At 52.6% G+C, this 68,751-nt stretch overlaps 5 protein-coding genes across 8 annotated transcripts in view; 2 read left to right on the forward strand and 3 right to left on the reverse strand.

The window, feature by feature from the left end:
- The window catches only part of ALAS1 (5'-aminolevulinate synthase 1), a 13,462-nt gene extending 11,533 nt beyond the window's left edge, over positions 1-1,929 (forward strand). For both annotated transcript variants that reach the window (XM_058288877.2, XM_058288878.2), the window contains exons 10-11: positions 223-385; positions 1,621-1,929. In XM_058288877.2, coding sequence (XP_058144860.1) covers positions 223-385; positions 1,621-1,781 — 324 coding nt within the window. In that variant the 3' untranslated portion in view covers positions 1,782-1,929. The remainder of the gene's footprint in view (positions 1-222; positions 386-1,620) is intronic.
- Positions 1,930-6,703: 4,774 nt separating this feature from the next.
- TLR9 (toll like receptor 9) lies at positions 6,704-10,754 on the reverse strand. Its single transcript, XM_012524711.4, has one exon. It carries the CDS (start codon positions 10,705-10,707, stop codon positions 7,690-7,692), a length of 3,018 nt encoding a protein of 1,005 aa, XP_012380165.3. The 5' UTR covers positions 10,708-10,754; the 3' UTR covers positions 6,704-7,689.
- A 5,768-nt stretch (positions 10,755-16,522) lies between these two features.
- On the reverse strand, positions 16,523-25,809 carry TWF2 (twinfilin actin binding protein 2). Its single transcript, XM_004457362.5, is given in 13 exon segments — positions 16,523-17,060; positions 17,423-17,544; positions 17,697-17,847; positions 18,305-18,360; positions 18,363-18,429; positions 18,565-18,627; positions 18,629-18,670; positions 18,883-18,978; positions 19,497-19,625; positions 19,627-19,656; positions 19,658-19,677; positions 21,506-21,583; positions 25,653-25,809. Coding segments are annotated over 13 exon segments (1,047 nt in total). The 5' UTR covers positions 25,678-25,809; the 3' UTR covers positions 16,523-16,892.
- Positions 25,810-28,583: 2,774 nt separating this feature from the next.
- On the forward strand, positions 28,584-32,944 carry PPM1M (protein phosphatase, Mg2+/Mn2+ dependent 1M). The gene is made up of 10 exons (XM_004457364.4): positions 28,584-28,862; positions 29,539-29,662; positions 29,800-30,054; positions 30,557-30,669; positions 31,015-31,099; positions 31,204-31,322; positions 31,491-31,554; positions 31,777-31,884; positions 31,994-32,142; positions 32,454-32,944. Exons 1-10 carry the CDS (start codon positions 28,630-28,632, stop codon positions 32,590-32,592), a joined length of 1,389 nt encoding a protein of 462 aa, XP_004457421.1. The 5' UTR covers positions 28,584-28,629; the 3' UTR covers positions 32,593-32,944.
- A 1,326-nt stretch (positions 32,945-34,270) lies between these two features.
- On the reverse strand, positions 34,271-51,518 carry WDR82 (WD repeat domain 82). Of its 3 annotated transcripts, XM_004457365.4 has the most exons (9): positions 51,070-51,518; positions 46,966-47,063; positions 44,292-44,358; positions 40,630-40,729; positions 39,998-40,114; positions 39,622-39,777; positions 39,221-39,290; positions 38,550-38,692; positions 34,271-37,047 (listed from the first exon to the last, which is right to left on the reverse strand). In XM_004457365.4, exons 1-9 carry the CDS (start codon positions 51,228-51,230, stop codon positions 37,018-37,020), a joined length of 942 nt encoding a protein of 313 aa, XP_004457422.1. In that variant the 5' UTR covers positions 51,231-51,518; the 3' UTR covers positions 34,271-37,017. The 3 variants fall into 3 exon arrangements, with proteins under 3 accessions (XP_004457422.1, XP_058144768.1, XP_058144769.1); XM_058288785.1 differs by lacking the exons at positions 46,966-47,063; positions 51,070-51,518 and adding an exon at positions 45,568-45,700; XM_058288786.2 differs by lacking the exons at positions 44,292-44,358; positions 46,966-47,063 and having other exon boundaries at positions 51,070-51,517.
- Positions 51,519-68,751: the final 17,233 nt, after the last annotated feature.

A 68,751-nucleotide genomic window follows, 5' to 3' on the forward strand; every position in this document is an offset into this window, starting at 1 on the left:
CAGTAGCCATGTTGGCGTCAGGGTCAAACCAGCGGTGTGTAACAAGTTGCCCTCATCTCCAGGGTGTGTGTGGGCAGCACTTGCTCTCTCCCCCGAGCTTGCATAATGCTACTGCAGCCCGGCCCTCGAGCCCGAGCCTGTGGGTACCGTGTTCCCTAGGAGCAGAGTCTCTGCTAAGAGGGGTCCGTCCCAGCCTGACCTAACCTCTTATCGTCCCCGTAGGTTGCAGATGCTGCTAAAAACACGCAAGTCTGTGACGAGTTAATGAGCAGACACAACATCTACGTTCAAGCAATCAACTACCCCACGGTGCCGCGGGGCGCAGAGCTCCTGCGGATTGCCCCCACGCCTCATCACACGCCACAGATGATGGCCTACTTCCTTGGTGAGTACCTGGGGAGCTGCCGGGCCTCCCCGGGGGCTGTGCTGATCTGTCTGTGCTAAGCTGTCCCTGCGGTGCTTGTACTTAAAACCCTTTAGAGGTGCTCAGGTTTGCTCTTTTTCTAAGTAGTTAAGACTGGGAAAAGACAGGGCTCTCAGATGGCCGAGAACTCCAAAAGACCTTTAGGGGCCTAATTTACCTTACGAGGGTACTGGAATTATTTTAGTAGTGGTGAGGGAGCCTGTGTTTCCACTGCCCCCTTGAACGTTTGACTTCTGCCACCCAGTAGTGACTGTAGGAAGGGAGAAGAGGCCACCAGGGACTCCCGGGGTCCAGCTCACATCTCCCCTCTGCAGTTCTATTTCCCCAGACATTGTGTGGTCCCTGGACCCCCCACCCAGCCCCCTCTGAGAAGCATAATTGCTCCACCTTTGCCACTGCTCAGATTCTACACAACCCACCTCCTCTCCCTCCTGGCACTGTGTCCGTCCTGGAGGCAGGGCCTGAGAAGGGGCTTTTAGCCACAGGTGCCTGGCAGGCACATTGCCTTCCGGAGCCCTCTCAGGACAGGTTCAGCCTGCTTGCTGGCTTTGAGATCGTTCTTTCAGGAATGCTCATTTCAAGTTGTAGCGTGGAATGTCGGAACCGCTTCTTCCCCAAAGGCCTATAAAATACAGCCAGAGTTGGCTTTGCTTCTCTCTCTCTATTTATTTTATGATAGCCTTATTGAGAAATAATTCACATACTGTAACATTCACCCTTTTGAAGTGTGCAGTGTCTGGTTTTTGATGTATTCAAAGTTGTGCAACCACCACCACTCTCTCATTTCAGAACATTTCTTAATCCTGTAAAGAAACTCTCCCCAACAACAGTCCCTGCCCGCCCCGCCCCGCGCCCGCCTCCAGCCCTGGCAGCCTCTGAGCCACTCTCCACCTCTGTGCATTTGCCTGCTCTGCACCTATCAGCAGAATCCTATACTCTGGCCTTCCACATCTGGCTTCTCTTACTTAGGATAATATTTTCAAGGTTGTCCACATTGTAGCCGGAATCTGTACTTCATTCCTTTTTATTGCCAAATAATTCTCCATTGTTTCATCACACCACGCTTTGTTTATCCATTCATCCGTTGATGGACTTCAGCTTGTTGCCACTTTTTGGCTCTTGTGAATATGCACGTTCACATTCAGGTTTTTCTGCAGACCTACGTTTTATTTTTTATAAACTATTTCTCCTCACAGAGAATCTGCTGGCCACATGGAAGCAAGTGGGACTGGAACTGAAGCCGTACTCCTCGGCCGAGTGCAACTTCTGCAGGAGGCCACTGCATTTTGAAGTGATGAGCGAAAGAGAGAAATCCTACTTCTCTGGCATGAGCAAGTTGGTATCTGCTCAGGCCTGACTGTGACCTCGATGAGTCCATGTAGCACCAGGCCAAATCATTCCCAGATAGCCCCCAGCGTTGGCCGTGCGTGTGGATTAAACTATATTAAATTTTGATTTAAGGTAAAAATGTAGTTCTGAAATAAAAGCTTGTTTAAGCGATGGGTCCTGCTGTCTGCGGAGTCAGCATTAGTTTGTCTTCAGCCCTTTGCGTTTGGTCTGCATTGCGTGGATGTGTGAGACGTGAAAGTCCACTGTTCCTCCGGAATGGCCGCCTCCTGCTTGGACCCAGCTGGCTGCCTCTCTAGTGCCTTCTGCACCCACACAGCTGAGCAGTTCCAAGAAGTGATGCCACCATGGCAACCACTTTCACCTTAAATTTCTCACCACATATCTCAAGTGGGCAAGCGACACTGCCCAGGAACCCCGCTGCAGCTGTTTCCTCTCCTCTTTCATTTCTCAGCCAGGGCCGTGGCCTCCAACCCCATCCCCCTTGTGCAGGGGGAGGAGTGTGTGCGCCTTAGCCCGGCTCCTTCCACTTGCAGTCTGGGTCTCCTCCCTTCTTGCATGTTGTTGGAACCATCCCTCTGTGTCCCATTCCTTCCCATCTCCCGGCTCATTCCCATCGACCTGCAATAGCCTCTGTCACCACCCATCTTAAAAAGTAGCAAGTAAAGGCCTCCCTCAGTCTACACCACTTACTTGATGCTACTCACTTCTCTGTTCTGTTCCTTCTCAGCCCACTGTGCCCTCTTTCACTGCTCTTTGTTTGGTATTGTATTTATTCCGTAAAGTATTAAGTGCTTGCCCCGGCAAGCAGTCCTGTCTTAGGTTAAACCCAGTGAAACTGCCCTGTGGCACATGTCTTAATGAAGTCTGAACATCTTGCATCCCTGTGCCCTGCAGAGGCCACTCTTCACCATCACCAGCAACCTCTGTCTGGCCAAATCCAGTGGCCAAGCCTATCTTCCTCTTGGGATTGCTCAGTGGTTGTCCACGGCCTCCTTTCTCAAGCTCTCCCCTCTAGGCTGCTGTGCCACAAGGCTCTCCTGGTTATTTTCCTTCCACTTCACGAGCTAGACCTTGGTCTGCTTGGCCAGGTCCTCCTGTGACTGCCAAGGGCTCGACCGGGCACATCGCTAGCTGTACTCGACGCCTGCCCCAGCATGGGTGCCCCCAGCCCTGCGTCCTAGTTCCGTCTGCATGCTCCCTGCCGTCTCTGGCTTGGGTGTCAAACAAGCCACTTAGACCACAGAGGTCCGAGGATGCCCTGAGTGCCCGCCTCCCACTACCTGCCCTTCGCCTTGCCTCACCATCGTCAGCTGCTCAGGCCTCTCGGGGAGGCAGCTCCTCCTTTCCTCATGGGCCTCTAAAACACATCTCAGGTGGCATCTGCTCCAGCCACCACCCCACACAGCAGCCTGCGGGAGCTTTTGAAAATACAAATCAGATCGTGTTTCTCCCCTGCCGAAAGCCTCCCCGGTCTTCCGATTGCACTCTGGTTAGATTCCAGATTCCTCTGCAGGCCGGCAAGGCCCTCTGGGTCAGGCTCCCGTCCCGCGATGGTCCCTGCTTCTTTGCGCTGGGCCTCGCTTCCGGGCTCCCTGCCCTCGGCTCTCCGTTGGCCAGTTCCTTGGCCTAGGTCTCTCCACTGAGCTCGCGGCGTGACCACCAAGGGGACCTGCCCTGAGCGCCCGGCATGCTCGCCCCGCCCGACCTGCACAGCACGGGCAAGCGCTGCACTCTCCCGCGCTGGGCTGGCCATTTGCTTTCACGCTTCTGTAATTCTCACTTCCGTAGCTTCAGTGTCCCACACTTGACGCACAGTGATCAACAAATGGGTGTTGAGTAAATGAAGGGATCAAGTCTGCTTTACGAGAAAAAATAAATGCTCTGAAGAAAAACCAAGCAGTTGGAGGATGCCCTCCCCACTCTCAGCTCCAGAAAAGGCAGTTGTACTGGTTCCCCGCCAGCGGCACCCCTTCCGGGAGGCGGGCTGGGCAGAGCGAGGCCGAGTCCTGGTCCCACCAGATGAACGCACGCGCCCAGCCCCGCGACATTCGTGTGGTTCCTTTCTGCCCAGGAAACAGCCTGGCTCCGCCCCCCAGCTCCGGCATCTCCTGCGAGCTCTTAGGACTTTGCCACTCGTGTTCCCACACCTGTAGCTCCCTCCACCCCTGTTCCTTCAAGCATGGCTTTTTCCCCCTCTAGCCTAGGGAACGTTCTGGAGGCTTCGGAAGACCTGCTTGTTCCTCCTAAGACCCCCTGCCAGCAGGGTCCACAGGGCGCCTACATGCACCAGCCCCCTGACTGCTTCTTGGGGTTGTGAGAACAAAGAATGGACTGATGTGCAGGAAATAGAGCAAATGTGTGAGCCCCTTAAAAATGGGGAGCTTGCTTTGAATATGCAACTAGTGTGGAAATGTAAGATGGAAGTTTCTTAAGAATATGTAGTGGCCTGGGGCATTAAATACAACAGGGAAAAGGCGAGTTTTACTTTAAATTCCTGTAAATAGCATTTCCTTGCATTTAAGGTGCCCCCATAGGTTTTCTGGATCTGGGCATTCACTGGCAGATCCAGCAGCTTATCTGGTACCCACTGCTCGCCAACGGCAATAAGCCCGAGAAGGCAGGCAGGGGCTGCCGACTGCCCCAGCTGCCCCGGGCCTGCTCCCAGGGAGAGCGGCTGCCCATGGCTTCTCACGCCTCTGATCCAACCATTTTGGCGTCTGCACCCCTTTTCAGTGCTCTGGGCCCCACCCAGGAGAGGCCCAGGTCCCTGGCCTGGGAGGATCATTCTCTGGGTGGGGAGAGAAAACGTCAAAACCACAGAAGCTGGTGGTCTCGAACACAAGCCCCCCTCTCTAATAAAGAGGCCAGAGGCCCGGCTTGGGTTTTCAGACCTTCGCACCCACCGCCTCTAACCTCGACAGCAGCCTCCCGTAGCTCAGGCCACCCCCATTCGCAGACAGGCAACCTGAGGCTGCAAAGGGGAGGTCGTGCCCAAGATAACTCACACGGCGGAGCTGGGGTGCAGGCCCGGGGAACCTGACCCGAGGCCTCTTTGCCCTGGCCCTGCAAAGCAGGTGGCAGCACGAAGGGTCAAGCACAGCCGGCTGTGCGGAGGAGAGGGCCGCTGGGGGTGAGGGCGGGCGCACACCCAGCCCTAACTGGGTGCGGCTCCCAAGGCCTCCTGTAGGCCTGGAGAGCCGAGCCGCCTCTGCAGAGCAGCCGAGCGGATCCCTGCTGGTTGAACCAAGCATGACAGACCCCCAGGCTCGCTCAAGCTGGGCCCCCGCAGGCTTCCGACTTCAGCTCCCACCCTCCCTCTCCAAAAGGCTCTGCCTCTGAAGCCCCAGCCCCCAAAAGAACCAGAGAGGTGAGCACACGGGGGTGGGCGGGCGTGGAAACGGCCAGAGGGCAGCTGGGTTCCCACATGCAGTCTGTGCTGCTTCCTGCCCAGTTCCCGGATGTGGCTAGAGCAGTCTCAGAGCTGACCGCAGGGGCTCCCCCAGACACTCCCCAATTGGGGGGGAAGGCTGTTTTGTTTCTTAAGCCTCTGGTTTTCTCCCCAGGCATGGACCACGTTGATAAGGGAAGCCAAGGCCTGCCCTCAGCCGGGTCCTCCAGAAGCCTCGTGTGCACCCAGGGTGCAGGCCGGGGCCCCTGGCCCGGCTGCCTGGTCTCCCTCCCAGCTGGGCCCTGGAAAACAGGCAAGACGACCCTCCCCTCCCAGGGCCGCCCACCATCGGGCTGAACCTTGAGCCAATCTGTGGCCAGCTCCAGACCCCATCCCGGAGGCCCTGAGCAGCCAAGCTGGCCGCTAACTGGCCGGGGCCAGCCCAGAGGGCTCGGCTCTCGTGAGCTGCAACGGTCAGCAGGCTGCTCGGGTCGCCCCTGCCCTCCCAAGGGCCGCTGTGGTGGGGGTGATGGCGTAGGCTGCCCGCCCTGGTGCAGCCGGCCCAGGCCAGGCCCCTCAGGCTGGCACGACCCACGGCTCCTCACACACTCGTGGACTGCTGACCGGACAGGAGGTCTCCAGACCTCAGGCACCAGGCCCCCAGCAGCATCCCCGAAAGTGCACTCTCACTGCATCCTGGACAGATGTGGCTGCCTCCGTCACCTACGTGCCATCAGCTCTGAGAGGCGGGGACAGGAACAGGGGGCCCGGCTTTTGAGGCCACGTGGTGGCTCACCCAAGTGTCCGAAAAGAAAGACCTGGAATGCACCTCAGGGGGGAGACAAAAAAAGAGTGGATTGTGAATTCATCCTACAGTCTTCCGTGGCAGCCACATCCCTTGCTCTCCCAAACGGCCTCCACCCTGCACAGGACGACCACCAGGGGGCGCCATCACCCCCCTGAATTTTCTTGCCCACTTGGGAATCGTCATTCCCCGGAGGTGCCGCCCCTCAGGCCTCTGCTGGCCAGAAAGGAGGCCAGCCTGCAGGTCGCCTGCCACCGTTTGCAGGCCAGTGGGGTAGAGAAAGGCAGGTGCCTGACCCAGGACACGGCAGAGGGGCTGCGTGCCGACAGGGCTGAGGATAGGGCATGGCGGAGGGGCCGGACAAGGCAGGAGAGCCGTCCCTGCTCTCTGGGAAGGTCCAAGACCACCTGGCAGTGACCGTCATCAGACCGCCCCAAAGGCTGCCCGTGAACAAAGCCGTCCTCAGCAGCCTCCCTCCCCTGCAGACCCACGTCCTAAGCACAGCTGCCACCCCCAACTGGCAGAGTTTCCCCAAACTACCTGCGGCAGTTTGAGATTGTTTTATGAATCTCAAAAAAAAAAAAAAAAAGATGATGTTTATAAATTAATCCATTCCTCTGGCTATGATACCCTCTGATTTTATTAAATTCAGCTGAGGTGCCTTTGATTCGATTACCTGTTAAGATTAGAGCAGGGGTTCTTAACCAGGGGTCTGTGAGCTTGAATTGAAAAATTTAAAAAAACATTATCTTTTTGGGGCTGTGTTGGTACAGGTGTGATATATTTATTAAATAATACACAGTACAGTGTGGACTTAGTAAGGGGTCCGTGGTTTTCACTTGACTGACAAAGGCGTTTGTGGAACAAAAAAGATTTAGATCAGAGATTTTTTTTTAAAAAGGAGGTACCAGAGATTGAACCTAGAACCTTGTACCTGGGAAGCAGGCACTCAACCACTGAGCTATACCCACTCCCAGATTAGAGCTTTTTGATTTGACCATGTCAATAAAGCATGACTCGGACCCTTGCTGGGTCTGATATAAACACTCACTCAAGAAGACACCCAGAGGAGAGGACTGTGTCATCTTGACCCTGCCACGTGACAGAAAGGAGAAGGCTCACAAGCTAGAGCCCCGGGGAGAGAGGGACCATTTGCCTGAGGGCTTCCAGCTGACCTTGGGAGAGAGCGAGACTGGTCTAGGAAGCCCTGAGAGACAGGCCTGAGCTGAGATGGGGAAGAAGCTGGGCCCACGGAGCCTCAGGAGGAAGAGGAGGTCCAGAGGGGAGGCTGGAGCCGGGCAGAGATTGCCCGCCATCTTGCTTCAAGACGTGGCAGCTGACTTTGGTGAGAAAGTACCTCTTATGGTGCCCTGAGTTGGACTTTGCACAGCCTTGGGACTGTAAGCTTTTACCCCAATAAATGCCCTTTATAAAAGCCAACGGATTTCTGGCACTTTGCGTTGGGACCCCTTTGGCTGACCAACACACCCCCTGCTGTCTCTCTTCATCATAGGAAGGGCCAGAGAATTCCCCCTCTTTCCTCCAGCCCACACCCCAGTGGGCCCAGGGTTAGCGTTGGACGATGGTGCTGCTTTAGCGTTTATTGAGTGCCTGCTGTGTGCCAGGTGCGGGGGATGGGGATGAGGGAGGTAGGGGTGCGTAGAGCAGCGGAGTTGCAAAGGCAGGAGCGGGCCGGGGCCCCATGGCCCAGCATGCACCGGGCTACTCGGCCGCGGGTCCCCGGCAGAAGTTGCGGTCATAGAAGTGGCGATTGTCCCTGGTCAGGGCCGTGCCCAGCTGGGCCCAGAAGCTGCGCTGGCCGCTGGGCTGGCGGGGCCAGAAAAGGACGCTCTGGCGGCAGAGGCGCTGGCGCAGCCTCACATAGCGGGAGCGGTGGGCGTCCGGGCACAGGATGACGAGCACCACCACGTCCTTGCGGTCCTCCAGCAGGCGCTGCTGGGCCAGCAGGAAGCCGGCCCGCACGAGGCCGCTGACCCGGTCGGTGTGCGCCAGCACGAAGAGCGCCTTGCGGCTGCTGTAGACGGAGGCCCACAGGTTCTCGAAGAGCGTCTTGCCAGGCAGCCAGTCCCGCTCCTCCAGACACAGGCGCAGCGCCCGCGGCCCGCGGCGCTCCTCCAGCCGCACCCGCAGCTCGTTGTACACCCAGTCGGCCACCGCGCTCTGCGCCTTGTCGAAGACCACGAAGGCGTCGTAGGGCAGGGCGTCCGCGCCCCGCCGCCCGCGCCGGGGCAGCCAGGCCTGGCACAGGTGGAAGCAGTACCAGAGGTCCCAGCCGCAGAGGTGGTGCAGCAGGGGCAGCGCCAGGCCCAGGGCCACGGCCAGCAGCGAGAGCCCGAAACAGCCCCAGGAGAGGGTCTCGTCCAGGCAGAGGCGCAGGTCCTGCGCAAAGATGCTGCGGCCCTGCAGCTCGCCCGGGCTGCCGCACTGCACGCGGCTGGGGAGCCCGGGCACGGCGGCCTGCACCTCCAGCAGGAAGTCCACGAAGACGGCCCCGCAGGCGCAGTGCAGAGGGTTGGCGCTCACGTCGAGGACCCTCAGGGCGCCCGCCAGGGGCCCGAACCAGGAGGGCTCCACGGTCTTCAGGGCGTTGGCGCTCAGGTTCAGCTCGCGCAGCTCCAGGGCCAGGGCGAAGAAGCCGGGCACGACGAGGCCGAGGCCGTTGGCGCTGAGGTCCAGGCGCTGCAGCCGCGTGCCGGCGGGCAGGCTGCCGTTGGCCAGGGCCTTGAACTGGTTGCCCGCCAGGTCCAGCGCCTCCAGGCTGGGCAGCAGGGCCAGGCTGCTCCAGTTAAAGAAGGCCAGCTGGTTGCCGCGGAGACGCAGCCGCCGCAGGCCCCTGGGGAGGTGGGCGAGGGCGCGGGGCAGGAGGGTGTGCAGGCCGTTCTGGGACAGGTCCAGCTGGACCAGGCGCCTGAGGCCACGGAAGAAGCCGAGGTACAGGTCTCCGTCGGCCCACATGCGGCTCAGGGCGTTGCCGCTGAAGTCCAGCGCCCGCAGCGAGGCGCTGCCCAGCTGCTGGGACACCCGGCTGCCGATGCCGTTGTGCGCCAGGCTGAGGACGCGCAGGGCGGGCAGCTGGGCCACGAAGCTGAGGTTGTGGCCCACGCCACGCATGCCGAAGGCCTGGCTGTTGTAGCTGAGGTCCAGGGCCTCCAGGCACGGCAGCTCCGTGAACGAGCGCCCGTGGTACAGGTCCAGCTTGTTATGGGACAGGTCCAGCACCCGCAGGCTGGTCAGCGGCCCGAACTGCGAGCCGTTGACCGCCTGCGCGATGCTGTTGTGGCTCAGGCTCAGGCACCGCAGGCGCGAGAGCCGGGCAAACATCTCCGGCCGTACCGTCACCAGGTTGTTGCGCGAAAGGTCCAAGGTGAAGCTGAGGTTCTCGCACCGTCGCATGAAGTCCTGGGAGCCGAGGGGGCCCAGCGAGGCTGCGGCGAGCTCCCTGGTCCCCAGCTGGGGCCTCTCCCCGCCAGCCACGGTGGACGCCGGCCCCATGGCTCCGCCGATGCGGTTGTCGGACAGGTCCACGAACCGCAGGCCGGGGAAGGCGCCAAGGACGCTCAGCTGCGCCTGGTTGATGAAGTTCATCTGCAGGTGCAGGCGCTGCAGCGCGGGCAGGCGAAGCAGCGGCTGGAGCGTGGCCACGCTGAGCGAGCGGAAGAAGATGCCATGCATGTCCAGCTCCCGCAGCGAGGTCAGGCTCCCGAAGGAGGGCGCCAGCGCCAGGTGGGCGAAGGACACCTTCTTGTGGTAGTTGAAGGACAGGTTGAGCCTGCGCAGCCGGGCCAGACCCTGGAAGGCCCGGGTCTTGGTGATGCAGTCGTAGAGAAAGTTCTCGCTCAGGTCCAGCACGGTGAGGTTGTCCAGACCGCGGAACCACCTGGCGTTGAGGGTGGAGAGCGAGCTGTCCTTCAACACCAGGCCCTCGAGGTGGCGCAGGCGGCTGAAGGCGTCGGGGTGCAGGCCGAGGGAGCTCTGCGGGCACTCCACGCAGGGGCTGAGGGCGTGGTCGCAGCGGCGGCAGTTCCCGCCCACGTCCAGCACGCGCAGCGCCGTCAGGTTGGCCAGGTCCCCCGGCGCCAGGCGGACGATGCGGTTGTAGGACAGGAGCAGGGACTCGAGGCTGGGGGGCAGGCCGCGGGGCACAGCGGTGAGGTTGTCGTATTTGAGCGACAGGCGCTGGAGGCGGCCCAGGCCGAGCAGGGCGCCCGGGGCCACCTCCACCGCCCGCCCGCAGGGGTTCTTGTAGTAGCAGTTGCCGTCCATGAAGAGGAAGCGCAGGGCAGGGAGGCCGGCCAGGGCGGGGGCGTCGAGCACCAGGATGTTGGTGCGGCTCAGAGACAGGGACACGAGGGACCCGGGCAGGGGGGGCACGGCCGTGATGCCGTTGTAGCTCAGGTTCAGCTCCTCCAGGGTGGGCACGGCCGTGAAGGTGCCCGGCTCGATGGTCATGTGGCAGGGGAAGTGGAAGGGGCTGAGGCCGGCCGGCGGGCAGTTCCACTTGAGGTCGAGGCGCCGCAGGGCGGGCAGGAGGGCGAAGTCGTCGGCGTGGAGGTGGCGGATGCGGTTGGAGCGCAGGGAGAAGCTGGTGACGTTGGCCCGCGGCGCCGCGGCGGGGAAGCGGGGCACGGCCTTCAGGAAGAGCCAGTTGCAGTTCACCTGCCCGCGGGGCTGGAACTCACAGGGCAGGAAGGCGGGCAGGCTGCCCAGGCCCACGGCCATGGCCACCGCCGACGCCTGCACCAGGAGAGGCAGGGGGTGCGGGCCGCGGCGGCGGGGGCCCTGGGGCGGGGAGAGAGGGCTGTGTGAGTGTCCAGCCCCGCTCCTGCGGTCGCCATCGGGGGCCGGCATACCCCTCCCCTCGAATTCCTCCCTGTCTGCCAGGCCCCCAGCCCACCCGCAAGGCTCGTGGGGAACTTGGAGTGGCTCAGAACCTGGACTTGGGGGTCAGCCTTTGACTCAGAACCGGGACCGAGACCTGGAACCCAGCCTCACGAGGGGCGGCTTGCACCCACGGTCCGAGCCCAGCTGGACGGGTTGGCCGGGGGGCTGCCATCGGACCCCCACCTTCCCCCTGACCTGGCCCCTTCCTCTCGGCGGTCATTTCACCTTCCTCCTGGGCAAGGCGGCATCTGGCTCCCACCCCTCCCTGCCACCCCACCTCCCCCCTCTCGAGGTCCAGGTGGGGGATGGTCTCCTGCTGTGTTCAGGCTGGCACCGCAGCAGGGGTCCCGGCCAGGGCGGGCAGTGCCCAGCTCCTTCAGTCTCTGCCCACCTCAGCCTTCCCAGCCCACCAACAGGCAACCTGCCAGGGGTCAGAACGGTGGAAGGGAGGGGAGGGCGGCCACAGAGGCGGGCAGGGCGGGCCCTGGGCAGTAGGCCCCGGCTGCCCCCTGGCCGGCTGGGGCCTCAGCCTCTGCATCCATACCACGCACTTGGGTCTTGCTGCTCAAAGGACTTCTGCTCTGAGGCCTTTGGGGCTCAATGGTGTCCCCGGGGCCGGTGGGTGACGGCCTCTTCCTCTGCTGCCTGCAGCCCCCACGCCCGCCTCCCTCCTCACCCCTTCCCGGGGGGCTTGGGGCACTCTTACCATGGCGGGGAGCTGGCCTGGCGGGCAGATGGTGCAGCAGCTGCGGGGAAGGGTGCTTCACGCCCCAAGTCCCTTCCCACGGATGGTGGCTCAGACAACAAAAGGAACTAAGGCTTTCACAACCACCTGGTAGCCCCTCCAAGGCCCCCAACCCAGGGCCCTGGCCCCCCACGTGGGGTAGGACGTGCTCCAGGAAGAGGAGAGTACCCAGGAGCCTTGGTGGAGGACGGGCTCCCCGCGCCTCCACCTTGCCTTGGGGGTCTGGGGCGGGATGAGTCACAGGCCATTTGCATAGTCAAATGGCAGACCTCCCCTTCACCCCTTCCTCTTTCCACTACCCCTCCCAGACAGCCTGCCCTTGCCCACAGCGTTCGCGAAAGCCTGGGGTGCTCTGAGCCGCCCCCAGCCTGCACCTGCCTCCGCCGCAGCTGGGCCCGCGGCACCCGCTCTGGGAACAAGCCCTCCTCTTCTGGGTTCCACGTCTCCCTTGTGCCTCACCAGGGCACAGACCTCATCACCAGGCAGAGGGCGCCGTGCGCCAGGCCCTGGCTCGTTCAGCTGGCTGCCCCACCCGCATTCTCCCGGTCCACTCCACCCAAGCACCCATGCACCTTCCAACCCAGGAGACGGCAGCACAGGTCCTGAGCCTCGGAGCACATGGGCGCCCAAGCAGGTCGGGGTTCCACCTTCACGCTCAGAGCAGAGTATCTGCCCGTAGCTCCATCTCCTGCCCTCCACCCAGTGCTGGGAAATGAATCACGACCCCCACAAAAGGCAAGTTCAGGTCCCACCCCCGGTCCTGGGAGGGGAGCCCACTGCTAACAAAAGAACTTTGAAGATGTTATTAGTTAAGATGTGCGCAGACTTCCTCCAAAACGCCGAAGTCCTGATAAGCAAAGGAAATGGGACGGGGAGAGAAACCAAGGGGAGCAAGATGCTGGAGAGCGCTGGAACCTGGAAAAGCAAAGAGAAGATGCTGTCATGTACACTGCCACGTGACGGAAAGGCTAAGACCCAGCAGGCAGCCCCAGAACGCCCCATTTTTGGATTTTTCCTAGCCTCAAAACCAGGTGCCAAAGCATAAAAAAAGAAAAAGAAAACCATGTGCCAACAAACCGCCCTTGTTCGAGCTAAGCCACTGTGCGGTAGTTGTCTTAGCAGTCGGGAAACTGAAACAACCAACCTGGCATGGGCAGCCGTCACCTCCTGCCTAAGCCAGTGCAGTCACCTCTCCACTGGTTGCCCTGTTCCTTCCCTCACCCCCCCCATCTGCTCACGAATTCAGGCTCCAGAGGGACCCATTCCAGCGCAAGTCAGATCCCTCCTCTGCTGGGACCCCTCCACGGCTTTCTCCGGAGTCAAAGCCAAGGTCCATGTAATAGCCAACAAGACCCTATGGGGGCGGCAGACTTGGCCCAGTGGTTAGGGCGTCCGTCTACCACATGGGAGGTCCATGGTTCAAACCCCAGGCCTCCTTGACCCGTGTGGAGCTGACCGATGCGCAGTGCTGATGCACACAAGGAGTATCATGCCATGCAGGGGTGTCCCCTGCATAGGGGAGCCCCACGCACAAGGAGTGCGCCCCGTAAGGAGAGCTGCCCAGCACGAAAGAAAGTGGAGCCTGCCCAGGAATGGCGCCACACACACGGAGAGCTGACACAGCAAGATGACGCAACAAAAAAACAGATTCCCATGCCGCTCACAATAGAAGCGGACAAATAAGACACAGAGAACAGACAACCGGGGTGGGGGGGAGGGAGGGGAGAGAAATAAATAAATAAATCTTCAAAAAAAACAAAAAAGACTCTATGGGATCTGCCCCACTGCCCCCGACCTTTTCCAGCTCCATGGCCCCTTGCTTGAACATACCTATAGCTCCTGCCACAGGGCCTTGGCATGTGCTGTTCCCTCTGCCTGGAAGCTCTTCTCCCAGATACTCACATGGCCCCTTCCTTCACCTCCTGTCAATCTCACTCACATGTCCCCTGCTCAGTGAGGCCTTTCCTGACCCTCCTAGAAACCCTACGTCCCTGGACCCAGTACTCCTGAGCACCCTTCACCTGCTCTAGCCTTCTCCTTCCTCTTAACACTTTCCATCTGCTATAAGTGATTTTTTTAAAAAGATTTATTTTATTTATTTATTTCTCTCCCCTCCCCCCACCCCAGTTGTCTGTTCTCTGTGTCTATTTGCTGTGTGTTCTTCTTTGTCCGCTTCTGTTGTCAGCGGCATCAGGAATCTGTATTTCTCTTTGTTGTGTCATCTTGTTGTATCAGCTCTCCATATGTGCAGCACCATTCCTGGACAGGTTGAACTTTCTTTCGTGCTGGGCGGCTCTCCTTACTGGGTGTGCTCCTTGCACGTGGGGCTTCCCTACATGGGGGACACCCCTGAGTGGCACGGCACTCTTTGCACGCATCAGCGCTGCGCATGGGCATGGGCCAGCTGCACACGGGTCAAGGAGGCCCAGGGTTTGAACCGCGGACCTCCCATGCGGTAGACGGACGCCCTAACCACTGGGCCAAGTCCACTTCCCTATAAGTGATTTTTTTTTCTTTTTTTTTGGTACATCATCTTGTCCTCCCATGAAAATGTCAGCTTCTAGAGGGCACAGATCTTTCATGTCTCCTCAGGGCCCAGCACAATACCTGGTGAATAGCAGGTGTTCAATATTTGTTTACTCAACAGACCCTAGCCCTCAGCTCTGGGCAGGCACAGGGTGTTTGTGAGTGGTGGCTGAATGAATGAATGAATGAATGAATGAATGAACCAACAGGACCTCTACTGGGAGGAGGCAAGGTTGGACATCCACCACCTCTGCTCCCTCCACGCCAACCTCTGGGTGGGTGTACTAGTCAGTCAAAGGGGTGCTAATGCAAAGTACCAGGAATCTGTTGGTTTTGTAAAGGCTTTTATCTGGGGTGGAAGCTTACAGATACCAGGCCATAAAGCATAATTTACTTCCCTCACCAAAGTCTACTGCCACGTGTTGGAGCAAGATGGCTGCTGCCACCGGCTGCGAGGGTCCAGCCTTCCTCTTCCTCCTCAGGCTCCGTGGTCCCAGCTCCTTCCGATCTCGGCTGTAGGCTGGCACAGGGCTCGTCTCTTTCCGGGCTCAGCTGCTCTGCTCTCTCCACAAGGCCAGCTGTAAACTCGTGGGCGAACAGCTCGGCTCTCTCCCCGCAACGCTAGCATCAAAATTAAACTCCCTGTGTCCTCCTTCTCCATGTGTCTACTTCCCTGTCTTTGACTGAGCATTCATTTATATAGCCCACATGGGGGAGGGCGGGGACTCCAACCGAGTCGCCTAATGACGCGATCAAATAAAGCCCTAATCTCGACTTAATAAAGTAAAAGCAAAACCCCTGCATCTAATGTTATACAAGCGAACACACCCACAGGAACAGACCAGTTGGCAAATACAATCCAGTATCTATTTTTGAAATTCATAAGCAATTCCAAACTGCCTCAGTGGGTGTCCCGGCAGAGGCCATGCAGTGCCAGGCGCGCAGCTGGCTCACAGGCTGGGTGGCTCAGTGGCGTGGGGTGGTGGCTCTTCCTGCCCTGCTGGCAACCAGTGTTTGAGATGGGCCAGGACAGGCCTCTCTCCCCAGGCCCTGGCTGGTGACCCAGCACTCGTCCCTCCAATCCTGGGGGCTTTAGCAGGGGCCGCAGAGATGGGACACTGCCCTGCACCCCTCCTGCCGCTGAACCGCCGTCACCAAGCCCCCCTCCAGCCCTGCCCACCCTGGGAGGAGAGGGGTCTTCCGCCTGCTTCCAGAGGCTTACAGAAGTGCTGGCTCCTCCTACCCCAGGCCCTTCCCCAGCTCCCCGGCAGTCACCTTGCCTCCCTTGGGGGCAGGAAAGCAGAAGCCAAGAAGCCCCCCAAGACTGAGAAGCCCAGTCCAGTGGGGCAGGCTGAGCGACACTCCCCGAGGATATCCACGACCCCGTCCCCGGATGGGACCTGTGAATATGCCACCAGGTAACAGGGATTCTGCAAGCGTGATTAAGGATTTCGAGTTGAGAGTTTCCTGGATTACCCGGGTGACATTAAATGTAATTGTAGGGAAGCGGACTTGGCCCAGTGGTTAGGGCGTCCGCCTACCACATGTGAGGCCCGCGGTTCAAACCCCGGGCCTCCTTGACCCATGTGGAGCTGGCCCATGTGCAGTGCTGATGCGCGCAAGGAGTGCCCTGCCACACAGGGGTGTCCCCCGCGTAGGGGAGCCCCACGCACAAGGAGTGTGCCCCGTAAGGAGAGCCGCCCAGCGCGAAGGAGGGAGCAGCCTGCCCAGGAATGGCGCCGCCCACACGGAGAGCTGACACAAGATGATGCAACAAAAACAACAGATGATTCCTGGTGCCACTGATAAGGATAGAAGTGGTCACAGAAGAACACACAGCAAACGGACACAGAGAGCAGACAACAGGGGGAGGGGAGAGAAATAAATAAAAAATAAATCTTTGAAAAAAAAATGTAATTGCATAAGCCCTTCCGAGAGGGAGGGCGAGGGAGCGCTGAGTTCGGAGGACGGAGCGTGACCATGGAGCGTCGGGGAGGGGCAACGCTGCACTGCTGGGAAGCAGGGCAGGGGGCAGACCAGCGGCCCCCGGGAGCTGGCAATGGCAGGGCTTCTCCCCCGAGGTTCCTCAAGGAACCAGCCCGGGTGCCCTGACTTAGCTCAGGGAGACCCGTGTCGGCTTCTGGCCTCCAGCACCGTGGAGAATACGTCTGTGTCGTGTGAAGTCACCAGATTCGTGGTCATTTGTTCTGGCAGCCCGAGGACACCCACCCAGATGGCAGGCTGGCCCCGCACTCGGGGACAAACTCTCCCATACGCCCACGGCTGGGGCAGGGGCCCACCCACCAGGCCGACAGTCCCCTTCTGAGCTGGGGAGGGGCCTCCCAACGCCCAGCCACGGTCCCTCAGGGAGAGGCTCAGGTGTTGATTTAAAAATAGTTTATTCTTTAGAAAATACAGCATTCAACCATCCCGCCCTGCAGTGGAACCCCCGCCCTGGCGCCAACTCACCCCACCTTTACGGCCAGAGGCTTCCAGGCTGCCCTAGGACCCCAGGCTCAGTTCCTCTGGGGGCCCGGGGCTCACATCAGAGCCCACACCCAGCCCCCTTGAGCCAGCCTGGCCTGGGCCCCTGGTGCCGGGCACACGGCTGCAAGGCTGGGACAGCAGTGGAGAAGAGTCACAGAAGGCCAGCCCTCCCCCAAGGGCCCGGGCCGGGAAGGGGGGAGGCGGCAGGGAGCGGCGGGGCGGGCAGCCCCGGGGCCACGCGCCAGCCAGGCTCAGCGGCGGCCACCTAGCTGTCCTCTCCGTTCTCCCCGGGGCCGCGGATGAGGCGCTTGTGGCCCCGCTTGCCGCCCGGGCCCTTGGGCTTGGCGAAGGCCTGCTTGAAGGCGTGCTGCTTAGGGTGCACCTCGTCGTACAGGAACTGGGCTGTCAGCTCTGCCCCGTCATCAATCTCGATCTGCGCGGGGCGTGGCGGTGGTCAGCCCCCGTGCCCAGGACACCCCAGCCCGGGCGTCTCCTCCCTGACCCCTACCTGAAATGCCACCGCAAGCAACAGCGGGCCCAGCACCCTGCGCCTCACCTGGGGTGCCCCCTACCTGTCCGTCTGGACCCAGGGGAAGGAGAGGGCACGGTCAGGCCTGGGGCTAGCCCATGTAAGCCACCAGCGGGGCAGCCACGGGCGAGGCACATCACCCTCTGGCCTCGGTTTCCCATTCCAGCCAACAGAACAACAACGATCCCTGCTCTGCCATTTGTCTTTGGGTTCCGATTCCCGTGGAGGGGGAAGGGAGTGACAGGGCCTGGGGAACGGGGGCCCACCTTCTTGGAGATCTCCAGCTGGAAGTCCTGCTCCACGGAGTCGAGGAGGTGGCTCTTGCAGCTGGAGTAGAGCATGCGCTCCTTGATGCTGCACTTGTAGCCCGGCATGGAGTAGATGAACACTGGGAGAGGGGGCAGGGCGGGTGAGGCCGGGCGGGCCTGGACACCTGCTGGCCCCAGCCCCCTGCCCCTGCTCCGACGGGGTCCCCCGGCTGGAGATCGGTATCCTCCTGCTCAACCGTGGGCTTGGGGGGGCCCTGCCACGGCCGCTCACCCACGGACTCGAGGGGGTCGCCCTCGTGCGTGTGCTTGTAGAGGAAGAAGTGGTAGCGGGCGGAGTCCCGGGGCACCCGCGAGGGTAACTGGACCACCTCCGTGGGCTCCGTGTGCACCAGCTCGATTGTCTCCCGCTCCAGGTCCAGCTTCTGCCAAGACGGGCAGGCGCCAGGTCGGGGAGAGCCCAGGCCCAGCCCACTGCACAGGAACCCCCGAGGTGCGCCTGGCTGGCGGGCAGGGGCGGGGGGGGGGGGCCCGTGGGCAATCTACCTCTCCCAGGTCGCCCCTCCCTGGCGGCGCGGTCCCTCAGCCCCTCTGCAGGCTCTGCTAGAGAGGGAGGTCCCACCGAGGGGGCTGGGCGGGACGGTTCCATCAGGCAGGCCCCTCCTTGGGGGGTGCCGGCTGGGGGACACACCTGGAGGGGAAAGAACCATCCCGCTTGAGGGGGGCGGCCCGATTAGGAGGCTCCTGTTGGAAAGGGGGCGGTCAAGGGCAGGTATGGGGCAGGTCGGGCTCAGGGCTGAGGGGTCGCCACGGGCGTCCGCCGTGTGGGTGGGGCCGGGGGGAGACGGCACCCGCATGTGCCGGGCAGGGGGCGGCGCCCACCAGCTGGATGTAGTTAACAGTCTTCTGCTTGAGCTGCTGCAGCGCCCGCTGCGCCCCGGCTGCAGGGGGAAGGCGAGGCCCTGCAGGGTCTGGTGCTTGCTCTCCACGCTGATCTCGGTCTTCACCTGGGGGTGGGGGGCAGTGAGCGAGGCCCCCGCCTGCCCTAAGTGGGGTGCAGCCCCCCGGGGGAGCACGGGCTCGGCCAGCGGGGGCCCACCGTGGCCCCAAGGGACCTCTGCCCACCCTTCCGGCACACCCACCTCTTCGATACGGATCTGCTGAAGCTCCCTCTCGGCTGAGGTCAGCGGGGCGGGCGCAGCACAGGGACGAGAGGTGCTTCTGGTACCCAGCAAGAGAGAGGTCGTCCTGGCCCATGGACACAGAGGCCTAAGCGGGGGCCTTCGGGCTGGGCCAGGGGAGGCCCGCGCAGTACCCTCCTCGCAGTGCCCGGACCCCCCGGCCCCGGCCCACGCGCGGGCCCGGCCCTGCCTTGCTCCGTGATCCTGCACAGCGCCCGCCCTTGGGGGGGCCCTGGACGTCACTGGCCTGCGGCCTTGGGGTCCTGGCTGGGGGGCTACCTTCACAGTCCCGAAGAGCTCATCCTTGATGTGGCCGCCCCCAAACTCCTTCTTCACCGTGGCCCGCGTGGCCGCGTACAGCATCTTCAGCCGCACCTGGGAGGCAGGGACCAAGGCGTCACACAGCTCCCACTCCACGCGGGGCCAACACGCAGCTCCCACTCTGCGCGGGGGCTCCAGACAGCGACCACTCCGCGCGGGGCCGACACACAGCGTCCACTGTCCACTCCGTGTGGGGCTGCCTCTGTCAGGAGGCTGGGAGCCCCCTGGTGGGGTCCAAACCTCACTGTGCCCATGCGCCCAGCAGAGGGCGCCCACACGGAGGCGAGGATGCAGAGCGCGGGGGCTCCCGCCAGCAGGGGAGCCCCTGCCCGGCCCCACCTTCCTCCTCCCAGGGCCCGGCTGCTGCCGCGGGGAGAGCTGCGGGGACCCAGGCTCCAGCACAGGGCCCTGTCCGCTCCCTGAGACTGTCCGGGGTAGGACCTGGCCACCTCTTCTTCGGACTCCCCTGGGCAGGCCTGAGTCCCCGCTTAGACTCCTCAAGTCAGGGTCCCCTCAGACCCAGCCCCCCGCCGGCATGAGCTTCGGTCTGGGCCGGGGTCCCACGGACTCACAGGGGAGTTGTCAGGCGACCAGGCAAGGAAGAGCCACTCAAAGCCCTGGCTGTTCTTGGAGTCGAGGCGGTAGAGCAGGTAGCAGGGCTGCTGGGCGTCCAGCAGCGGCAGCACCGTCCTGTCATAGTCGCCGGTCCCAGCAGCCCACGGGCTCCCGCGAGGGCGCCCAGCACGAGCTGCTCTGGGGGCGGAGGCTGGGTGAGCCACGGCGTGGGTGGCCCTCCCTCCTCCAGCTCCCGCTGTACCTCCACCCTCTGGCTGTGGCCTCCCAAGCAGCTCAGACCTGCTGGCCACCCCACCCCCACCTTCCCCTGAGACACGAGGCTGGGCGCCTGGAGCACCCGGAGGCTGCCCTCCTCTCGTCCCAGCAGACTCACGCATGTGCACACGGAAACGGGCCACGAGGCTCAGCCCAGGGGCCACCCAACGCCCATGAGCCACGTGACAACTCCCGGCTGCAGCCCCCGCTCACCGGCACCCAGGCGCTCACGCAGCACCCCCAACCCGGCTGCTCAGCACACCTCCCCAGTGGGCCGCCTCCCGTCCCCTCCTCCCCCAGCGCACGGGTCCAGCAGAAACCCGGCCCACCCCTCTCAAAACGAACGTGGTGCCACAGCCTCCGGCCCTGGGGCCCCGCAGGAACACTGGGAAGGAAAGGGCTTAGGGCTCCCGCCAGGCGCCGTAACAATCGGGTGTTCCAGTGCCACCCCCGTCGGCTGCCGCCTGCAGCCCCCCTCCTCAAATTGTGACAAACCCAAAGCAGCCAACCTCCAGCACCTGGGGCCCACCAGCTGGCACCGGGCACCAGCAGGGAGGAGCACGGGCGCCTCCCGGTGGGCCTCGGCTTCCTCACCGGCGCCCCCCGGAACCCGTAGCGGGGCAGGGTTGAAAAGCAGCAGCCACGGTGCGGGCCGGCCCCAAATGCCCCGGCGTCGTTTAATTTGGTGCCAAGATGTTTAAACCAGGCACTTTTCCATAAAAAGTGGAACTTCCAGCTTCTTTAGAAAAACGGGGACTCTGGCTGCCTGGGGCCCACCCTCCTGTGGGCATGGTCAGTTGGAGACGGGCAGTGCCCGTCGTCAGTGGGCCTGGCCCCTCCTGCCCACCCACCCCAGGGGCCGCCAACCACGTCAGGCAGAATGGAGACAAGAGCCCACCCGGCGAGTCCTCCTGCTTCAAGTGGCAGGCACGTCTCGTCCGGGAGGTGACGGCATGCGTAGGCCGGGTGAAGGTGGGGGGCCGTGGCCCGCCGCCCCAGGAGGTCTTTGCTCACCACCCCACCGCGGGGATTCCTGCCCGGCCCCCTGGGGACACCTGAACCTGGCCCGAGCCCAGCAGAGCTTTGGCTCTAAAGCCTGGGCTCGATTCCAGGTCTGGGCGGCCCCTGCTGCGATCCAAGTCAACGTGGGAAAAGTCGGCGGGCCACTGAGCACCTGCTGGGAGCCCCCCCGAAGGGCTGGCTGCAGACCCGGAAGGACCCATGGGGGCCCAGCCCACCCGCAGGCCCAGGGTCCATGTCCCTCGGCTTCCAGGGGCAGCCCCCTCAATACGGAGGGAAGTGGGGGCGTCTTCTCCCCCTGCCACCCCCAGCCCTGGGCCCACCTTTGGCCTCCTCAAACCCTCCCCACTTCAAGCCTGGGCTCAAGCCCACCCGCGCCCCAACCCTATGGCCCCAGCACCAACCCCCAGGCAGCCCCGAGGTTCTAGGGTCCAGGCAAGGCCCAGCCAAGCCTGGAATACCCCTGCCCTGCTCCCCGAGAGGGCTGGCCACGAGTGTCTTCTCTCCATGGGCAGGGCATGCCCCAAGGATAGGGACCCTGGCATCTTCTTTGGTCCTCCCCCCACACACACCTGGCCCCCCAGTGGCAGCTGAGCCATAACAGATGGAGGGGGGTGGCATCCAGAAGGGGAAACTGAGGTCCCCGAGGGGCTGGCGGCTGGCACCACCACCCCACCCCCTGTCCGGCTCCAGCCTCCGGCTATGCCCTGGCCCCTAGGGGAAGGCTCACCGTCCTCGATGACGACTTTGATGAGCCGGATGGAGCCAGCCCGGGCCTTGGCAAAAAATCCCTTCAGCTCCTCAGTGGCTAAAAGAACAAGAAACATGGTGGGGGAGAGGCAGGCAGAGCGGGCAGGGTGGGCCAAAGCACGTGCGGGGCCTGCTCTGTCCCGCGGGGTCTGGTGGCCGAGCTGGGAGCTTGGGTTAAATACGGCCCCCCATGTGACTGGGAACCCGAGACGGCTGCTGAACACAAGCTCCCAAATTTAGCCAGCAGAGTGGCATGCAAGTGGCCCTCTGGCTGCAACGGCCCTGATGACGGGGTGGGCAGAGGTGAACGGCCCAGCCGAGGGCAGGGCGGGCAGAGGCGGGAGAGCCAACCTGAGGACAAGGACAGGGCGGGCAGAGGTGGACAGCCTCCCTGAGGACAAGGACGGGGCGGGCAGTGGTGGACAGCCCCCCTGAGGACAAGGATGGGGCAGGCAGAGGTGGACAGCTCCCCTGAGGACAAGGACGGGGCGGGCAGAGGTGGACTGCTCCCCCTGAGGACAAGGACGGGGCAGGCAGAGGTGAGAGAGCCCACCCGAGGACAAGGACGGGGCGGGCAGAGGTGGACAGCCCACCTGAGGACAAGGACAGGGCGGGCAGAGGTGGACTGCTCCCCTGAGGACAAGGACGGGGCGGGCAGAGGTGGACTGCTCCCCTGAGGACAAGGACGGGGCAGGCAGAGGTGGACAGCCCCCCTGAGGACAAGGACGGGGCGGGCAGTGGTGGACAGCCCACCTGAGGACAAGGACAGGGCGGGCAGAGGTGGACGGCCCAGCCGAGGGCGGGGGTGGGCAGAAGTGGGAGAGCCCAGCCGACGGCAGAGCAGGCAGAGACAGGACAGCCAACCGAGGATGGGGACAGGGTGGGCAGAGGTGGGAGAACCCAGCCAAGGGCAGGGCGGGCAGAGGTGGACTGCTCCCCGAGGATGGGGTGGGCAGAGGTGGACAGCCCCCCCGAGGACGGGCAGAGGTGGACTGCTCCCCCGAGGATGGGGCGGGAAGAGACGGACAGCCCCACCCAAGGACAGGGCGGGCTCTGGCCAGGCCAGGCCAGGCCGGCCACGGCGTGAATGGCCCCTCTGCCGTCCCACGCCCCCGGGCAGGCCCAGCATTGGGCCTGGCAGAAGATACTCTTGGCACGGCAGCACGGCCACAGCCATACACACCAAACACGTGGACAAATGTTCCCAACACGCACAGATACAAACACAGGTGCAAGTACCGAGGTGTCATTACCCAATCCAGCATGTACACATAAACACGTGGCTGTGACAGAGGGACACACCTGCCAACACAGACACGAACACACACCGAGCGGGGCAAGCAAAAACGGACACAAGGCAGGGCCCGCACAGACGCAGCCCCGGGACACGAACACATACACAGGCGAGTGCCGGGCTGGGCTAGGACATGTGTACGTAAGGGGACATACAAAACACGCAGGTAAACATGCACGTAGAGACACACGGGCAGGCACCCCCAGTCCCCGCCGCCTGGCCCGGCTGACCCCCTGCCGAGCCCCAGCACAGCCTGTGAGGGGGCAGCGAGCCCCCCCAAGCAGTAGGGAGGCTTCTGAGAGGAGCAGCTCCCAGAATGCCCCAGAGCCTGCCTGGGTCCTCGGGCTGTGGAGCGGGAGGTAACAGCAGTGACTAAAGCCCCAAGTGCAAGGGTGAAGATCACGGTCAGCGCTAGGGAACCCACGAGTGGTTCAGAGGGGAGACCCAAGCGGGGGAGGGGCCTGCCCGGTCTCCCGGTGAGCAGGGTCGGGCCAGCGTGACCTTGAGGCTGCCCAAGGGTCAGAATTCAGGCAGGGCCACAGCTGGAAGGCTGAGGTCAGAGAATATTTATAGGGCCCAGTCTGGACAGCTCAGGGGTGGGGGAGGGAGGCCCGTTAGGAAAACAACCTCTGGTCATGTCCTCAGGTGCCCCCCCATGCCGGGTGACCCTGCCCCTGGCCGTGCAGCACCCTCCAAGGCTGCTGGGTGGGCAGGGGCCCAAGTGAGGCCAGAAGGCCCTGGGGGCTCGAAGCAGCCTGGTGTGCGCCTGTGGCCGGGGTGGCCCCGCAGTGGTGGACCCCAAGCGGTCCCTGCGCAGGGCCTGGCCCCTGGGGCCCCATCCTGCCCTTAGTTGTGGGGCTCCTGTCTTCTCTGAGCTGTGAGATGGAGATATCACCCACAAACTCCAGAAGGCTCGGGTGAGGAGGAAATGAAGGAAGTGCTCGGTAACGAGAGCCGCCAGGAAGAGCGGTTATTAGTTTTCCTGTGACAGTGACGCCGGGCCGGGCTGTGCTGAGCTGCCCCTCTCGCCCACTCAGACCTCCCAGGAGGGGCCGAGCACAGCCCCCGCAGAGGCTGACACGCCCCGCCTAGTGCTATTACCGGGGTAAACGGACACCCCGGCAGGGGTGAGCAGAGAAAGACAGCCTTCCCCGGCTCCCCAGCCACCATCAATAATCCAGAGGCCTGGGACACCGGAGCCACCACCATCAAAGATTCATGCCCCCCGCCCCCACCCCGCTGGGCTCAGCTTACAGGTCCCTCCCCTGCCCTGCCCTGCCCTGGGGTCAGCAGACCAACACCTATCAGGGCTGGCACCTGTGCGTCCAGGGTGCTCTCACCTGCCACCTCCCCAGGGCAGAACTGGGAAGGAGTGGGCTGCCTGCAGGGAGGAGGCTGGGGACAGCCCAAGCCCTGGTGACACCCCCGGATGCCTGGCTCTCCATATAAGGAGTGAAGGAGTGAGAAAGGAGGGAGTTGGCAGGGCCTTGGCCACAGGACCCGAAGGCCTGGGGAGGGGGTGGGGGCTGAGGAGGGACAGGGGAGGGGGTAGGGACTGAGGAGGGACAGGAGATGGGGAAGGTGGAGGCGGAAGTGACCAGACAAAGGGGAAGGAGGGGGCTGTGGCGGCACCTCCTGCAGAGAGCCAGCACTGACCCAGGCTCCGCCTTCTCCAGTCCTGTGGGTGGGGCAGGGCAGGGAAGCCCTCTCTGGCTGTCCAGCCACCAACCCGCCACAACCACAAGCCAGGATCCAGTCAGAGGTGGACGGCAGTGCCACGGGCAGGGGATCTTGGTGTGGTGGGAGGAGTGGCCCATGGCCAAACCACCAGGCCAGCCGGGCAAGCAGCCTGGGCCTTCCACACAGGCTGGCAGCTGTCTGGGCCAGGGACAGATGGGGCCACTAAGGTCCAGGGAGAGTCAGAGCATTTGGATCCTGGATACTGCTTCTCTTCCAGCCTGCGGAGGAAACCAGGGTTTCCGGAGGGGTGGGGTGGGGTGGGGGGTGGGAGGATGCTCTGGGCCAGAGCGGCTTCCTGGGGGAAGTGGGGCTGGCCTGGATTCTCCAGCACCAGGAGCCTACCCCACAACTCTGTAACTGCTCCTCTTCCCCGGGCTGGGGCAGCCTGAGATCAAAGTGTAAATGGGAGAGAAGTCAGAGGTTAAGGTCAGATTGGAGACCCTCCCCATTCTGCCCTTTCCAGGGTTTCCCCAGCTCACTCTGCAGGAGCGTGCGAGGGTCCTGGGAGGGGGCAAAGGTCAGTGCCCTTCCTCTCATATGCACACGAGTCCATAGAAGCCATACACAGCCACATCCCATACACGCATCCATGGCAACACATACATACTGAGATGTACCCAGATCCTGCACACCCACAGACGTGTGCAGACCGAAACCCTGCTGTCTAAAGATGCTGTGCAACCCACACATCATCCGCTCAAATGTGCCTGACTGCCCCTGCGTGCGCACAAGCAGTCACCACCAGGACTGTACAAACAAGATATGTTCGCCAACGTGTGCACCCCCTTAGAAGTGCACATCCGGGTACACTCACATCCAGAAAGGAACATATATGCACACCTGGACCCAGCTGAGTACACACCACACCCAGGTGGGCACACAGTGACTCCCACCCAGCTGGGTACGCCCGTGCACACCCCCTCCCAGCCATGCGCAGCAAGTCTGCACCTCTCGCCCCATCCCAGCCACCCCCGCCCCGATGGCCCAGGCAATCCGCGGCCGCAAAAGAGAACAGGAAGCTCCCCGGCGCCGGGGCCGGGGAGGGGGCGCAGCCGCGAGCGGGGACCCCCGACTCCCTGCTGTCCGCCCTCACCGTGGATGCCCGTCTGGTGCGCCATGGCTCCGCGCCCCGCTGCGCCCGTGCCCTCGGGGCCCTCAGCTCGGCCCGGCCCGGCTCGGCTCGCTCGGCCGGGCAGGAGGAGGAGGCGGAGGAGGAGGCGGAGGAGGAGGCGGAGGAGGATGTGGCGGCGGCTGCCGAGCCTCGCGCAGCTTCCCGGGCGGTGCCGCAGGACCCGCCCCCAGCGGCGCCCCGCCCGCGCCGGGAGAGGAGGGGCAGGGCTCGGGGCTGCGCGTGCGCACGAGTGCGCGCCTCGGTCTGCGCGGCTTCCCTGGTGGGAGACGCTCGGCGGGTAGGCGCGCCTGCGCGCGCCTCTGCTGCTGCGGGAAGGAGCGTTTGTGGGTGGCCGTGCGTGCGGGTGTGTCTGCGCCCCGATCCGGGGGTCTGCGGAGGGGCCCCGGGTCCAGGTGGCTGTGCCAGTGGCAGCGGGGCCTCGCGGGCTTGTGTGCGGTCCGTTCTCCCCAGGACGTTCTCCCGGCCCGAGGCGCCGACCTCGTCGGGGAGCGCAGACCTCACTTCAACCGACCACGAGCAAGTGCACCGTGCGGGCGGCAGCGGGGGCCCTGCGCGGAGTGCGGGCCGCGAGGAGACGTGCGCAGAGACCTGGGGAGGAGAACGGGACCCCCAGGGTGCGGGGAAAAGTAGCCCGAGGAGAGGGAACCACGTGTGCAGAGGCGCAGCACGAGGAGGGCTAGGACTGGGTGAGTCTGAGGAACTCCCCACCTCCCGAGAACCCCCGGCTGGATGCCCAGCAGCCTCTCCGTCCCTGGCATCAGCCCCGGGCTGCTGCCACCCGCCAGTCAACATGCTGGGTCCTCTTGATTCGGGCCGAGAACATGACCCCAGGAGGTCCAATCAGAGCCGTCTTGGAGCTTTGCTTGGGAAGACAGGCTAGGCGGCTGCTGTTGTACAGAGGACAGCACTGAGGTTTGCAGGGGTGAGGTGACTTGACCCGGGGCGCATCCTCGTGAGTGTGCCCAAGAACACGGAAGGAGGCAGAGCAGTGGGGAGGAGATTTGGCCATTGAGATTATTGGAAAAACTTTTTTTTTCCCCCAGTTGGATCAAAGATGTAAATGTTAAAAAAAAAAAAAAAGTAAATTAGAAGATACTAGAAGCAACAAAGGGAGAAATTTTTAGAATCTTGGAGTGGAGGTGGCCTTTGGGTATGTCACCAAGCCCAAAAACCAAAAAAGAAAATAATCGATTCATTTACATTAAACATCGTATCTTGGAAAACAATGCTAAAAGAAATTTAAAAAGACCTAAACAAATGGAAAGACATTCCATGTTCATGGATTGGAAGACCAAATATTGTGAAGGAGTCAATCCTACCCAAACTGATTTATAAATCCAATGCAATACCAATCAAAATTCCAACAGCCTACTTTACAGAAATAGAAAAGGCAATTACCAAATTCATTTGGAAGGGAAAGTGCACCCGGATAGCCAAAAGCATTCTGAAAAATAAAAGCAACCTGGGAGGAATTTCACTACCCAATCTTAAAACATATTACAAAGCTTTAGTGGTCAAAACAGCATGGTACTGGGAAGCGGACTTGGCCCAGTGGTTAGGGCGTCGGTCTACCACATGGGAGGTCTGCGGTTCAAACCCCTGTGCCCAACATAGAGCTGGAACACACAGTGGGTTCCGCAAATGAGCCCCCAGGCTACTCAGGAACTGGGGGTGGGGGTGGACTGGGCACAGGTCCCTGCCCAAGAACCCTCCTGCCTGGGCCAGGGGAGCGCCTCCCAGGGCAGGGCTGGTGGCCAGGAGGAAGTGGGCCCCCGGAGCCTCTGCCTGGGTTTGGGAGGGAGGAGGAGGGGCCCTCGGCTAGCCCTCCCTGGAGGTACCCGGCCATAGGCCTCAGGGACTTTGCATTTGCAAGCACTGCCTTTCAGGAGGAAGAAAAGGGAAGAGAACTGCCCTCCGAGGGCTCTGAGTCAGCACCCGTCATAATGGAAACTTCACACGTCTGGGCAGCGGGAGACTTCCCCTGTGGGGGCCTCAGGCCTCGGCCTCTTCTGCCAGGAAATAGTACTGCTACTGCGCAGGGAGCTGGGCTCTGGGGGCAGGAGGGTGACAGAGTGCTCTGTTACCGCACAGACGTGAAGGCGGCCAGCCAGCGGGGGCCTAAGGGGCCCCAAGATCGCACCCCACCCCCCAGGTGAAAGACTTTCACTTCCCTCAGCCCCAGGCCCCAGCTGAGCAGTCAGCCTTTCTGGGAGGGAGGCTGCCCTCGGCCACTCACACTGTGGGAGCGCCCTGCAGCCCCGGGGCAGCGTCTTGTTCAGGAGCCCCCTCTAGGGTGACTGTCACTCGGGATGGGGACGGCCAGAGAAAGGAGGCCCGCCCGAGGGTGCACCCCACTGGGGCTAGGCCCACTCGGGGAGCACTATACTGGGGCGAGGCCCACCCGAGGGAGCACCGCTCTCCGGTCGCTCTTACTCAGTGTGTCAGTCCCACACCTTCCAGGACACCCTGTCCCCAGCTTGCTCTTGCACAAGGTCCGGACCCAGCAGGAGGAGACCTGAGGCCCAGCCACGGACACTGGCCCCAGCCTCCAGGCTGGGCCCTGAACCACCCTGTACAGCCCCTCTGGGTGGGCAGGGGGCTCTTTCCTCTCAAGTCTAGGTCCAGCACTGTGGGTGGACAGTCCTGGACGTGGGGGCGCGCGGGGCAGTGGGGACAGTCGGCGGCCAGGCTTGGGCCGCTGCCCCGCGGGGCTCCTGTGGGCGCGGGGGGCCCCTCCTGTGGCCTGCAGAGCCGGCCGGGCAAGAGCGTCGCTCCTCGCGGCTGCAACGCGGGCCCCGCGCCGGCAGCTCGCGGGCGGGCTTGGGGGCGTCGCCGCGCCGCCCCGCCCCGCCCCGGGCGCTTCCTGCTCCCGGGCGGGAGATGTCCGGCCCAGCCCTCCGGCCGCGGCCCTCCGCCGGCAGCCCCCTGCCGCCGCGCCATGTCCGCAGGCTGGTTCCGGCGCCGCTTCCTGCCCGGCGGGCCTCTGCCCGCGCCGGGGCCGCCCGGGCCCCGCGCCAGGCCCGGGCCCCGCGCCAGCCCCGTGCCCTACCGGAGGCCCCGCTTCCTGCGCGGCTCGGGCTCCGCCGCCGACGCCTCGCGCCGCCCGGACGCCCGGCCCGTGCGCAGCCCCGCGCAGGGCCGCTCGCTGCCCTGGAACGCGGGCTACGCCGAGTAAGTCCCCCGCCCCCGGGCCGCCCGCACCCCGGGGCGAGCCTACCCGGGCCCCCGGGCCCCGCGCGCCTGCCTGACCCAACCCGGGACCTTGTGCTGACCTAGACCGTGGACAAGCCGAGTGCCCCACCCGGCCCGTCCTGCCTCAAATCAAGATCCTTGACAACTCTTCCCTTTTTGCACCTCAACCCTGCCTCTGGGGCGCCAGCCTCCTCCGGGAGGGCTGGGGTTCAGGAAGGACCTGCCCCAGGGGCTTCCAAGAGGAGGCAGTTAGGCCGGGAGGTCCGGCCTTCTGGGCTGTGGAGACATCCACACACGGCCCCCCACCCCCCATGCCCCACACCTCCCCTGGGCTGGGGGCTGTGCTGTGTGGGACAAGTAGAGGAGTCCTGGCTGGGAGGGGGCTGGGGTAGGAACGGGAACCCTAGATCTGCCCAGGCAGCCTGACCCCCTACCTGCAAGTCCCTGGTCAGCAGGTGGGCTTCAGGGGGCCGGCCCGGGTTGTGTTTTTTTTTTTTAACCTCAGTCATGAGGTCCCTGGACAGTTAGGGAACTGAAACCGGCTGTCCAGGTGCACGTAGGGACAGCGTGAGGACTGTGCCTGAGAAGGAGGGCTCCTGCCCCTGTGCCAGCTCAGGGAGGCCCGGGTGTTTTTCTGACGGGTCACTGGCCACAGGATCATCAACGCAGAGAAGTCTGAGTTCAACGAGGACCAGGCTGCCTGCGGGAAGCTGTGCATCCGGCGGCATGAGTTTGGGGCCGAAGAGGACCATGAGTGGCAGGTCCTGTGCCCAGAGGAGGTGAGCCCGCTTAGTGGCAGGGCCAGGACTTGCTGGCTGAGGTTCCTGGCCTGCTTTGCCCCCTGTCCTGGTGCAGACTGGGTGGGGGGACGCCCAGGAGGCGAGGCGCAGCCTGACCCCAAGCCCTTCCTGCGCAGTTCCTGACGGGTCATTACTGGGCGCTGTTTGATGGGCACGGTGGTCCCGCGGCAGCCATCCTGGCTGCCAACACTCTGCACTCCTGCCTGCGCCGGCGGCTGGAGGCCGTGGTGGAGGGTGTGGTAGCCGCTCAGCCCCCCATGCACCTCAGCAGCCGCTGCGTGTGCCCCAGTGACCCCCAGTTTGTGGAGGAGAAGGGCATCAGGGCAGAAGATGTGGTGATTGGGGCTCTGGAGAGCGCCTTTGAGGAATGTGTGAGTGTGGCCTTCAGCCGGGAAGGGAGGGAAGGTTCTGCCCCTGGGGATCCGGGGGTGTTCCTGGTTGTGGGGGGTCCCTGCGTGCGACGGCGATCACTCTGGACCTTTGATTTAGGAGGCCGAGATCAGGTTGGCTTGTTCATGAACATTGGCCGTTATTACTATCGCCAGCGCCCCCTCCCAATTATCCAGCATCTCCTCTGTGCTTGGTGCCTTCACCTGCATCTTCTCATTGCAGGTTGGTCCCTTGCTGGGGCTCCCAGCACCTTGCTGGTCCTTGGCGCAGGGGCTGTTTTCCCTCCTCACTGTTTTGAGCAGGGCCCCCTCTGCCCAGGCAGCAGATTCCATGCCACAGGGTGCCTGGAGGCCTGGTGGACCATGGGCTGGGAATGGGCCTGCCAGCCCTGCTGGTGGGGAAGTGAAGTGGAGGGTGGGGTCGGGGACAGAAGCGTGTGGTGGCTGTACAGGCAGCAGCTGAGGTGGCCTCGGTTTGCCCCAGGATGAGGTGATCGGGCGGGAGCTGGAGGCCTCAGGCCAGGCGGGCGGCTGCACAGCCCTGGTGGCTGTGTCCCTGCAGGGAAAGCTCTACGTGGCCAATGCAGGGGATAGCAGGTGAGTGAGCCCTGGAAGGTGGGCAGGGGTGGGGCAGGCAGGTGGGCACAGAGGTAGCAGAGGCAGTGCCGAGGGGCTGCAAGTCATGGGAGGTAGGTGGGGAGGATGGACGGGCTGAGTCTGCGTGTGTACCTGGAGTGTGGGGTAAGGTGGAGGGCAATGGGTGTTAGGCTGCCCAGGGAGGGCAGCGCCTTAAGTGCTAGTCCAAAGACGAGGCCTCTATCCTGCAGTCATAGGCAGCCACAGAAAGCTTTGGCCTGGGCAAAGCTGGTGCTCCTGGCGGCTGGAGGAGGGGCCAACGGGAGGGAGGCCCCCCAGAGTTGCCTTCCCCCACCCCACATCCAGGGCCATCTTGGTTCGGCAAGATGAGGTACGGCCTCTGAGCTCCGAGTTCACTCCGGAGACGGAGCGGCGGAGGATCCAGCAGTTGGTAGGTGCCCTCGGCAGGGGGAGGCCGTGGAGCCCTAACTGTTGGGACCAGGGCCACAGGAGGCCACAGCTGGGAGTCTGACCTGAGCACGGCCTCCCGCCCAGGCCTTCACCTACCCCGAGCTGCTGGCTGGGGAGTTCACGCGACTGGAGTTTCCGCGGCGACTGAGAGGGGATGACTTGGGGCAGCAAGTTTTGTTCAGGGATTACCACATGAGTGGCTGGTGAGTGGGATAAGGTGGCAGGCGGGGGTGGGCCAGCTGTGTGGCCTGGAGCAGCTCCCTTCCACTGGGCAGTGGAGCACTGGAGGGCGTGAGAGCCGGGGCCTGTGCTGGGGGCTGGAGCAGGGTGGGAGGTAGGGCTTTGGTTGATGCTGGGTCTGCCCCTGGTAGGAGCTACAAGCGTGTGGAGAAGTCGGATCTCAAGTACCCGCTGATCCACGGGCAGGGTAGGCAGGTCAGTGCCTGACCCCCTCCACAGATGGGAGCTCCTTTGTCCCTTGCTGGGGTCTCAGGGTCTGCTCTGAGCCTGGCAGGTCTCTCTCTCAGCCCAGAGCTCCTGAGGGTTGAGGGTTGAGGGTTGGGGTCCACCTCTCCCCAAGTGCTCTGCAGGCAGAGCCCAGCACTTGTGCATTTGCTGGGACCTCTCTGCCATCACTTCATACCCCGCGGCCCCCAGGCTCGATTGCTGGGAACACTGGCCGTCTCCCGGGGCCTGGGAGACCATCAGCTCCGAGTCCTCGACACAGACATTCAGCTCAAGCCCTTCTTACTCCCTGTCCCACAGGTGAGGGGGCCATGTGGTCCACCAGTTTCCCTCTGCCCAGAAAAGTGGACGATGAGGTTGGTGGGATCCAGAAAGGGGGTGCTGAAGGCTCCTTGAGCTTTACCCGCAGGTAACTGTGCTGGAGGTGGACCAGCTGGACCTGCAAGAGGAGGATGTGATTGTCATGGCGACTGATGGACTCTGGGACGTCCTGTCAAATGAACAGGTGGCACGGCTGGTGCGGAGCTTTCTCCTCGGGAACCGAGAGGACCCACACAGGTACCATAACTGTTGGGGGTCTACCTGGGCCTGGGTTGGTGCCAGCAGCAAATAGTTATGGCTGAGAAGACAGCAGTGACGGTGAGTCTGGCACAGAACAGGTGGCCAGGAGCAGAGTTGTCTTCACCTTCCTCAGGGCAACTGGCTGCTCTTTGCTCCCACAAGTCTCTGGGTCCAGCTTGTCTCCCTCCTGGGCTTGTTTGTCCCACCCCACAGTTGGCCTGAAATTACTTGGGTCCCCAGGTATCTAGCCATGTGTAGTGGGTTCTGAGGGCTGGCCCCAAAGTGCATCTGCCGGATGATCCCCACAGGTTCTCGGAGCTGGCCAAAATGCTGATACACAGCACACAGGGTGTGGAGGGCGGCCCCACAGGACTGATGTCCTACGACGACGTGTCTGTGTTCGTGATTCCCTTGCATGGCCAAGGCCAAGGTCATAGTGGCCACTGATGATTTGGACAGGACACCACATCCCAGACCAACTCCAGGGCCAGGTGCAGTCTAGCCATCCCTCCATTGCGGCCAAGAACAGGCCCTGCCTGCCACGTCAACCAAGACAGCCTGGTACTCTCGCCTCCCACACCAACTCACACCTATTTTAAGGGCAGCATTTATACAGGCATCAGAGCTGGAAAAATGCTGAGCCTAGCTCATCAGGTGCCCCAGATGTAAGGCAGTAAAATCCAACAGATCCAGCTTGGACTAGTCATCGATGTTTAGAATATCCCTACTACACCAAAAATGCTTCTTGAAAGGGCCAAGTGTGGAACAAATATTTTATTAAAAAAGAAAGTCAAGATGATTTTGTGCCTAATGAGCCAACTCATTTGTGTGGATTTTTCCCATTTTTCATATATCCCATATTGCATAGCCCAAGACTTCTGGATCTGAATCTCTCTCCAGCTGGGTCCCAACAAGCTGTGGTTGACCCTGGAAGCTCCTGGTAGGAGCTACAAGTGCGTGGAGAGGATCTCAAGTACTCCCCAAGACTCTGCCGTTCAAATGCTGGAGTGCTGCTTACCAGTCTGCAAGTTTTACTTCCTCTTTCCTCAGCACAACTCCCCGTCCTCGTCCTCTCCTCCCCCAGCAAAGCGTGGGCGGCATCCTGTGCTTTCCTTGCTCCCCCATCACCTGCTGAGCCAGCTTGCACCCATAGTCCCCTTGGCTTGCTTCTGACCCAGTCTGCTGCCTGCTTTTGGTCCTCACACATGGCCGACATGCCAGGAGTGGGTGCTGTGGGTCTCCCACTCAAGCAGGCCCTGCACAGGCAGGAGTGGTTGATGAAGGGGAGCCACACTGACTGGCTTGTTGTCTTCCAGCAGAGGAAAAGGCAGCAAGGCCCCTCCCACCAGAATGCCTTGAGGGGTAAAGGGCCTGGAGGTGGGGGCTCTTCCTCCTTGAGTTGTCAGTGCCAGGAGAGCCTACCAGTGGCCTAACATATAGGTCAGAAGGTTCCCTCCACCACTCTTCTGGGCTCCTAGCCAATCTCTAATGATCATGAGCAAAGTGGCAGGCCTAAGGCTTTCTTCTCATATACTAGTTCAGAAAGAGCAAGGCAAGAGGCAGGAAGCAAATCCTGTAGCTCTGAGGATGCTGGCCTAGGGCAGCAGGCTCCAGGAATTACCACCTCACCAGCCAGGCATCAGTAGCCAAACTTCCATCAGAACTGGTGGCAGGAGCTCCAAAGACCCACTATCCTCACCCTCCAGAAGCCAAGGCCTAGCAGCATGAACCTTATTCCAACCAGAGGTTACTAAGTTAAACAAAGGCAGAGGTAGGAAAAAAAAGGGGTGGGGTGGGGGTGGTAAGGTAGCCTGAGGGTGTATATCAGACCCAGTCTTGGAAGATCAAGGTTGGCTCAAGGGCGGGGCTGTTCCCAGTCACTTCTGGCCCTGTGGCTGCTCCTTCAAGTCCTGAGGGTGAGGAGACCCAAGCTCTGTGCTCTGAGGGTTGGGTGTAGGGACTTGTCCCACTAGCGCATAAGCCTTAGTCACCAGGGGACAGGTGGGAACAAGCAGAGGAAGCCCAGCAATCCACCCAGAATCCCAGTGTGAATCAGGAGGGCTGACTAGCGATAGTACACCCCGCTTAACCGGGAAGCAGTTGAACAATGCCACAGAAACCCAAATGAAGAAGAGGCCGTAGCCATAAAATTGTTAAGACTGATAACATGGGAAAAAATGTTTATATGTTAAGTACAAAAAGGGACATAAAATTGTATATACAGAATAACATCTATGTAAACACACCAAAAACCTATGCACAGAAATGTCTAGAACATTTAACATCAAAAGATTAACAGTGATAGCATTTGGTGGCAAAACTGATTCTTTTTAAAATTCCCAAATTTTCCTTGATAAACATTATGATTGCAATGGGAAATCACTGGCTAGTGGCTGAGCAGTGCAATGTCACTGTCACATACAAATAGGTGGCCTTGGCCTGGACTCTTGAGAGGGCAGCAAGTGGCCCCTTCCCTCTGAAGAGAGCCTGACCACCCCTGGCTCCCTCTGAGACCATCCACTCAAGCCCCAGCCCTTGCCTCTCTGGACCACAGCCTCCTTTCTCCCTTTATTTCGCCTCATTCCTACCACATCTCTGATTGCTTCCAGCCCCATCTTTCCCTATCTTTCCCAACTCAGGAGCCAGCTCACAGCCACAGGGCCCACAAATAAAACACTTTCCTGCTGCTGCTGCTGCTGGAGGAGCGATGCTTAGTGGCTGCGCAGCTTTCAGGTGTTAGGCTGCCTTTCTTTTTAACACAGTTCTAAGAGTCTCTGAACAGTTACTCCTACCATGTATTTTCTACCCCCCACCCCCCAAAGGCTGGGGGTGGGCAGTAACAGCTCAGATCATTTTGTTTCTGTAAGTTCCTCCGTTCTGTGAAAGCAGAGCTACATAGCGGGTGGCATCTCGGCAGCTGCAGACTCCATCAACATTTGGGAAAGGCAGACGCACTTTGCCCTTTACATATGAGCAAGAGGTCAAAGTTGCTAGCAATTCACATTCTATTCCTGCAGCTGAAGGGAAGCAGTGACTGCTTGTTTGACCAGCAAGCAGCTAAGTACTCTTGAGTGAGCTGTAAGTCTTAGCTTTGATATCTATGGGAAATGTGTGTTGCCTGCTTAGATATGTGGGAACTGAATGAAAAAATACGCTACTCACCCTGCTCTAAGGCCATGAAGCGGAAGAAGAGGCCATGAACCAGTCTCAGCTCATGTCAATCCAGGCCTGGCTAGAGCCCCTCCCTCCCCCAAAAGGCGGCAAAGCAGCATGCTAGCAGACACACCACATAAAAAGGATGACCTGTAATTGGCAAAGAGGAGCCTCAAGACAAACTGAAAATGCTCCAGTTCCAGTATCCTGTCCCCAAATGCCATAAGCCAGACACAAAAGGCATGCATGAGTGAATGTCACACACAAACAAGTGCAGCCAAAGCATGGCCAGGCAAAAGGGGCTAATACTGCAGAGAGGGCCTCAAAATGCAGCTTGAGAAACACAAGGGAATTATCCCAAGACCCTCATTAAGCTGCCATAGAAAAAGCAAATACTTGACACTTGGCTTCATTCAGTCTTTTGAAGGGAAAAAGGCAATGGGAAAGACCCACTAACACTTGCGGCAAACACTATCAGCAAGGATGCAGTCTTTCTCCTGGGCCCCAGGACTCCTTTGGCTGACATCTGGGAAACTGCAGATGATTATAAGGAAATCGGGTTTCATAACATCCTTAAACTATATATATATATATGTATATATATATATATGTATATATACATGTCTATATGTATATATACACACATATACAGATATTTAAATGGCGGTGCACACATTCTGCTAAAATACAAACAAATCAAAGGTCATATATAAAAAGGCTAAATATAACATATAACACAGGCCTATATCCAGCTCTTGGTTGGGGAGCTGGGGAAAAAAAAGGTGGTATTATCTGAAGACTATGTACACAATTTGTTGTGGGCAGGGAAGGCATCAGTGTAAACAACTCAGACTCACTGCACAATACTGGCCCACTGGAAAGCGCGAAGTATCTAACGCACAAAAATAGGCTCCCACTTTACTTTGGTACCCAATCAAAAGCTTGATGGGCACCCAGGAGGACCACAGGCTTTTCGTGATGATGGGGAACTGCACTAGGCTGCTTCTAAACCTCCCAGCCCTGGGAACTCACCTGCTACCCCTTTCAGGTTCTTGGGCCTTTTTCCACCCAACATTCAGGGACACAGGCTTACCCGGACCTCCCACCCCCACATGACTAACTGCACAACTTCCTTGCAAGCAAGGTACTTCTGTATCTGTTCCTTTCTCCGACCCCGAGATATATACGTGAAGACTTATTTCCGTAAATGTTTGGCACCTAAGAAACATGATGGTTGTGGAATAATGCCACAGTGACACAGGGAGACCCAGTAACAAGACATGCAAGGTGAGGGCAAGGGGTAGTGAGCTGCCCTAGCATCTCAAAACCAGAACTACGGCTTCCCATGCATTTATGGGGGTGGAAGAAGGGATGTGCAGAATTAACTTCACCGGCTCCTCAGCAGCACATACATTCGGAATCGAAGGCATTGTGAAGGTCCCACTATACTCTAATCAGGACCCTGCTCGCTCCGAAGCTCAGTGCAGTGACAGTGGAAAATCTGAGTCCCAATGTAGTTTACTGCACCAAGAGTCCTTTTGAAGAAGCACAGCAAAGGATTTTTTTTTGAGCAGATGCACAGCAATATCCTTGGGAAGGCCATGTGAAAGGATGCTCTCTAGCTCAGTCCAATGATTCAATCTCACTATTATCTCAGCCCCTCTGAATGTTTCCTGCTGGCCATCCTCGGTGTACAGACACAGCTGAGCAGCACTGGGGTCAGTCATCAATGGTGGGCAGCCAGAAGGCCTGGAAGAAGACGACAAGTCAACTTAGAAAAGTGGCACCTCTCTCCTCACTGCGGAGGGTTCTTTGTACCCCACCCCACATCCTTAAGGTGCTTAACCCCAAAGTGGTTATGGCCAGCAACCATCCCTCCTGACCCAGCAACTCTGGCAATTTATGGAGACAGAACATTCCTCCCTCTAAATGAAACTAGGTTGGTTCTGTCTCCCTCCACCACTCAGTCTACCTTCTACCACAGTAACTGAGTGGTAAGGATAAAAAAGGGTGCACTCTCTAGGAGGTGGGGGCCTGGGTAACCTGACCTCACTGCCAATCAAGCCACCAGGTGACCTCAGACAGACCCTCCCCTTCCTGAGCTGTAGTAGTTTCCCGACCTACCAAATAAAAGAAACTGGATTCAATGGGATGGTTTTGCTATGCTGCTTAGAATTGACAATGTTTTCTTAGTTAAGGAAAAAAAGGAGAGGGGCATTCTGCTTGGGTAGGATGATAGTAAAATGCCTTTTCCTCAAATTCCCAGATAGGTTTAGGAGATCCCAAGAATAAACTAAAGGCTGAGACTCAGTGATCTTTTGTTCTGCTAGTGTTGTCTAGGAAGAGACCAAGACATCCAGGGGCCTGGATAAGTTATGATCGTGTGTAAAAATTTCTTAAGAATTCAGTGTAAACTGAAAGGAATGGAAAACTAAAAGGTTACAGTCATAAAAGGCTGGTTTGGAGTATTATAAAGAGCAAAAAAGCTGTCAAGTGTAACCCTAGGTAGTTTGGGCCTAAAACTAAGAACCAGAATGAAAACTGGCCAATTTCTTGGGAACTCAGTGTTGTTCTCACACCAGGGGAAAAAGAATAAAAGTGAAAGACCAGCCCAATGAGAGATAAGATAATAGGAGGTAAAAAGGGAGGTCACCAATTGAGAAACACGGATCTCGGTGCTTCGAATGTACCTACAGAACAGAGCTTGCTATGCTCATTAAGGGGCCCCCTCCACTACAAAGTGACTGTACTAGTTTGATATGGTTTATGAATTCCAAAAATAGATACAGGATTATGTTTGTAAACTGGTCTCTACCTGTGTGTGATTAAATTATGATTAGGGCTTTGATTGGGTGACATCAGTAGGCTAAAACTACACAGCAAAACAGGCAAGTTAGTTGGAGTTTTGAGCTGGAGCCCCAGGAAATAAGTACACAGAGGAGCTTGGTCGTGAGGAAAGAGAAGGCCCCTGGAAGAGAGGACAGCTGTTTGCCTGACAGTTTGCATCTACAGAGACCAGAGAATAAGCAGCGGAGCTCAGAGAGGCAAGCCCCGGGGAAGAGAAGAACCCAGGAAGCCTGAACCCATGCAGATGTCAGCAGCCATCTTGCTCCAACATGTGGCAGTAGACAGTTAAGGAAAGTACCTTATGCTTTATGGCCTGCTAACTGTAAGCTTCTACCCCAAATAAATATCCTCTATAAAACTCAACTAATGCAGTGCCCCTAGGTGGAAACCTCTTGTTCCCATACCATGTTGGAACATGCACTGGCAAAGGTCATGAACTTGGGGTTGAACTGCAAACAGGTGATGGGGCCTGTGTGTTTGCCATCCAACACTGCTACTTTTATACCACTCTCTCCATTCCAAACATGGATCTTGCCATCCTCTGAACCTAAAAAGAAACAATTAAGGAAAATGTAACAGCTGAAGGCATAATACAAAGACAATTTGGATTGAGGTCTGGAGAGAGGTCCAGTTTCAGAACCCAACCCTCAGGAGAAATTCAGAGGGAGGAGAGACAGTGAAGGAAAGGGGACTTCCTGGGAACTGATCTTGGGAAGTCCCCTCTAACTTTAGTTTTCTCTTCTAAAAAAGGGGCTGAATATCATTTAACCACTGAGATGACTGAATGTAGGGTTATACCAGGAAGTTAGTATTATCAAGGTGGTGCTCGTAGTGTTAACTCCAATGCCGGTCCAGGGAAGAACAACATTAATGCCAGTTCCCAGCAAAGACTCCCAAAGGTCAGGACTGTTTTAAAGACACTATGTCTTTGGCATAAAGTGCCACATAGAAATCTGAGAACATATATCAAACAGATAATTTACCTTAAATCGTTAACATTAACAAAAGTCTTTCAAATAAATAAATGCACAGTACCAGAGAAATACCGAGCCCGAGGGGAATAAAGGAACCTTACCAATCATGATGAACTGGGAGTCTGGAGTAAATGAGGCCTCCAGTGTGACTGCTTTGCTGTTGGCATAACCCTAAAATAAAGTAGAGTTCTCTTGTTACAGGACCATTAACAAATAATTGCCTAGACACACTGACCCAACACATGCACCATCTTCCTTTCTGTAAAACTCTCCTTGTCAGGAATTATTTTATATCTAAACACCAAACGTGGGTCACTGGTGAGAAGCGAATGTGTTCAGAATCCAAAGGAAATAAGTTCATGTGGAGGAAGAAAATGCAGGCCTGTGCCTCGATCACTGAGTCAAGTATAACTGCTAGTGGTCTCCACCAATTAGCTAACACAACTCTCAGCACAGGAAGTATGAACCAGGAAACAGTCTTTCTCAAAGGCTGTCAGCTTACCCCAAATGTATGCATCACCACTCCCTTGAATGCATCGATGAGACGGATGAAGCTGCCATTGGTGGAGATGAGAATGAGCTTGCCATCATTGCTGAACTTCAATCCTGTCCACTCACAAGTCCGATCGTATTGCATCTTAAAGGTTGCAAATGGCCCCTGTGAAAAATAAAAACAGTGGCCCCGGGACCAAGGCACATTAATAATTCCTTCTGCCAGAGCCAGTTCCCATTCTATCCCTTTAGATTCTTTAAACTATTGCTCTGTCCCCCTCTAAGATCTACCGCCTACCTCCTCTACTCTAGAAAAGGCTCTTAAGTGTCCACTCACCCATAAAAACTTCCATAATGTCAAGATTGTGCAAATTTCAAAGATTTACCTTATCAAAAGAACGAAGGTCATAAAGTTTGACCATTTCAGAATTGACACCCGCAGCAAAAATTAACCCTTCTGGATCAAAAGAACAAACTGGCTTGCCCTGTAGATGCATGAGGCCCTAAGAGAAAGTACAACAAAAATTAATGAATTTAATACCCTACCACCATAAAATTTACCTTTCCCAAAACTAAAAAAAGAGATAATAAGAGATACCAGTCTATCTACAGAAGAGAAAAGGCAAACTATATAACTAATGTGAGGCCTTTTAAAAACAGGGTTCCTATTCCATACAAGATTGCAGATCAACCCAAACTACACAGTATTAGTATATATATTATTATAGATTATTATTGACATTGAGTTTAAATAAAAACAAATCCCTTCAAGCTACAAGCTATAGCTCAAAGGTACCAGGAAAACTGTTACACTGAGCCACACAGCATAATGCAATCTGCACTAGTTAGGGTATGTGCTTCTCAGGTACCTTCCGGGAAAACAGGTTGCCTCCAAAGTTTAAAAAGACTCTGGGATCCCAAAAAGAACTACTGCTTTCCTCTTTCCTTGAGAGAGAGAGTTGATGAGAGTGCCTGCCACAGAAAATGCTCAAAAATTGTAACTGTGAGGTACCATTACCTGGCAGTTAGGAGAACGGAGATCCCAGAGTCGAATGGTCTTATCAAGAGACCCAGAAATGAAAGTGTCATCCACAGGTGACATGGACAAGGCCACCACCCTGCAATGCAATGCATCAAGAAAATAGGAGTTGAAGCAAATGGTTAGCAAAACATGGATGTGAACTCCAAACTCTTCTGCTTATCTATATATACCTCTTCTCTCCAAACTGCCATTTTAAGAAGCACACTGAAACACAAAGACATAAGCTATATGGAATAATTAAAAAAGACAACTAGTATAATGAAAAAAACAAAACAAAACAAACAACAAACTGTCTTCAGCAACATAGAAATGCCCTGCCTAGCAAGAAGTGTGAACCACGAGACAAGGATTTCTGCTCTTTGCCTATCAGGGTTCCTTATCATTCCAAGCCACACTGGGATCCTGCACACTGTAAATGAATGCAAGAGGAAATACCCAAGTCATGAAATAAAAACATGATTCCAATGCAAATCAAAACCACAATAAGATACCAGCTCACACTCACTAGGACAACTATAATCAAAGAGACAAAGCGGACAAACTGCAACACTCATATTTTGCCGGTGGGAATGTGAAATAGTACAGTACTTGGGAAAACAGTTTGCAGTTCCTCAGAAAGTTACCATATGTCCCAGCAAGTCCACTCCTAGGATTATAACCAAGAACCACACAAAAATGTGTACACAAATGTTCACAGCAGCACTATTCCTTAGTAGCCCAAAAGTAGAAATAACCTAATGTCCATCAATAATGAATGGGTAAACAAAATGTGGGTCTATCCATACAAAATATTATTTGGCAAAAAAAAGGGAATATAATACTGATTCATGCTACAACATAGATGAACCTTTAAAACACTCATAAATAAAAGAAGCCAGGTGTTGTTGTTTTTTAAAAGCAGCACATTGCCTGATTCCTGTCATGCAAAGTGTCCAGAATAGGCAAACAGAGTCAGAAAGTAGAGGAGTGGTTACCAGGAACTGCGGGGGGGGGGGAAGAGGGAAAATGGGGAGTGACAGCAAATTGATAGAGGGTTCTTTTTGGGGCGATCAAAATTTTTTGGAATTACATAGTGGTGGTGATGGTTGTACAACAATGTCAATATATAAAAATCACTGAATTGTACACTTTAAGAGAGTGAATTTTATGGTTAGTGACGCTCCCAGGTGATGGCAAGACTGCTGGTCAGGTACCACACTTAAAGAAGCCAAAGGACTGTGTTGGCAGCAACTATATTTTAGATACAGGATTCTTTTTATGCTTACACCATGAAGAGTCATTCACATAAAAGCATTTCTTCTAATATAACTCAACTAACATGTACACTGGTTGCTCAACTTGAAATTGTAAAAGCTAAAGTTAAAAACCAAAATTTCAAAGATAAAATACAAATACAAATAAATAATAACAAAACAATACTTCCTGGGTATGATGAGGAGATAATAAAACAAGAGTAAGCAGAATCTATATATGGACATGTAATTTTATCATGGCACTTAGCTCAGAGAAAGTCTACTTTGGTACAAGGCTCTATGCTAAAAGGTGCAAGGAACCCAAGAAAGAACAATACCCCAACTCTAAGATCAGATAACTCCAAGAGAGGGTGAGAGAAGGCTTTTTGGAAGAAGCAGTGAGAAGAGGGTTTCAATAGGAAACACCTTTCTGGAAGGGGCCAGGCAGGAAGGTATGAGGCCCACTTGCAAGAAATAGCACGGAGTTCACCTCAACTGAGGTACTGGGAAAATGAGTCAAAACCAGAGTGGGCAGCTGTCAGGACCATTTAGGCTTCCTAAGGGAAGCTCTAAAGTAGTGTTATCATACAGGGTGCTAAAGCATGATGGTCACGGATGGGGAGATCAATTAGGATTTGATAATAATCCACCTGACATGGCATGACCCAGGATAAAAGCAAAAGAGACAGGAGGAAAGTGACACATGAGGCTACACCTAGATACAGGGTTTAGCAACTCATTGGCTGTGATGGCTCCGGAAAGGAAGTGAACAGAGAACAGAGGAACTGGGTTGGGAGAATTGAAAGGGATGAAGAGGAAGAAACATGAGGCAGACTGAGAGGAGCTGGCCCAAGGAATATAACGATGATGGTTCTTATGCTGGACCTATCAGGTGGGAGCATGGAAGAGATATCTGAGCAGATATGTATAAAACATTAGGGTAGAAGGCAAGTCTGGAATTCAGGACAGACATAGGCTTTAAAAAAATTGACTTGGGAAGCTAACTGAATACAGGTGAATGAAAACTGCAAACGGAGCTGTGTGAGAAAACAGCAAGAGAGGGAAGGAAAAGCCAAGGCAGAACCTTTGCTGATTCTAGAGTCAAAAGAAGACAAAGGAGAAAAGAAGGGCCTAAGAACAGCAACAACAGAACCAAGATGGGAAAAGTCACCTGCCAAAGGAAAAGAAGTTTTACAGAGAGGTTGAGCACCAAGAATATGCCCAGGACAGTGGGTTTTAAATGGAGGAAGGGAGAGGGCTTAGGGAAAAAGTCACATAGACAATTCTGGGAGTAGACCAGAAGTGATTTCAACAATGAATGGATGTGGGGAAGACAGTGAAAAGGAGTGGGTAATAGGGTAAAGAAACAGATTTACAATAAGCATGACCATGTAAATTGGCAGGCAGCAGGGAAAGGCCAGTTAAGGAGATGGAAATTAGCAGAACGGAGGTTGGTGTTGTCAAGGAAGAGAGGAATTTAGGTGGAAGGGATAGAAGATAAAAAGAAAGAAGATTTTAGATGGCCTTGATTTTTCTAAAAAAAAAAAAGAGGGACAAAGTCATCTACTAAGAATCTGGAGGTCAAATTTAGATAGTTGAAAAAACTGGAAAGGATTTCAAACAACTGCAGTCAACTCTTTAATTACAGACAGTATATTTGGGAACATTAATTTGACTCAAACCAGGAAAAACATCTACTTATCACAAGCCATCCATCCTTTGTCTAATTTTATTTTTCACATTTGGTACTACCTAGTAAGCCAATTTTGCCACCTCCTGTCTTCAGCAACACAGAAAAAATGCCCTGCCTAACAAGAAGTGCAACCCACAAGACGTGGATCTCTGCTCTTTGCCTGTCAGGGCTCCTTATCACTGAATTATACTGTCTGTCTTACTGGGTTACTGCACATTGTAAATAAACGCTGGAGGAAATATTCAAGTGATTAAAATATCACCCAAGGCAGAAAACGTGATTAAGAATTCAACCAAAAATTGAAAGAAAAAAAAATTGGGGGAATAGGTGGGGGACAGAGAGAAACAACCTGTATTACAACATGGGATAGGAAAATAAGCTTCTTGACTTTTAAAACTAACAAAGGACAACTTTTTTCCTTTTGCATCCTCATTTAAGATCTTCAAATGGGACATTTTTACAAAGGGTAGGAACCTGCTGTAATGGGGGCTTCCTATACTAGAAGGGGCATCTGAGATTTGGGGTTCCTAAATACCAAATATAATTTTTACTACATAGGTCACTGCCTAAGTTAACAAGAGAAGACTAAAAGGAATGACAAAGAGCAGTAAGGAACTAGCTTCAGTTCACTAATAAAATCTCTCCATTCTTTCATTCTGTGGGAAATTTCAACTGGTAAAAGAACTATTTACTTCTCTAACACTTGATCTTACCTTTTGCTATGTCCAGGAAAGTATCTGATGTATTTGTTGTCATGCAAGGACAGGTAACGAATAGTATCTGTAAGAAGACATATAAGGCATGATGATATTTTACTATTCTAAAAGGAATCTGTTTTGCATTTTCCTCTTGAAAGACAAGGTCAAGGAATCCACTGTTTTCCATAGCCCAAGTAAGGTGTGTCTAAATAATGATGAATGATTCTTCTCCGCAGCTGGAGAAAAGAGAAGTCACTTAGATTTCACATATCTTAAAAGCAGAGTTGTTAAGTTGAAAACAGAGAGCAATGTTTAAAATCATTGTTTCACTATCAATCTGTGGCTTCTGCAAGGCAAACATAGCTTGCATATTTACAATGCAACTGGCCCTGCAAATATACCCTGGCAAAAAACATAACAACAACAACAACAACAACAAAACAGCAAACCCACATATACACAAACTCAATTGTTTACAGACATGGGTCTAGTACCCATTGAATGGCAAACCTTAAAGGAAAAACATTTGGCTGCTAAGGAAACACTCAAGGAGGTGAGCAGCGATGCTTAACTGAAGGTCAGGCAGCAGATTTTGGTCCAGGATTCTCCAACATTGTGTCAACTCAACCCTGACCTCATCTGAGTGTTTGACTGAATAAGCAATTTACACGGAGACTAAACAAAATAGAGATGCAATGCCAGTTAAAAAATTTTTTAAAAGAAAGGCAATTTGGGTTAAAAAGATCTTAAGACATTAAAAAATCAAATGTGAAATATAACAAGCCATAGTAGTGAGATGTTGACACCATGAAAGAAAGAGATATGTTCTTGGGGAAAATAAGAAAACCACTACTCTTAAAAAAACAGTAACAAATGATGCTATATGTAAAGGGAAAACAAAAAAAAGGCAGTGGTGGGAAGGGAATGAAGTACCATAAAGAATAGAATGAGAAAGTAGGAAGGTTATTATGCCCTTCAAAAACACTGGGAATAAGCAACAACTGCTTAGAAAAAGGTAATAAGAAAGGGTGCCAAAATGCAGAAAGGAAAGCACAGAAAGAACATTCTTGAGGCACAAAGAACCCAGGAATAAAGAGACTGAAAGCACCAAGTTCACAGGGGTGTTTCCTGATAAGAGGGCATTTAACCTCCGAGGGGAAGAAGGACACTCTTTGTGGTTTCCATACCTGAACTCTATACATTCAAATGTCAACTAATAAGTATTCCTGGTTTGCCTATTGCTAGGAATTACTCACCTGCCCTAAGGAGAAAAGGATTCTCTCCCCATTACCTGATTTCCCAGAGATGAGCACGGCGTCGCCATCCTCTTTGCCCCACTTGGTAGCTGGTGCACTGTTCCTGGCAAGGCAGTGGCCTGTACAGTTATCTCCTGTACCGGGTGGTATCATAGACCCTCAAACTGTACAAACTACTACCTCAGCCTGGAATCAGGCAAAAGGAAAACGGGGGCACTGGAGGAACTCTTCAGAAGGCACTTGAGACAGGAAAGGCAACATCCTTACAGCAGAGGCCTGGCAGTAAAGCTCCAAGTACCACACATGTGCCTTTTCTTGCACACATTTGGAAAATCCTCATTTAATCACCCAGAAAGACAGCCCAAAGTCATTGAGATGATCACATAGGCATGCTTCATCAGGATTCTAATGCTTTATATTCTGTCCAAAAGCATCAACTGCACTGCTCACTTAGAAAACCACTTCTGAAATAGAGGCATGAAAAGTAGAAATGATAAACTTACTAAAAATCAATTACAGGCAGAAAAGTCTCATAAAAAGAAACAAAAAAAACCCACAAAACTTTGCCCATATCTTATGAGATAGGCCCAGACAAAAAAGCAATCTAAGCAACCCTTATTGTATGACTTTAGAAAAATTTTACTGCAAAAAGTACGATAGCCAATAAATCAGTAAGTTAAAAAAAACAAAAAAACACAACAAAAGATCAACCCATTCACCTTCAGAGTCCTAATGTGCAAGCAAGTGTTACAACTCAATTACCAAGAAAATCTGGCAACTGAAAATGACATACCAAGGAAATCAGTAAAATTAGAGACCATTTATTACAGAAAGAAATTTGTTAAGTTTAATTTCTAAAAATAACTCACTGTCCTTCCTTATTAGCTTTATTTAACGGTATAAAAGGAAAAAGGGATAAAACTGAGACCAAAAATGTCCCTGTAATCAAAGTTGACTACGGTCAATATACTATCTTACATAGCACAGATTATAAAAGGTTGGGTGTACACCAAAAACTCCTTTAAGTTCCCTTAAAACACCATTGCTCAAGCATTTATGAAATCAATATATTTTGAGTATGGTGGTACTGTTGTTTACCACTTGCTGTTATCAAGTATTCCTTCCGTTTATTTGTTCTAAATGTATTCAAGTTTCATGAGATACAAAATCATAAATACAATTTGTTTCCTTTTCCCACTCCCCACTCTTAAACTGAAGACCTTTCACACACAGTTCCAAGTCCTTCAAAGGTGCTAGTGACGGTGGCTCACTTTCAGCATTCCTTTAGTCATAACATTGTATTTAGCATTTCTAACATCATAGTTAACTATTTAAACTAAACTATAACTAAAGCATAAGTACTCACGAAAATTCCATCAACTATTTCACAAAGGAGAAACCACAACCATAACTTCCTAAAAAGACTTGCTTACCGTCTATTTTGTTAGAGCTGTAAACCACTGTGTTTGCTGCATGTGTGTATCTGATGAGGTCCACACCATATTTCTTACTGTACAGGGTTCTCTTTGGTCTGAGGAGGAAAGAGAGAAAGAAAACCATCAAAATTCTCCATCCCCCAAAGTTGGGACCTCCACAATAAAGAGAAGTACTTGAATGATGTGGCAAGGGTGCGGATTCTTGGAAAGCTCTAACGCGGCAATAGGATTTCTTCCAAAGGGAGAAAACAGCCATCTAAGAAGCCTTTCGTCCTCTGAACACCTAGTGCTGAGGTTAGGAAGTAGCAGTAAATCTGGGGGACTCAATTCACTCTACTGCAATATTCAAAAGTAAGCTTTGAGAGCAAGACAAATACAACTATTTGGGAAGAAAGACACCCCAAGCAACATAAATCATAACTTATAACAAAGACAGATATAGAAATATGTCAAATCAAAGAGACGAAAACTTTTAAGCCATTCACTTGGAAAGAAGCTCTTTCTTCAAAAAAGGCAGTGATTTATCAAAACTGAAACCAGATGCAAAACTTCTTGCCTTTCCTAATATAACCTGCTTCTGCAAAAGATATACATCCTCCCTAACCTACAGGTCCAAAGCACATGCCAAGCCTAACTCTCCAAGCAAACCAATCAAGGGTTTCTTTCTTTTTACTTTGATGTAAAATCACAACACAAGTTTAGAGGTTATCAATCTATTTGTTGAAGTTCATTCAACGTTTTCCTCTATAGAACCTCGGAGATCAAGCTGAAACTGACCTTGGCAAAAATCTTTTAACCAAAAACTTCCGCATGCACTGCTTAAGTTAAGCAACACCCCCAACCCTGCCCCCAAGTATCTATGTAAAGCCAGATTCAATTCTACAACAACTCTCTAACATGCACCAGGTTAAAGAACAAGAAAGGGTTTAACACAATGTTCTATTTTTAGGTTCTAGAAGAATTTCACAAATCCCATCAGTGTTTACCAAGAGTTCTGATTTACAAAAAAAGCCCACCCTTTTAATGTAAAATCCTCTTGGAATTTAGACGCTAACAATCAGATGACTCAGGCAGCTTCAAGAAGTCAATCAATTGCACTTTCAATTTCTGTTAATGTTAGTGAGGCCAAAGCTTCCCTACAATAAAATCATTGATTTCTAAACAAGAATCCTCATTCCCATTATGCTGGATTTCCCACATTTTTATCTCTACTGGAATAATAGCTCATCCCTAAAAAGATGAGCTCAAAGCTACCATGTTCAATCTGCCATCCGGGATTCTGCCGTGGGTGAGGGTAAGAGTATGTGTGTGTTGTGTGTGCGGAAAGGGACGCTTACCCCAGTATACAGTAATGAGGACAGAGCCTGGAGAGACAATAATATTAAAGGGTGTGGGGTTAGGGAAAGTTCCAGTTCTACTTAGATATGGCCTATTTGTCTCAAATTTATCAATAATATTAATCTGATATTTGTTTCTAATAAGAAATCTATTTCATTTCCTTATTTGAAAGCAAGAGTCTAATGTATTGTAGCCATTTCAGGGGGCCTTTACAAAGTCCATGCACAAAATTTTCCCACAAATTTCTAGTTAAGTTGCTGGACTCAAACAATGATTCTGATGAGCAGTATGAGAAAATACTACAAAAGCCTTCTCTTTGAATAATTTGTACCACCTACCACAAACAATATCTTTTATATTCTTTGAAGGTAGAAAAATCACTCAATGGATGGTAAACTCCATTATAAATAAAGGTTAAAATGAACATTAAACAAGAATCTGAGTTTAGCCATTTTCAAACTCCCAAATTCTAATACTAGTACTATCTAATAAGATGGTATGCCTTCCCAGTAAACATTACTTTTCTTCCAATGCTGGTTTGACCTAGACTAATGGCAAAATTTTTCTGTACCTTACCACATGAAGAATCACAAACTCCCAGACACTAAAGAAACCTTAGAGGTAATCATTGTCTGATATAGAGAGAAGAGATTTCAACAATACCATGTGGTTGGTTACGGAGGCCAAACTAGAACCTAACTACCAGGCCACTGTCTTTCCAAAGAGCATAATGAAAGGAGGTCACAATTATTTGATGGGAGAACATTTAAAAGAGGATGCTCTGTAGTAATGCACCAATACTAAACTTCCTAATTTGGATAACTGGGCTCTGGGGCTCTGTATGACAAGGTCCTCGTGCTGAGGATATCCACGGTGAAAAGTGCTTAAGGATAAAGGGGCTTGAGACCTCCAACTTAATCTCTAACAGACCAGGAAAAAAATATGTATACATAAAAACATTTACATAGCGGGTGATAATGATAAAGCAAATGGTACAAGATGTAACCAATTGGTGGATCAAATGCATGTTCTCTGAAACAATGTTGTAACTTGTCTGTAACTCTGTAAAAATGCTAGAACTAAATTGCATTATGTCATAAAATTGACATTTTACTTTAAACAAGAAAGACCTTCATGTCACTGTTATCGCTCCAAACAGTTTGAAATTTTATCACATTTAGAGACAAACTAAAGAAATTCTACACAGCCTTCATTACCTTTGAATTAGCGTACACCTCCATCCTCAGGTACGAGAGAGGTTCTAATCTGTGCACAAGCAATTAACATTTCAGGCAAATCAGCTTCAAATTACTTCTAGCACCAGGACTCTAGAATCCCCCAGCCCCCACCCCAGCTTTAAACTCCCTCTTCCAAGCTGATTCAAATGGCCAGACTTGCACAGAAATCTATGTACTAAACGAATAACTGATTCAAATAATTCGTATCAGTCCAGGCAACAATTCCCTCTCCCCCAGGACCACACACTGCAGGCAGATCCAGAGCCAAATGCATAAAACTTTCTCACAAGGCCCAGGGGGAGAAAGCGAGACCAAAACAGCATTACTTTAAATAACCAAATTTACAAATGAAGAAACAAGTTCCAAAAGAAAGTTTACGGACATCACTTAAAAATAAAGGGAAAAAAAAAAAAAAAAGAGGCAAAAGGAACACCTGGAGAAGGCAGAGAAAAATCCAAGGATTTTAAAAAATAGCATCTGCCCTAGATAACAAAATAAAGTCTGACAAAACCAGTAAGTAGCAAATTAAGCCAATCATCAGCAAGCCTGCTTGGAGGAGGTGGCTCGAGGGAACTAAAAAATTTAGCTTACTGCTCCAAAGGAGCTCAAAACTTATTAGCAAAGACTTGAAGAAAGCCAAGTTAAACAGGGGTGAAGCCAGGCTGAAAAGGTGCCCCAGGGAAGAAGACAAAGTGCTGTGCTGGTGAAATTTTGCGAAGAGAGGCAGGTGTGGTGGGTGGCCTCCAGAGGACCTGGGGCAGCATAAAAATGTCATGATCGGACTAATGATTTTGATAATTCCATGTGGACCCCAAAGTATAATCGAAAAAAAGTAGGAAAGGAAAAACGAAATCGTTATACGACGTTTTCTTTGTTCTAACGGGAGGCTCATATGCAGGTTAGGATGGGACGGCCGAGTTTGCTGGTGTGGTGGCAAAAGGAAATAGGAAAGAAGGAAAAGTTTCAGATGTTAAAAAGTTCACCATAAACGTGGGAGTAACAGAACGGCTTGGAGGGGAAGGAAAGGGCAGGGGGACCCAAAGAGGCACTACAAATGAAATCCTGACAGCTAAGAAACTGCACCCACGCGGCCTTACGACCGAAAGGCTGCGGGAAGCTGAGGGGCAGGGGATGGGCGGAGTTGCGGGACCGAGGGCACCGAGGCGAGGGCAGAGGTGATGCTGTATACAGAATGAAGCTGGAGAGTAGCCCCTGCGGTTCCGGAGGAGCGGAAAACTCTACCGGCGGGGATCGGGGTGGGGCGTTTAAAGATAAAGGTCAAGGTCAAGGGGGAATTTGGCCAAAGACGCATAAGTGCTCTACGAGGAGACCGAAGACCGGCAGCATCAACGACAACAATATTAAGACGCAGAAGTAAGGGTCTCTTGGACGGTTGCAAGCGGCCCAGGAGGAAGCGAGTGCCAAACACGTCGAGGGCCGAAGTCGGGGAGGGGGGCGGGCCGCAGGGGGGGAGCGGGGCCACCGAGGGACTCACCCCCGGGCCCAGGGCCAGCGCCGTACTCACTTGCCCTCCTGGCAGTCATAGAGCACGATGGAGTCGTCGTCGCTGCTCGAAATGACCGTCTCGCCGTTAGGGCTGAAGTCGAAGCAGTTAATCTTGTCCGAGTTCTCGCGGAACACCTTGGCGACGCGGAAGCTCCGCAGCACGCTGTCGGTCAGCTTCATGGCGGCGGCTGCTGGAGGCGGCGCAGGGCCGGGGCGGGGCCCCGCGGCGAGCGGGCGCGCGGGCTGCCGAGGGGCCGAGTCGCGTGGGGAGGGCGCCGCGCCTGCGGCGAGCGAGAGGACAGCCGAACGCCGGGCCGCCTTCTCCTTCTGCTCGCGCAGTCCTCTCCTGCCCGGACTGCGGGGCCCTGCAGACCGTTTCTTCTCACGACCGCCTCAAAGCCAACCGGCGCTGGGCCGGCTCATTGTGTCCGCCATCTTGGAGCGACAGGCAGAAGCCGAGGGCGAGGGGCCGCTACCGCGGCGCACGCCGGGAAAAGGGGCGGGGCGGAAACGGCGGCGAGGCGGGGCGGTGACGTCAGCGGGGCCTCGGGGTTGTGGAGAGTCCGGGTGGCCTCCGGCTGCGGTTCCCCGGTGGCCTCCGGGGCCCGGGACCCGCACCAAGAGCCTCGGCCTGTGGGCACATATCTCAAGAACCTCGGGCGCTCTCTGCAGGCCGCGAAGGAGCCGGACCACCGCTTCCTACTGCGAGTGTCTGGTGCGCCCCTAAAGGCCTCTTCTGAGGTGCATCAGGTGAACCGATAGCGGGCAGGCCTGATTGCCAGCCCACGGCAGCGGTAGCATAGAATTTCAATTTATTTTTTAAATTGAGGTATGAGATACGATAGGCTGCACAGATTTTAGGTGGAGGAATTTTTTCATTTGCATATCCCTTTGTGACCACCCAGAGCTTTTTTAAAAAACTTTTTTATTGAGGTATGAGGAAAAGTGCGTAAGTGTACAGCTCCATATATTTTTATCAATGTAACCAACACTCACCTTTAGGTTTTAAAACGTGTTTACGTTCTAAAACGCATAATATCGATTACAAGTAAAATTTTAAAAGGAAAAATCATTTCCTGATTCAACAAATACAGTTTAAATTCACCTGATTTCCTTGCTCCTTATTCATATATACAAGTAAACTTCATAGATGGAACCATTTTCTTTTTTGCTCTAGTAGTGTATCTTACACGTTTACCCATGTTACTAAATCGGATTATTTTTATTGTTCTTAGTTGAGGTATTGTTAGCCCCATTTGGCAAAATAGACCCCCCCACCCCCGTCACCCCGGCCTCAGCCGGCAGGTCTCCCCTGATAACTCCCACCCCCCACCCCGTCACTAATCCAACAGGATGTACTAATCTCAAAACCGACTAGGATTATGAAATGGCTGTTTGACATTCCAACACGTCCATTTCACCCTCCCCAAGTCCTCCTCCCAACCACCGCGTATCTACGCGCCACATCTGCGCACCTCTTCCGTAAACCCGCCCAGTTACACCAGCTCAAAAGGAGCAATCCCAAACACTGGGGGGCGGGCTGAAGTTTCACTTCAGGTCCCCACCATGCCGGTGATCTAATAAACTTCTCTGCCTGAATTCTGATCTGTTTCTGAGCCTCAGTGGACGGGGACTAACAGTATAATTTAGAAAGCAAAAAATCTCTTTATACTGATAGTTTTATGAGTGTTGACATCCACATCCACTTGTGCAACCACCAACACATTCAAGATACAGAATAATTGCATCACTCGCTTTGTAGTTGAGATTGTTTTAAGGGTGCATGGTATAAGGGATTCTTTGCCCTATGAGAGATGAAAATCGGTCTTTGGCAAAGGATCACAAAATGCGAACCGAGCTTTCAGGCTTACATTTTCTGTAGGGGTTTAAACTCCGTGCAACCAGTGCGGGTTCAAGGATCTCCTCAAATGGATAATTGGACAATGGAGACAGGTCCTATTTATTTTGCTTCAGTAAACTGTAGTGCTTAAAGAAGAAGAAAAACGAAGGAAGACTGTGAGTCATTCCAGTCACTGACTTTAGGAAGATGTGATAAACCCTGAGGCAGTTGGGGCTTTTCTGGAAAGAACTAGGGTCTCATCGCCTGGGTAAAGAGGAACCAGGGTTCCTACACATTTTAAAAAGTGATTTTCGAAGGAAAGAGGGTACGATCTCGACTGGATCTGGGCGACAATTGCCTCCTGACAAAGAGCAGAGAGCTGCAGGCAACAATTTGTTCTGGGTCTAGAAAAAGGCTGTTTGAGTGAAACCTGAATGGATGGCAATTTTCCAAACTGAAAAACAGTGGGAGAAAATTTCTCCATGCCCCAGAGCACTCGCTCACTGCAAATCCTGCATCTTTTTCTCACCGGCTAGAAAGGCTGATATAGTCTGTTTTGAATCATTATATCCCAATAAAGACAGATTTGGTGCCATGTCCTGGAACTGCTAGTAAGGGAATATACCCAGTAAGATGCCTTTTTTTTTTTTGCCCATGTTAACCTGCAAAGAAGATAACCACAGAAACGTCCGTAATCTGCTCAATGTTGTCAGCCAAAATGAATCTTTGCAGAGTATCATTCAAGTTTCGTACTTTCTTTATCTTTTCCAGACTTAGTTATGAAGACCAAGACTTCCTTCCAAGACTTGACATCTGTATTATTTTTGGAATGCAAAAAGTCATGTTTTCATACTTAAGGAGTGTTATGAAAGGGCTCACAGGCTGGGCGTGAACTCAGATGCTCACGTTTTACATTCAGAGCCCAGATCCCTGCCCTGCAGTTCTCCTGGGCTTCCAGTCCAACAGAATTGGGGCCCGAAGGTCTTTACAAAGTGACCCAGAAAGGCCAGCTACAGTGGGGGATGATCGGAGGGGAAAGCTGCAGCCACCAGTGAATTAGATTGCCTCAAAGAGTATCAGACAATTTTTATTTTTCCTTTTTTTAAAAGTTTTATTTACTTAGTTTCCACACAAGTGAATATGGATTCATTGCAGAAAAACCTGAAAATATAAATAAGTAATCATTTAAAAAGAGCAAAGAGGGAAGCAGATATGGCTCAACTGATAGAGCATCCGCCCACCATGTAGGGAGTCCAGAGTTCGATACCCAGGGCCTCTTGGCCCGTGTGGTGAGCTGGCCCACACACAGTGCTGCCGCACACAAGGAGTGCCATGCCATGCAGGGGTACCCCCCTGTAGGGGAGTCACACACACAAGGAGAGCCGCCCCGTGTGAGAAAAACAGCCTGTCCAGGAGTGGCGCCGCACACACAGAGAGCTAATGCAGCAAGATGACGCAACAAAAAAGAGAAATAGATTAATGGTGCCACCTGACAAAAATGCACACAGACACAGAAGAACATACAGGGAATGGACACAGGGAGCAGACAACAGGGAGAGGGGGAAGGGGAGAGAAATAAAAAAAAAAAAAAGAGGACAACATCCAGAGATAGCCACTGTTACATTTTGATGTAGAACTTTTCCCCCAGAAATTGATTCCTTCTTTAAAATTTTGTTTATTTATTTATTTCATTTTGGGAGGAAATGAGGATCAAACCCAGGACCTCAAGCAGGTACTCAAGCCACTGAGCTATACCTGCTCCATTTTATTACTCTATTCTATTCTTTTTCCAGAACTCCATTCTTAATGGGTTCATAATATTATTTACAAACTACTCTTTTCATATAATACTATGAATATCTTCTAGGACAGTAAATATAGATGACAATTTTTTTAAAATTAATTTTTATCTATTTTTACACAATCATTTTGAATGGCTACATACTATTCCATCATGTGGTTGTAAAGTAATTTTAGCTTCCCATTTTATTCATAGCCTACCCAGGGTCTGGCTCAATATATACTGTGAATTGAGTAAGTGAATTTAGCCAACGGATTCCAGATATTTTATTGGGCTATTTATTACAGTTCTACATTTCATGCTACACTGTTTAAACTAGAGCCTCCTAAGCAATTTATCCTCTCTCCAGAACAGAGCACTTCTTATGAATAGCAATTCTTTTGGATATAAATTTCTGACCTAAAGTGCCCCTTGGGGCTTCCCTGGAGCTTGATTAACCCCTTACAGGAACCCTCAGAATAACCAGGGACTCAAGTGACTCCTCGTTGGGAAGGTTTGGCTTGTGTGCGCACACACCTGCACTTAATTGCCAAAGAGGAAAAGCAGAATACTGGAATAGAATTGTAATCCACGGTAATTTTGTAGAGCATAGTTCCATTGTCATACATGGCTTATACATAACTACTCCTTATCTGACAAATTACTTGATTTGCTAAATGAATGCTTCGTTTCACTCTCTACCAAGAGGAAATAAAGGTGCTATGGTGGCCATGAACTAGGCAATATTTTACATTAAATGGAAATTACAAACTTCTTCTAGAAAATTAAAGTCAACCAGCAATGGTTTAATTAATTTAAACCTATTTTCTATTGGCTTCATGCCTCCCCCTGCCTCATGATCAAATTATTATATACTTTAAAGCAATTTTAAAAGATTGCAAGGAAGCAGATCTGGCTCAACTGATAGAGCATCCGCCTACCATATAGGAGGTCCAGAGTTCAATCCCAGGGCCTCCTGACCCGTGTGGTGAGCTGGCCCATGTACAGTGCTGATGCGCACAAGGAGTGCTATGCCATGCAGGGGTGTCCCCCACGTGGGGAGCCCCACGCACAAGGAGTGCACCCTGCAAGGAGAGCTGCCCTGTGCGAAAAAAGGGCAGCCTGCCCAGGAGTGGTGCTGCACACACGGAGAGCTGACACAGCAAGAAGACGCAACAAAAAGAGACACAGATTCCTGGTGCCACTGACAAGAATGCAAGCGGACACAGAAGAACACACAGTGGATGGACACAGAGAGCAGATGTGGGGAAGGGGAGAGAAATAGAAAAAAAATAAATCTTTTAAAAATAAATAAATAAATAAATAAAAGATTGCAACGGGGAGCAGATGTGCGTCAAGCAGTTGAGTGCCTGCCTTTCACATGGGAGGTCCCAGATTTGGTTCCTGGTGCCTCCTGAAAAAAAAAAACAAAAAACAACAATGTAAAACAAACGATAAAACCAACTCAGGGAAGATGATGTGGCTCAGTGGTTGAGTACTGGCTTCCTACATATGAGATCCTGAGTTCAATCTCCAGCTCCCATTACCTCAAAAAAAAAGAATGATTACAATGTTTGATTAATTTTTTTTTTTTAAATAATTTCACCCTTACAGGGAAGTTGCAAAAATAATACTAAAATAATAGGGAGAATTCCAATATATCCCCTACCCAGTTGCCCAGATTTACCAACTTTTAACATTTTGTCTCATATTATTCTATATCCATCTATCTCCTAAATGTTTGAAAGGAGGCTGCATATGTCATGCTCCTTTACCACTTTAATATTCCCATGTTTATTTCATAAAAACAAGGATATTTGCTTACATAAACACATGGAGTACAATGATCAAGTTCAAGAAATTTAACATTGATATAAAACATACCGTCTCTAGTCCAATTTTTTTTCAATTGTCCCAATAATCTCCTTTTGGACATTTTTTTCCTTCCATTAATTATTAGATCCAGTTCGGAATCATTCCAATGTTTGATTTTTTTTTCTTTGCAAGGAAACCAATGGCTGATTTCATGTCAGTTTATGCAGCTCGTTCCACTTGTGAATTTACTGCAGTGTTGTCTCCGTTGTCCCAAGGAATTCCTCTCACAAGGACTCAAGGTGGCCTTCCAGGGACCCGCCAAGTGAGCTGAGCCTGGGGTTGCTGGGCCCCTTGCTTAAAGGGCTCCCCTAGACCACATACGCCTGTCACGACGAGCAGGGGACCTCCAACTTTCCGGGCCAGGAGCCACAAGGCCACCTGCCTTTCCCAGAGGCCACAGTCCCGGCACTGCTAGCCTGTGTCCACTTACTGGAATCACTCAGAGGATCCTGAGACTTCAGACCAGGTGGTCTGCGTGAAAGGTGGGCATCTTCCCCCAGGTGTAGGGTCGGCTACAGAATTCGGGGTGTGCTGCAAAGTAAAAATTTTTTTTTAAATTGTTAAGAATTGTTATCTAAAACTCGTTAAGAATTTCGAGTCTGCAGAACTTAAACCAAGGGCAGGGCCCTTCAAGGCACTGGCTACCTGCCTGTGAAGTGGGCCCTGTAGTAGGGCCACAGCTTTGAACCACGACATGCAGCCCCTTGAAATACTTTATTTACTGCTCTTTACAACCCCATTTTATTGATGAAGGCCATGAGGTTCTGAGAAGTTAAGTAACTTGCCCAAGGTCACACAGTCCATAAGTGCCAAAGTCTGGATTCATACCCTGGCCCTGGGCTGGAAAGTTTCAACTCCTGTTTCCAGGGCAGGGAGGATGTCATTCTCAGTTAAGAGTCCATTATTAGAAAACAATGCCTTCTTGTTCTGGAAAGAAGGTCTGGAATATTTCCAGATAAACTTTGACTGCTCAGAGCTAGAAGGAACTGCCTAGGTCTCTATGGAAAACTACGGAACTATATAGCGTGCTGAAAGGCTTAAAAACCCTCTTGTACAACCCAATATACACTGCTTTAGTGGCCTGTCCTCATCAGCTCCTCACTAATCACAGTGGAGTTGTTTCCTGTCTCGTTGTTCCACTCTCCCAACCCTTCCTTCCAAGAATGGCTTCATGGCGTTTCACAGCCCTTAATCCACACTCTGCCCTGCCTTACCTCCAGCACTGCCTGCCCCCTCCTTCCCACTGAGCAAGCCTGCACCAGCCATCCTCGCCCTGGAGAAGTGTCCAGTACTGCAGGTGGGGCGGGAGATGGGGAGAGCGGCTCCCAGAAAGCTCACGGCAGACCTGACTCCGGAAGGCCCCAGGGGGCTCTTCCATCCCTCTGTTCTTCGCAGCCCTTGTGGATGTACAGGACAAGCTGCTGCAAACTCCTTTGTGAAGCATTTAGGGAAAAACGCCAAGGAAAAGGAGGTTGAGCAGGTAATGGATGTTGGGCCTCCAAAGCCCTGGAGGTCAAGGACAAATGGAGGGAGACTACAGTGGCACCTCCCTAAAAGGCACCTGCCTCCAGTTTAGAGTTGAGGACTGACACCTTCTGATTGATCTCAGGTTTTGCATAAATAAAAAACATCAGGGAAGCAGGTGTGGTTCAAGCAGTTGGGGCACCCACCTATCACAAGGGCAGTCTGGGTTTGGTTCTCGATGCCTCTTAAAGAAGACGAGCAAGACAGCAAATTGACGCAGCTGTCGTGGCAAGCTGACACAAAAAGATGACACAACAAGATGACAACAAAGAGACACAAGGAAACACAATGAGAGATCAACAAGCAGGGAGCAGAGGTGGCTCAAGTGATTGGGTGCCTCCCTCCCACATGGAAGGTCCTGGGTTCAGTTCTGGTGCCTCCTAAAAAAAAAGAAAATGAGCACAAACAGTGAAGTGGAGGGAGAAATAAATAAATAAAATAAATCTTCAAAAAAACAAAACATCTCACTGCTTCATTCTCTCTGTGGATTTTAAGGTGGTAGAATTTTTCACATGTTCTCTAATGGATGCTCTATTTTCACTCACTTCAGCATGAAGTAACCATGCTGAGTTCACCGTAGTGGAGAAAAGACTGACCACATCCATATTTACTATTTTTATTTTTGGTTCCAAATCAATTGTGCATTTTCTGCTGGTCTTGAATTCTTGCATGGAGTCATTCTGGAGATGATTACTCTAAGGCCAATATCAGCCAGATATCACACACTACCGAAGGAGGCAAAACCCCAAGGACACCATAACACAAACAACAAGATAAAGAACTCTTTCAACTGAGCTGAAGGACAATTGGAGCACCCCAAATAGCCACCAACTACAAACAACTTATCTAATCTTCTTTTTCTGTAATGAGCCCGACCTGGAAATGCTAAGAGGGGAGACATGATTTATTTAGGTTGCTACCTGAATCGGAATTCTTTTTTTTTTGTGGTACTGGGGCGGGGGATTGAACCTGGGACCTCGTATGTGGGAAGCCTGAGCTCATCCACTGGGCCACAGGGCTCCCCTGAGTTGGTTCTCTCATTGTTTGCTTGTTGTTTTTTTGTTTTGTTTTTAGGGAGGCACCAGGAATGGAAACCGGGGCCTCCCATGTGGGAAGCAGACACTCAACTGCTTGAGCCACATCCACTCCCCAGAATTGCAATTCTAAAACCCCAAATAAATGCCTTTGTTGCCTTGCAGCTTAGTCTGACAAGTTTGTAAATAAAGAGCAAATGTTTTTTATCACTGCAAAGTTGTTATTTACCTCATGGAAAAGTGTGCTGGGATCAAGAGTGGATGATCCAAACAGTGTTCTTATATCTGAAGGGATGAATGCTAATGAGAACAAATACTCCATGGATGATCTCCTATCAACAAAAGGAGATCAAGGGGAGAGGATGGGGCTCAAGAAGTTGAGCACCTGCCTCCCATATGGGAGGTCCTGGGTTCAGTTTCTGGTGCCTCCTGAAAAAACAAAAGCCAGCAAATCAAAAACAAGAAAACCAACTCAGGGGAAAGCGGCTGTGGCTCAAGAAGTTGAACTCCCGTTTTCCTTATGGAGGACCTGGGTTCAATCCCTGGGACCTCCTGGTAAAAAAAAGAAAAAAGACGTCACAGACCTGCGTGGTGAGGGACAGGCACGATGAAGCAGTGACACACCAAAAAGATGATGATGCAGCCAGATAGAAAGAAAAAAACAAAACAACTCAGGGAAGCTGATGTGGTTCAGTGTTTGAATGCCAGTTTCCCACCTACGAGGTCACGGGTTCAAACCCCAGTTCCCAGTACCTCAAAAAAAACAAAACAAAAACTTTAAACCAAGTCCTCTACGGGAAGCAGTATCCTGATCAGAATAAAATGTGACTAAAACTTAAAACATTCTCAAAATCACATCCCATTTAAACTTTTCCGCAGTTTATACACGGATTATGAGTTTTCAGTTTTGAAATATATTTTTCTATTGTGAATTAAAATACAAATATATTGATAATGTTAATTTTCATAAATGTATATATTTTAGCACCTCACTTTTACAAGGTGAAAGAAAGTATTTTGTTAGCAGTTTGAAATTAAAGATATCCTTAAGAGTTTTATTAGACTATTAAAAGTCATTAGGTTTGAATACTATATTTAAACAGGCCAAACAGGACTCTATCACGGTAATGAATAAATTAGTAAAATAGTTTGTAAAAGACCTAACTTCCAAAACAGCAGTGGCTTCGTATTTTTTTAAACCATTACGGCTATGGTAAGGCTAACATGTCTAGTTAGTATAGAGCATAATAAGGTGGTGTCTGACAGGTTTTTCTGCTATAAAATTACTTCGTTTTTAATATCAACTCCTAGACTTCTACTTAATAATAATTTCTCCCATCAGTCATTTACATTGGTATCTTTCAGTTTAGAAAATGCTTTTACAAACTTCCCATCACTACCCATAATCACATAAACTAGTTACTTCACCTCAAGACAAATTTCACCTTCAAATAAGTTTGTTGCATCACAGTCAACAACAAGCAAAATTTACTTCCACTAATCATTCTACAACTTTCCATATCCATTCAAGTCTTGTCCTACATATTTTCTCCTTGATTTTATGAAAACCAGCCATCTTATTTTAGGACAAAACACACTTCTTAAACAAGCTTTCATGACCCTTCTACTTCTTTCTATATTCATTTAAGTCTCATATTCTTTATTCAGTTCTGTGAAAAACTATCATTTCACTTTAGGCAAAACAAGTATTTTTTAAAAGATTTTGTAAAAATAGTAACTTAATTAACCAAAAACAATTTTTATCATCTTAAAGATTTAACAGACTTAATACTACCTTATTTTATTAGAATCCATATAAACCTAGGGAAATTACACCTGAGTAGAATAAAATAAAAATGATAGTTTACATAAGAAATGTTTCCTTTTTTTCTTTTTCTCCATAGGTTAAAACCTCTTTGTTTTCATAATACCTTAAAATCATGAACAACCTCAAATGCATCCGGACTATCAGGATCTAGAGACTATGTTGTAATTGTTTTATTTACTTATTTTTATTTTAAAATTTTTAAGCAGTTAATACTACTGAGATATATTCACATACCATACAATCCATCCAAAAGGTAGTCAATGGCTTTTGCTTTTAGTATAATCACAATGCTGTGTATTCATCACCACAAAAATTTTAGAACAATTTCTTTAAAAAAAAAAAAGATTTTATTTATTTATTTCTGCCCTTGTCTCTTCTCATTTTTTCTCCTCTAGGATTCAATCCTGGAGACCTCTGATGGGTAGAGAGGTTCCCTGTCAATTGTGCCACCTCAGTTCCTGGTTTCTGCACTGCTTCACCTTGACTCTCTGCTTGTCTCTCTTTTGATGCGTCATCATCTTGCTGTGTGACTCACTTGTGCGGGGCACTGACTTACCACACAGGCACTCGCGCAGGCATTCGTGTGGGAACTGGCTCATCATGCGGGCACTGGCACAGGCACTGGCTTGCCGTGCGGGCATGCTTTCTCTTCTTTTTCACCAGGAGGCCCCAGGGATAGAACCCAGGTCCTCTTATATGGTAGACAGATGCTCTATCACTTGAGCCACATCCACTTCCCTAGAACAATTTCATTACTCCAAACAGAACACTCCATACCCCTTAGCAGTTACCTCTCAATCCCTCTATTCTTTCCCAGCTCTACTTAACCATTAATCTAATTCCATCTTTACAGTGACTTATATTTACATTTTATATAAATGGAATTATACAGTATGTAGTATTTGTGTCTGGTTTCTTTCACTTAGCAGAATGTTGGGTTTTTATTTTATTTTTCTTGCCTGATATTATCTTGTAACATTGACATACATTTGTTAAAAACAGTCTTATATATGCAATAGTATGCATAATCATATTTCACATGAGGTTTTACTATTCTATACAGTCCCATGTTACATTTTTAAGTTTCCTTCTAATAATATACATGACTGTGGAAGTTTGAGATTATTTTATGAATCTCAAAAAAAGAAAGATTATGTTTATAAACTAATCTATTCCTCTGGCTATGATACCCTCTGATTTTATTAAATTCAGCTGAGGTGCCTTTGATTCGATTACCTGTTAAGATTAGAGCAGGGGTTCTTAACCAGGGGTCTGTGAGCTTGAATTGAAAAATCAAAAAAAGCATTATTCTTGTGGGGCTGTGTTGGTGCAAGTGTGATATATTTATTAAATAATATACAGTACAATGTGGATTTAGTAAGGGGTCCGTGGTTTTCACTTGACTGACAAAGGCGTTCGTGGAATAAAAAAGGTTTAGATTAGAGATATTTTTTTAAAAAGGAGGTACTAAAGATTGAACCCAGAACTTGTATCCTGGGAAGCAGGCACTCAACCACTGAGCTATACCCACTCCCAGATTAGAGCTTTATTGACCATGTCAATAAAGCATGACTCGGACCCTTGCTGGATCTGATATAAACACTCACTCAAGAAGACACCCAGAGGAGAGGACTGTGTCATCTTGATCCTGCCACGTGACAGAAGGGAAAAGCCTCACACGGCTAGAGCCCCGGGGAGAGAGGGACCATTTGCCTGAGGGCTTCCAGCTGACCTTGGGAAGAGAGCGAGACTGGTCTAGGAAGCCCTGAGAGACAGGCCTGAGCTGAGATGGGGAAGAAGCTGGGCCCATGGAGCCTCAGGAGGAAGAGGAAGCCCAGAGAGGAGGCTGGAGCCGGGCAGAGATTGCCCGCCATCTTGCTTCAAGACGTGGCAGCTGACTTTGGTGAGAAAATACCTCTTATGGTGCCCTGAGTTGGATTTTGCACAGCCTTGGGACTGTAAACTTTTACCTCAAATAAAAATCCTTTATAAAAGCCAACAGATTTCTTGTACTTTGCATCAGCATCCCTTTGGCAGACTAATACAATGACCTTAGACTCCCTTCATGCCCATATAATAATACTGCTAGTTGCAAACACCATGTGGTGCTTTCCCTTTTCTATTCATTTCCAAAGATTAACAAACAACATTTTTACCAATTCTGGACAGGTTAACCCTCAGCTTTCCATTTTCTAACCTCATTCTACTTTCTGGTGATCCATATTCAAATTATTAACTCTATGAGAATACACAATATATTCAGTTCATAGTAGTGCATTCATACAGTATTTGTCCTTTTGTGTCTGCTTGTTTCATTCAACATAATGTCCTCAAGGTTCATCCATGTTGTCATATGCTTGACAACTTCATTTCTTCTCACAGCTCCATAATATTCACACACATGTGTGTGAACAGACCACAGTTTGTTTATCCACTTATCGGTTGATGGACATCTGGGTTGTTTCCAACTTTTGGCAATCATGAATAATGCCACTATGAACATTGGTGTGCAGATTCCTGTTCATGTCACTGCTCTGAGTTCTTCTGGGTTTATTCCCAGAATTGTTATTACAGGGTCACGTGGCAAGTCTATATTCAACTTCCTTAGGAATTGCCAAACAGTCCTCCACAGTGGCTGTACCATTTTATATTCCTATCAACAGTGAATCTGTATTCCTATCTCTCCACATCCTCTCCAACACTTGTCGTCCTGTGTCTTTTTAAAGTTGCCATTTTAATAAGTGTGAAATGGTATTTCATTGTAGTTTATGATTTGCATTTCCCTAATTGCTAGTGATGTTGAAATTTTTTTCATGTGTTTTTTCACCATTTGTATTTCTTCTTTGGATGACTGTCTATCTAAGTCATTTGTCCATTTTTAAAATCAGGTCATTTGTCTTTTTATTGTTGAGTTGTACTATCTCTTTATGTGTCATGAATATTAAACCCTCACCACATCTGTGATTTCCAAATATTTTCTCCCATTGAGTTGGCTGGCTTTTTGCTCTTTTGACAAAGTCCTGTGGGGTGCAAAAGTGTTTAATTTTGAGGAGGTCTCATTTTTCTATTTTTTTGTTCTCACTCATGCTTTGGGGTATGTTTTGTTTTGATTGATTGACTGATTGATTGTACCAGAGTCAGGGAATAAACTCAGGACCTTGTAATGTGGGAAGCCAGCACTCAACCCCTGTGCCATATCAGCTTCCCTGAGTTGTTTTTTTTCATCTGTTTGCTTGTTGATTCCTTTTAGGGGGCACTGGGAACTGAACCCAGTGAGGCAGGTTAGTGTCGTGAAAGGGGGAAGGCAGTTGGCCTGGTAGACAATATGGCCAACAGACAACATGGCTGCAAGACCCTGCTGAGAACTTGACCTCAACCTTGAGGTCCCAGTTGGGACTCCTTCTGGGGCCAAGGGGAGGCCCTGGATATTCCAAACAGGCCTCACCGTTGGCCCCTACCATTGGTGGGGTAACCAATAACAGCTGGGGCCCCTCTCCTTAGAATTAGCAAAAGGAGGAAAAAATAACAGTTTAAAAGGTAACCACAGGGGAGTGGATGTGCTCAAGCAATTGGGCATCTGCCTCCCACATGGCAAGTCCTGGGTCAGGTTCCTGGTGCCTCCTAAAGAAGAAGAGCAGATGCTATAACCAGCAGACGCCACAACCAGCAGATGCTGCAACTAGCAGAAGCTGTAAGGAGCATGCACCACAGGTGTTGCAACAAGCAGACACTGCAACCAGTGACATCACAATGAGCAGACGATGCAACCAGCAGGGAGTGGAAGTGGCTCAAGCAACTTCCACATGGGAGGTCCCAGGTTCGGTTCCCTGTTCCTTCAAAAGAAGATGTGCAGACAACAAGTAGACAAATGAAGAAGCGATCTTGGGGCATGGGAGGCAGGATTTTTAAAAAAAGGTAACCATGTAAGGCAGAGCTCTCTCTCTGCTCTGGAGGAGCCTGAACCAAATATCGGTGCATATTTCCATCCTTCTCTTCCATTTCTCAGCAAACTCTGTTCTTTTCCCCCATTTCCCAAAAAAATTCTTTCTACTGACCTAATTAAACTGGCATGTCCTTAAATTCTTATTTATTTCTCCCCTCCACCCTTGTTGTTTGTACTCACTGTCTGCTCTCTGTGTCTGTTCATTTTGTGCTCTGTCTGTTCATCTTTTTTTTTTTTTTTAAGATTTATTTTTCCCCCTTCCCCTCCTCCCACCCTGCTGTTTTTGCTGTCTGTGTTGTCTTCTCTTCTTATTTTCTCTCCTTTAGGATTCACTGGGGTTTGATCCTGGAGACCTCTGATAGGGAAAGAGGGTCTCCATCAGTTGTCCCACCGCAGTTCCTGGTTTCTGCTGTGCTTAACCTTGACTCTCCCCTTGTCTCTCTTTTGATGCGTCATCATCTTGCCGCATTACTCACTTGTGTGGGGCACTGGCTAACCGCACAGACACTCAGGCGGGCACTGGCTCACCACAAAGGCACTCGTGTGGTCACTGGCTTGCTCTGCAGGCATGCTTTCTTTTTTTCACCAGGAGGCCCCAGGGATTGAACCCAGGTCCTCCCATATGGTATCACTTGAGCCGCATCCACTTCCCTGCTCATCTTTTTGGAGGCACTGGGAACTGAACGTGGGACCTCCCATGTGGGAGGGAGGCACCCAATTGCTTGAGCCATCTCGGTTCCCTGCTGGTTGTGCCTCTTCATTGTGTCATCTCATTGCATCAGTGCACTGCATCAGCCCACTACGTCAGCTCACTGTCTTGCTTATCTTATTTAGGAGGCACTGGGAACTGAACCTGGGACCTCCCATGTGGTAGGTGGCTGCCCAACTGCTTGAGCCACATCTACTTCCCCTTAAATTCTTTTATGCAACATAGCCAGGAACCTAGAGAAATACCCCACTTCCCTGGCTTCATCTGGCAAGCCATTGCCAGGAGACAGAAAGGCAAGTGGTGCTCCCTGACCCCCACTGGAGACCGGTGAGCTTTATAGCCTGCCTGTGCCCTCTTTTGGTTCTGCCATTTTAAAGCAGTTCTTGGCTAGGCTCCCACAGGACATGAACTCGGTCTGCCCAGACTTCTGGCTCCCTCTCCGGAGGTGGCAGCGGCGAGCCCCCTTGCTGCCTAGATCCAAGGAAGCTCTGGGTGGTGGGTGAAACCATTCTTGAGACCTGACAAGGCATGTGGCCTGAGTCATGCAAGAGTCCGCTGGGAGTCTACCTGGTCCTCTCCGCGAGTTAAGAAGGGCTATCACCTGTTGTAGGGTTTCCTTAGTCCCAAGTCCCTGAGGGTGTTTGCCAGCAAGTCACAGGACCGTTAGTCTCTAGTTTTTTAACGCACTTTTAATGTCAGGGTTAACTGAGGACTGTGGCCCCTGGGAGCGGCTGTGAGGTGAGTGCACTCATAGCCAGCTCCTAAGACCGCTGCAGAGTGGGTGAAAGAAAGGTCCCGAGCCAGGCCTTTCCTAGGGTCAGCCCTGCTTGGGTGTTCGGTCTGGGAATCGGACCCAGATACCGCCAAGACCTCGAAGGTCCGGGATGCCCAGAGACAAAGCTCCCAATCCCCAGAACATGGGGACAACGAGCAGGGCTCCCTGATTTCCAGGATGCTGACCTGGCAAGCAATCCATTTAGTCAGATCTAGCGGTGAGACACCCCCAGACTGATGAATGCTTGGATAATGAGCAGCTCTTAAATTGGGACAACCTGGCTACTGAGAAAGAGGCTAATCTTTTCCTGCCATACCACATGGCCCAAGTATGGCCAAGAGTGGGCTCTGTATGGTTCCCTGAATTCCAGTTGAACCTGTATGGGAGAGAAGGCAAGGACAGATGGATCTGAGGGCCAGACACCACGTAGTCGTGTCACCTTAAAGCAGGGCTTCTTAACAAGAGGTCCATGGAACAAAAAGGTTGATAGCCCCTGCCATAAAGGGGTGAGGAAATGTGCTCCATTTACTAAACCTCTCCCCTGTAGAAGAAAAAAACCTCGTGTGTCATCAATCGAGATGAAAAGGTTCCTGGCTTGCCTAGCTCCCTGCCTATTTCCTTGTAACACTCCAACCCTTCCAGTGGAAAAGGCTTGCAGGGTTTTACCATTTTTACCCCTTGTGGAAGGTAACTAATGGGACACAGCCCCCAGAGCAGCACCAGTTGGTGTCTCCTTAGGGGCAGTGCTTCTCTGGACCCCTTAGGTCCGTACTTAGCAGTTGTCCAGGGATTTTCCTGGAGGAACTAAGCTGGGGGATCCTGCACGAAGTTTCTGCCATGGACAGACACTGGGAGCTTTGTGACCAGGTGATTCTAAAGTCAAGTCTTTCCCTAAACTAAGCTAAGTGTGTAAAATTGTCTCCTGTTCTAACCTGTGCTTGCTTTGTTAGTCTGCTCATGCATAGGAACTTGTAAATCAGATTTGGGGTTCACCTGTTACAAATTGGATAACAGTGAAAGGTAACCTAAAAATGAGTCTTTAAATGTCAACACTATCTTGTAATTGAATTTGCTTGTGATAAATCACAAGTGGAATTAATTCAGCGGCTGAAAATAGAAAACTTAGCAAAATTCTTACTAATAAAATTGTTTCAGTTCCTTAGTTAATAAACAGAAGGGTCCAAATTGTTTCTAAGTGGAAACTTACTAGAAACTAAAAGTTAAGATTATAGAGATGCCTTTATATTTTTAAACAGCAGAAGGATAATAACAAATCATAACTAAGGGGATTAGCCTAGACTTCAGCTATTGCGATGGTAATTATAGACTGAGTTTGCCTTTGTTTATGGTTACTTCAATTCCAGCCTCACCCCTTGCCTTTGCTTCTGGTTATTTCATGACAACTTCTGCCCCCTAAGACTCAGGGGAAAGCAAACCTGAGATACCCGTGTCTCCTTCCACTGGTATTAGGGACCCTGCTTTCTCTCGTGGCTCCAAGTGTGGACTAAATTGCCACCTGGTGGAATTCCTGACCCTTGGGGTTGAACGTCAACTCTTCCTGACCAGCAGCTGCCGGAGTCCTGTTATTTCTGAGGATGGGGAGTGGGGGAAGCCCCCCACCTCGAGTGCTGAAGTTCCTAAAAGCAGTGCTTCATGAGAGATACCAGTTTCCCTGAGGGTTCAGTGACCTCAGTGAGTATACACCAGAGTTTCTCGTCCAAGGTCTATAAGTCAAAACAGGAAATGAGGGAAAATTGTATTTGAAGGCATTGGGGACAGTTTGGTTATAACCCAATAATTGAAAGCAACAAAATTCTGTGCAAAATTGCCTGGTCACAGTGCAAATTAGAGTAATTAGAAATAGCCTCAAAGAAATCTTTTAAATGTTATTTTTACAGTTAAACTTATTTTGTAAAAGAATGCAAATGATAAGTGTTGCCCCCTTTCTCCGCCCCTCTTCCCCTTCCAGCCCCCGCCACCCTTCCCGCCAGTCCCGCCCATATTACCAACCTACAATCTGCCCTCTTCCCCAGTAACTGCTTACGGCGTATTACCAGAGGTCTGCCCCCCCCAGTTTTAGCCAGTCCGCAGCCACCCCTCCGCCCTGCTCTCCCCTTCATACTCCACCCCCTTCCCTGCCTATATAACCAAGTGTACTTCCGCAATAAAGCAGACCTGTTCCTGCGCTCAGGCGGTCTCTGTGGTTCTTTCCTAACCGCGCGTCCCCCACGCCTGGAGAGCCCTGGTGCTCTATCCCTGGAGCACTCCCCGCCGGCGGTTCGGTAGGAGCTGACCCCCCCCGACTCTTGGGCCTGAGCGAGACTGAGACCTCCCCGCTCAGCAACAGATAAGTAATATCAGTAATTTGTGCTTTTGTGTCTAATGTTCTATTT

The sequence above is a fragment of the Dasypus novemcinctus genome, chromosome 26, assembly GCF_030445035.2.
Source record: "Dasypus novemcinctus isolate mDasNov1 chromosome 26, mDasNov1.1.hap2, whole genome shotgun sequence".
Lineage (NCBI taxonomy): Eukaryota > Metazoa > Chordata > Mammalia > Cingulata > Dasypodidae > Dasypus > Dasypus novemcinctus.

Bases quoted from the DNA above. Each gene is read 5' to 3' on its own strand.
- TLR9 (XM_012524711.4), bottom strand. From the start codon at position 10,707: ATGGCCGTGGGCCTGGGCAGCCTGCCCGCCTTCCTGCCCTGTGAGTTC.
- PPM1M (XM_004457364.4), top strand. From the start codon at position 28,630: ATGTCCGCAGGCTGGTTCCGGCGCCGCTTCCTGCCCGGCGGGCCTCTG. The intron at 28,863-29,538 runs GTAAGTCCCCCG...CACTGGCCACAG, and splicing joins TGGAACGCGGGCTACGCCGA to GATCATCAACGCAGAGAAGT. The intron at 31,100-31,203 runs GTAGGTGCCCTC...CCTCCCGCCCAG, and splicing joins GGCGGAGGATCCAGCAGTTG to GCCTTCACCTACCCCGAGCT.
- WDR82 (XM_004457365.4), bottom strand. From the start codon at position 51,230: ATGAAGCTGACCGACAGCGTGCTGCGGAGCTTCCGCGTCGCCAAGGTG. The intron at 47,064-51,069 runs GTGAGTACGGCG...TTTCCTCCTCAG, and splicing joins TATGACTGCCAGGAGGGCAA to ACCAAAGAGAACCCTGTACA. The intron at 37,048-38,549 runs GTATGGGAACAA...GTCTTCTTCCAG, and splicing joins CCAGTGCATGTTCCAACATG to GCCTTCTGGCTGCCCACCAT.